We start from the raw sequence: 71882 nt of genomic DNA, 5'->3' as shown, positions 1-71882 counted from the left end.
ACTGTTTCTCCACAGGATTTAGCATCTGAGTTATTTAAACACACATTATATTGTCTACTGTCACCAGAGAGCCCTCCATAGGGCTGGATGAAGAACTCTGCAGGTCTCTTGCTCATTTCTTGACAGTTTTTGATGTTAAAATGAGCCATTTATTTTCCAGTGGAAAGTTTAAAAATGAACAGTGGAAATTCTTAAATAAAACAATTCAATTTAAAAAAATCGTGTACACTGTTCCTCTGCCCCAAATCCTCCATTGCTTCCAGTTGCAGATGGATGGCAGCCAAAAACACACTGTTGTTGGTTTTGTGTTCTGTCTTTAATAGATATTTCTCTCTTCATTTTATTCTGAGATTTTCCTGATGGATGTGACAGAAATCTGAAAGCTGTAGGTTTTATTTATTTATTTACCCATCTACTTTGCCATTTAGCTCTTGGAATGATCATTTGCTTTCCTCTGAGGAGTCATTAATTGTGTAATGTGAATTATCCATGGTTGTAGAGACTGCAAACCATCTGCTGGCACAATGGCCCCTGTGGTAAAGGGTAGAGAAGCTTCATCATGGTACCCGTTAGCACTGTTTTAGTTAAGAACCTGTCAGTCTCCATTAAACCCCCCATTATTCAGGATTTCTGAGCAATCTATAAATATTTGCTCCAGTACAAAAGAGCTCAGCTTAAGAGCGCCTATTTTTAGCTGGAGGTTAGGTTTGGTTGTTTGTTGTTTTGTTTTTCACCTCCTTTTAAAAAGATCCTCTCAAGGTTAATGGAATCATAATTTGACCTCCCTTTGTTTGCCCTGTGTGTGTATTTCTGCATATGTGAGTATTCCCCTGAAAAATGTGTCACAACATGAGTCACTGTGAAAGATGGAGACCAAACAAAAAGGTTCTTTGGCAGTCTGTGCAAGACTGAAGTCAGTAGTAGTCAGGGCACAGTGTATCTTGTGTCACAAGGTTTTGAACCTTTCTTAGAAATAAAGTCCTGTAATTAATCCTCAATGTCTCTTTTAGGGCTTAATCACAGGATGGGATGTGCCTACAGTGGCCTGAATACTCAGTGAATGGTGTAATCATCTCCTGTCCAGACCCAACAAAGTGCTTTGGTGGGGGGATAGCTTTTGTGATACATTGGTCTGATGAGTTTGTCTTTTATTAAATGGTACAGAAGTTCTCCTAATGAAAGTAGTGGTGGGTGGTGGCTTTTTTACTGACTGTTCCTAGTACAGCAATCCTCCTAAAGGAAGCAATCAGAATTATCATCAGTCATAGTGAACAGAACTCAGCTCAGCTGTCCTTATTATGAAAGGCCCAGACCAATTACTTTAAAGACCAAATCATATCTCATAAAGCTCCTCTGTAAAGTATATCACATGTTTATATCAGTGTTTATTGGTGTTCATCTACACAGCTGGCATCATATAGATGGATATATGCACAAGGAGGATAAAGTCTGTTTGGGCCTTGCTTGTCTGTCTCTAATTTGGGAGACAGAGTAAGGGGTAGGCTTTTATCTGTCAAGCTTTTTGTATTCAATCTTGCATTCTACAATATATAGCAAATACATACTAAATATTTCTAAAGTCTCATCCTTGGGAACTGAGAAGATCACGAATTAAGGTGACGGTGCAAACTGAATTTGTCCCATTTGGGCATACAAAGTAGAATGAAGTCTTTGTTGACTCTTACAATTTCAGTGCACGTGATTGACCAGATATGTGTCTGAAAGGTACAGAAACCCAAATCATCTCATTTCATGCTTCCTGCTCCCCTGAGCCTTCTAGCAGAGTCTGTGGGAATGAAAATCTTATTACTTTCTGTCGATACTGTAGAGTGCACTGAGCCAACCTGACATACCAAAGTCCATGTGAAGACATGGGTTGCACCCAAGGGTGTGAGGGGAGCTGACCAACGGGATAGTGAGGCTGCTGTCTATCCTTTTTGAAAGGTTATAGCGACTGAAGTAGGTTTCTGATGACTGGAAAAAGATATCACACCTGCATTCAAGAAGAGGAAGGAGGATCCAGGGAGCTATGGGTTGCTCAGACTCACCTTAGTCTCTGGGAAGATCACAGAAACTCGTGAGACAGCATCTGAGATACTATGTCCAGTTTTGGGATTCCCAGTGCAAGAAAAGCATTGATATACTGAAGTAAGTTCAATGGAGGCCCACTGAAGTGATTAGAGGCCTGAAGCACAAGATGTGTGAAAAGAGGCTGAGAGCTGGATCAGTCCCACCTGGAGAAGAGAAGGCTGAGGAGAGATCTTATTACTGTCTACAACCTAATGAGACAATATAGAAAAGATTGAGCTGGACTTTTCAGGCATACCATGGCAGGATGAGAAGAATCAAACACATGCTGGAACATAGGAAATTCTGGCTTCATATAAGGAAATTTTTCTACCATGACAGTGGTCAAACACTGGAACATGTTCTTAGAGAAGCTCTAAACTCTCCACCCTTGGGGAACTTCAAAACACAGCTGCACAAGGCCCTGAGCAGCTTGCTTTAACTAGGGTTGCTTTGAGCACTGAACACCTCTGGAAGTCCCTTCCAACTGGAATGATGCTGGTTTTGAAGGAAATAAGGTATTATGTTTATTTCAGTGATTTAAGGAGACAGCCTAGATGTTGTGATTTGAGTTTAAAATAGTTTGGAGTTTGCCAGACCTCCAACTGATCACATCTGTGTGGCCAACTTTGCTCTCACAATAGGAGAGTAGTTGTTTTCTTGGAATTGTTTCAGATGGTGCCTGGCTGTGGGATGCGGTTGTAATGACACAGCAGAAAATTATCATGAGATTGTCACATGTAGAAAAGGTTTAGTGATAGCAACTTAGGTCATGGCCAAACTTGACCTTAGAAAGTATTTTTCTAGGTTCTTCCTCCCTTGTTATTCTAAAGGAGCCTGTTGAGCACAGCCTTCCTGGAGTTCTGCATTGCAGCAGCTCCACTGTTAACTGCAAAATTGTATCAGCGTATACAACTGGAGCACACTATTCGCACAGTGAGCCCAGAAAATGCCAGACATTTGCAATATAGGACACTATTAAAACTGTATGTATAGCAGCTTTTCAGTGACGATTTGATTTGACTTTGTAATTTTGTTAAAGAACTTATGCTGGGTTTATACCACTATATTAAATGTGCCTGGGAATGTTCATAGCCATTGAGGCCAACTGGCATGGAACAGCCTGCATCTGTGCCGGTGAACTGGGTTTGCCTGTGTTAGATGGCTGCAAGCAAACTGCTGCTTGGGTGTGGTTCCTGGCACACTCCCGTGACCAAAACAGGTCCAGAAGTTGCTTGGGAAAGCACTAGTCGGAGCAGGCTACGTTCATACCAGGGAACTCTCTCACAGCTTATTAGCATGGGTAACAGTGTTGGAGTGCATAGGCACATTGTGGGCATGCTTGAATTTACTAGTAGAGCTTTATGCTCTAAGGCAGATGAGTTAATGAGCCCTTGTGATGAGAAAAGGAGACTTGAATGTGGTCTAAGGACCTATTCCTGAGACATTAAGTACTGTTAGGTGTCCTGGATTCTCTCCTAGTCCTAGCCTGCTATAGATTTCTCGGAGGAAGGGCTCAGTCTTTTGAGTTGGCTTTTATCCCTTCACCCGAAATTTTGTGTTTACGGTTACTTTAATGTTTTTCTGGCATTTCCCAGTATGTTGGGCCTTAGGTCAAGAAAATGTTGGTAAGCAAATCTAAAACTCAGTTAGGTTTCCACTTCAGTTATGGTTTTCTCCCGTGAACAAATATGTGCAAGGACTGAGTCTCCTGCAAGAAAATAGAGAAGGCATGAGAGCCAGAGCTTATGTGCCCAGCTGACCCTCTTTGAAACTGTCACTTCTCTGTGACTTCAACCAATGTCAGTGAAAGTGTATTTCAGTGATGTCCATGTGATAGCCTGAAAAATCTTCTGGGCTACAAACAATATGTATGTTTCAAATATCTCCACATAAAAAAAACCTAGAAACAAACATCCCACTGCCATGGGAACACCCAACTAAGCATGCACTGCAGACCCTAGAAAAGCTGAAAGCTGGAAAAGTTAAAACGCTAGGGTATTGTTCCTCTCTGCTGTACATTGAGTAGAGCACTAGCATATGTCTGCATAAATCTAATCTACAAAAGATGTACAGTTGGAACTAACCTGTTCCAATATGGACAATAACTATTCTTGCGAACTGTGGAGCAGTAAGTGCTGGAGCAATTGCTTGAGTTAGCCATGATGTATTTTTCCATTCTGAACTTTATTTCTGTTATAAACATGGAATAAATCCCTCTAATTTTGATCACTTCAAAACCAGCCTATACAGAAGGTCTGGCCAATACTCTGAGGATGTTGCTGGTGCTATGGCTCCAATGCCTGCATATATTTATTTCCTCTGTTCGTAACATAAATTTTCAAGGTGCAAATGAGAGAAACCAGATGGCAGTGGGAACCACTTGGCTTTCCCCTTTTCCAACTTGCAGAATGCATCCATGCAAGACAGAGTGATACCAGAAGGTCCCTGGGAGGACTCTTAAAGTGGCAAATTGACAATATCTGCTGTGGTTGCACTGTCCTGCCTTTGCAACTGAACAAATCCTTCCTGGGACTGCAGGAACAAAGTCACTGAAATGATTGCCAAGTAGAGTCATTTTGCTTTTCATTATGCAGGTATTTCTACGTCTGGCCTTAGAAACTATGTCCATAGTCTTTCATAAACTATCTTTCAAAGCTTCTGTGCTGTCCAAGGATGGTCTTAGGGAAGCAGTGCACAAACTCTGCTCCAGGGAAACCCTCCATGGTCGGAAGGCTACAGAAAATAGTTTTGGCTAGTTGCAGGGGTTGCATCAGGGCTTATGTTGGATGCATCCTGGTAGGCAGCAAGCACTGGGGCCACAAGGGTGTACAGGGCCTTAGAGCTGTTCAGCATGTCACCCACCACACTCTGCTCCTGAAGAAGGGAAATTCTGTGGACTTGCAAAGGTCTATTGGTTCAGAAATATGAAAATCACTTCTCTGGAGTTGATTTTCTGCCTGCTGAAATCAGCACATAGGCTTTCACCTGAGTTCTACGTCCTTGCCTCAAGCCCTTAATCCCATATTCAAGGACAGAAGCAATGTTACCATGACACAGTAGACATCCCACAAACCGTACAATTTATTTTCTATCAAGCAACCTCTTCTTGAGTCTGGGAACAAATCATAACACAATTATACAAGATATTAATAGTGATGACCAACTGACTATCTAATCCTTAGACAGAGCAGCCACATGGTACAGTTCTTTAAGTCTTTTTCCACAGATGTAAGTAGTGCAAGAGGTTACTTCTAACATATACTATAAATGTTGTTGGGATTTTTTTACAAGTTTTAAGCTGGTCCTCAAAAGTCATCCTTTTTCTCCCCGTTCTGAGGTAGTTAATTTTAACTCCAATACACAGGTAGTTCTGATCACTCTCTTTGCAGAAAGGTGAATTGGAAGTGGCAGATGCAGAAAAGGGCAGTGAGAAAGATCAGCAGAACAGGGATCCTGCTTTGCAGTAGGAAATTGAAGGGAATGATTTGTTTAACCTTGCAAAACAAAAGCAGAAATGGGATATGTTTGCTGTCTGGAAATGCATCAGGCGAGTAAATACCAGAGAGGAGAAAAGGAGCCACAGATGCTTTAGAATACAAATGACTAGGAATAAATTCAGTCTTGAAATTAGATAATGGTTTCTAGGCATTTGAATAGTAGGCCCATAATTGGGATTCGTGACCGCTTCGAAGATAGATCTTTCTGCGGTTATGAATGGGAAAGGGTGGTGTGAGTATGTGTATTAGCAGTGGGCTAGACTGAATGACCTGGCAGGTTCCTGCTAGTGTTGTCTTCCTGCTGTTACTGTGCTGAAAAAGGGTCTTGTACTGTGATGACAGCAAGATACTTATCCAGCATATTCCTTTCTTCTTTAGCTGGAGTTTCTCTTCTTAATCTTAAATTCTCTTTTGCTATGGATTGCAACATTTTCTGATTTGACTGTTTGCCTTAGGGAAAAAATCCTAATGCTTCGAGAGATGGGCATGGTACATTTTAAGGACAGCTCATACCTGCTCCAGGGAGGAAAGATAACAAGGACAAGCTGGGAAGGCTCTTTTGGCTCTGGCCCACCTCACACATCCTAAAAAATTCAGATCCAGGACCTGCATCCCATAAAGCTGTCTGTGAGAGAGAAACCCACAAAACTTTTCAGTTCATCTTGCTTGGGATAGCTTTGTAGGGGCAGAGGATCTGTTCTGCCAAGGTGGCAGGTACAACTGTAAAGGAGAACAGCGTATTCTACAACAGGTTTCTTCACAATATGAACAGATACTTCTGGATATTTGAACAGATATGCCTACCTGCTCTAATGCTGATAATTTCCTGCTGGGTTTTCAGCAAGTAGAATTGCTAGAGGACCCAGGCCATGCATCCTCATGGGAGCAGTTCTTCTGTGTACCCAAAGATTTCTATGCAAGGGAAATATGGGATGACTTTTTCCCCTGCAGATTCAGTCATGCTGGTGAATTTACAGCCATATATGAGGATGAGGCAGATTATTTTGTGCTGTGGAAGAAAAACAGAGGTCAAAGGGTAGGTTGACACAGGCTGAAAGAAATGAGAAGAAAGCAGATCCAGTACACTGGAGACCTAGCCTGCCCTAAAAAGAAGACAAACGGGGTCCAGTAAGTGACAGTCCCATTTCATTTGATGTTCCTAGAAACTGTGGGAAGAAATTGTCCTCTTAACACAGAGTCAAAGCTCATTGAATTGGATGAGAAAACTGGCTGAATCACACCCAGAGTGTGTCAGTGCCACAGTTTGGCAGAAAAACTGACTTAGAAGATGAAAAGGGAGTGCCTCTCTGTGGAGAATGGAGCTGGTCTAACTCACAAGTAATGGCCAAGCCCACATTCAGAGACAGAAGCAGTGTTACCATGACACAGTAGACATCCCACAAACAGTACAATTTATTTTCTATCAATCAAACTCTTTTTGAGTCTGGGATCAAATTATAACATAATTATACAATATATTAATAGCGATGACCAATTGACCATCTAATCTTTAGACAGAGCAGCCACATAGTGCAGTTCTCTTTTTCCACAGATATATGGAGTGCAAGAGGTTACTACTAATGTATGCTATAAATGTTGTTGGGATATTTTCGTTTGATGTATGAGCACAAGCCAAATTGTTTTGTAGTGGAAGAAAACAGAGGCAAAAGGATAGGTTGACACAGGCTGAAAGAAATGAAAAGAAAGCAAATCCAGTGCACTGGAGACCTTGCCTGCCCTAAAAAGAAGACAACTGGGGTCCAGTAAGTGACAGTCCCATTTCAGTTGTTGTTCCTAGAAGCTGTGGGAAGAGATTGTCCTCTTAACAGAGTCAAAGCTCATTGAAGTGGATGAGAGAATTGTCTGAATCACACCCAGAGTGTGTCAGTGCCACAGTTTGGCAGAAAAACTGACTTAGAAGATGAAAAGGGAGTGCCTTTCTGTGGAGAATGGAGCTGGTCTAACTCACAAGTAATGGGCAAGCCATGAGCAGCTGAGGCACAAGAGACCTGTATGACAGATCTCTTGAACTATGGGTGGCTGGAGGGGAAAGAAATGTCTTAAAACACTTAGTGGCAAAATAACTGAAGAATGTCACTCTGTGATAAATAAATCCAAATCCTAGAGTATTTTTACTACTTTTTTCTTGCTCTATATTATTTTGATATATACTTTTCTTTTTATTTTGTGACCACTTCAAGGAGAGTGCTTTCCTAGCAGAAATTTACTAGAGATTCTCTGACATTAATTCCCATTTTGTTCCAGAACCTGCAGCAATGATCAACAGAGCTGCAATCATGAATGAATTAATAATTGCAGGGATGATTTGGAGGTGTTCAAAAGGAAATTAGGCACAGCCATCCACAAGCCCAGCTGCTTTGCACGGCGTCCTCCTGCAGTGACAATTCTGCTGTAGAAATGCAGACCTGCCAGTCTTGAAACTGTTTTCATGGGTGTGCATATTGTAAATGTGACATGGGCCATGGGTCAGATAATCTAATTTAGCAACGTGAACTCCTATGAGAACAGTGATTCAGAATTGGTTATATGACACATTCAGACAGAATTGGTTAAACAATACATTCAGACATCTATAAAAAACAGCGACCACCCAAACCAGGAGTGCCCCAGAAATCAGTACTGGCCCCTTTGGGATATCCATCTAACATATCAATAAAACCTTCATGTTGTAAATGAGTTGGAGGTTGTCTGTGACATGGAGCATCTCAAAACTCCCAGCCTGCCCCAAGTACGTAGCAACCTCAGACCTTCACTAATATCTGTTGTGTAGATTAGCTGTGTAGCACTCAATAGACAAGCTGAATCTCTCTCACATGTCTAAATGATTTTTGGTTTGGAGTGCAACACGTTAAATGGTTGGTGGAAAATTTGGCCCTGAATGCCATTTGTTTCCTTGCTTGTTTACTTCCTTGCAAAATCCCACACTTTTTATAGTATATCAAAACTCCATGATACCTCTCCTTGCCCCTGGTCCTTAGATAACATTGTTTTATCTGTAGTTCTTACAATCCACCTAACCTTTTCAGTTGAATACACATCATATGACAGATAAGAAAATGCAGTCCTTTTATTCTACTCATGTTTTTAATGCAGATTTGTTGGCTGTGTTGGCATAGAGATCTATTCTTGCCCTTGTCTTGTTGTCTTCTGTTTAAAATAAAGATAAGATAGACAAAGATTTTTACTTTTACTTCACAGGAGTAATTGAAGGTTAATGTAATTAATATTTGCTAGGTATTGGCTGGAAGATGTTAGGGGATTACAAGGTTTTATCGCTATTCCAAGTGAGGTATTTGGTGGCTAATGAATACCTACAACAACACAAAATGGAACCACCAGAGAACCTTTATTCCTCTGGCTTGCATTCAGGCAAATCAGTTTGGAATCCTCTCATACCAACTTCAGTATAAGGCTCTGAGGAATATATGAAGCTGCACTGAAAAATATTTATCAGCCAGCTGCTGTTGGTGACATCAACTTGGCCCATTGCAAGGAACAAAGCATGCATTGCTAACCCCTGCTAAATAAAGCAAATGACTTTTTTTCCTTTTTAAAGAGCAGATTTCTTTATAGAAAGGAAAAAAAAATAGAAGCCAACACCAAGGCAACCAGTCTCATTCCAGTACTTTCAGGTTCTGTTTTTATTGCTATCGGCTCCCTCCTACCTCCAATTATTTATGGAACAAGCTGTGAGTCACATGGTGGAGCTGGAATGATTCAGTAGTTTGCTGAGCGAAAAGAAACAGGAAAAGAAGGGCCTGGTGGTTCAGGCAAATGACATCAGCACTTCGGCATCCCGGCCCAGGCCTTGGGAAATGCAGCCCTTGCTGCAAGAAGGGTTGCGGAGTGGTGCTTGGAGGCAGAAGCAGTTTGGTTTCTTACCTGTCACGCAAAATAGCACTAGATGTAGTCTTGTAAGGTTTATCAGTAATGACAAGTCAAGTAGGAGATATGGATATGTAAATTGCAGCAAGGGAAATATCTGAGATTTTTGAAGAAAAAAGCCCATCCAAACAGGTGATGATGCATCTGTAAAAAGTACAGAAACTTTAAGGACTGTCTAATCTTCTTTACATTTCTTAGTTGATTGCCAATGCAGGTTTACTTGGCTGGATTTTCTTCTTTTTCCTTCTTAAGAATAGGAATTATACCTAGGTGACAATTCCTGTGAACTCTGCAAGCACAAAACTAGCAAAGAATGTATCTGTTTTCCAGGATAATGAAAAGGAAACTGCCAGGCACTCATCACAACCTGATATCCTTTATCCCTGGGTTCTTGAGACTGTGCTTCTGGTACCTCATAAGGGATTAGCTGGAAAATCTTGAGATGCTAAAGCATCGTGTTTGCATTGATATATTTTCCTTTCAAAGTGGGGTTTTGACATAAGGACCACTCAGTAGCAGAGCTGATAAGACTCTCTGAAATTCATCACATTGCTATAGCACCGTAGATAGTACCTAGGACAATGACTATTTCTGCAGCTGCTACAATACAGGAATAAGATAAAAATCAGTGGCAATGCCTGGTTCCTCTTGCATGTCCTATTACAAAAGTGACAAGGATACATTAGTGGAGAACAAAATTATACATGCTGATTTCAAAACTCTTTTAAAAATTCGATTTGTACAAATTTACAAGCATCAATATTGGTATTCCTGTCCATTTGTCCTGTTTTTAAGGAATGTAGATATTTAATGGTAATAATAACATTTTACTGACATAGTCTAGTGCTGCAAAAAGTCACACCTTGTGGCAAGCTGATGAAAAAAGTTTTCTAAATCAATAGGCTCAAAACATAGAAAATATTTTATAAAACCACATTGATTCTGTTTCCTGCATAACGGTCTTCTTGCTGAAAGGACTGAAAACGCCCAGTTTTAGTCTCTGCAGTGTGACCCAGGTGTTCAGCTCTGCTCTAGAGAGAGTGAAACCGAGACACAGACATTGGACATTGTGCCAATGAGAGGCAGAGGGTGTGCATGTTCCTGGGACTGCTGCAACCACTTCTACTGTAATGCCTGCCACTCTTCCAGGCTTTCTATATTGTGCTGGAGGAGTGTAGTGTAGGAAAAGGTATAGGAAAAGGAGGTGTAGCCAGTTAGACTGCCCCTCTGGCATGTGATTCCTCCCTAACTGTGCTCATTTGCAATAGGCACAAGCGGTGCATAAAGCGAAGCAGCTGCTGGGACAGCTGGAAGCGAACCGGCCACAGCAGCAAGGCCGAGCAGGTCAGTCCACAGTGTCACTGGCAGAGCTATGAGACCAAGTCAGGAGGAAGGTGAAGCACGAAAGCAGGCACTGATAATCATAGCACAGGTAAAAAAAAAGAGCTCAGCAGCAAGAAGAAGCAAGCATCCCAGCTGGGTGCCACGGTCTCCAGGGTGAGACTGCAACAGCTTGCAGATGGTGTACAGCAGTCATGGTTTGCTAAAGTAAAATTTCCTGGCAGCCATGGATGGCAGCAGGACTCTGGTCACTGCCTGCTGTGGCAGGTGAGGATGCTCAGAAGTGTGTTTATTTTGGCCAGGGAAACTCTCTGGCTCTGCCTGCAAAAAGCACTTTGGGAAGCTGGTTGGTGCTGAAGACCTTCAGCAGGTGGTGGATGCTCTTGCAGAAGGAAACCTCCATGAGGAATTTACTGTGGTTTACCCCTTTGCCTCCCACAGTACCCTCACCGACTGGCACTGGTTTTCAGAGGAGCTCCTTGCCAGGTCAACAGTGCCTGTGCCATATCGAAAGGCGTGGGGAGTGACCCCAGGCACCATATTTCCTCCTTTCATCTTTAAGATGTGGTTTGGCAAGAGATAAAATGGTAGTGCAAGGAGGGTAACTAATGTCATCTGTTCTGGAGGAGAGGTGACTGTCCCCAAGAGTCCTTTCCCTGCTAGCAGCTCTGGTGCTGCTGCAGCAGGCATGGCTGGCACAGGGGTGTGAAAATAAACTCATGATTCACTGGGAGGAAATCTCAGGAATGATGAGTGTTGAAAACCATCTTAATTAAAGTCTTATATTTTGTCGCTGTAGGCACATGTTCAGATTGCAGCAGTCCTGGTAGTGTGAGCACCAGGCTGAAGAGGGAAATACTACAGCAGTGGAGGGCTTTATGTGTGGGAGGGAAGTTATGTTTTCCCTTGAGAGTTCAGGGAGTTTGCACTGGGGACTAGTGAGCGCTCCCACTGCAGCAGCAGCCAGTGAGAAACCACTAGACCTTACGTGGTTTAGTCACATCAAGTCACAAGATGTGACATTCACTGGTGACTCTAGCAGACACTGAAAATTCATTATTTTCACATGCAGAAAGCACACAAATAAGAGCAATTAATTCCCCATTTCCCTTTTTCTTGGGAAAATAAACAAACTAAACAAAAAGGTTTTGACTGGATAAAGAATTCTGGCAGCATCCAAACTTTGTTGAGGCATTTACATTTGTTTGAACCTCCTTTAAATCCCTTTTAAAAACACATTTAGTCAATTTTCAAAATAGAAAAAAAAGTTATTTGAGAATGTCAAAATAATTATTTTGACTATCCTAATTTTTCTTCTGTTCTTTTAACTTAAAATGTTTATGGTTTTGTTCCAAATTTGTAGGTTGCTTCCCCCTTCCACAAAACTTCATTTTTCAGTAAAGTTTTATATTATATAGCATATAAATCTTAATATATTTTAGCTATTTTATCCTCAACGTGTGCCCAGATCTAGCAAGCAGCATTGTCATTCCCCTGCTTTAGTCACCCTTTTAAAAACATGAGTTCAGGTTCCTATACATGCCTCCACATATCATTTGTCTTCACCAAAATCATCCGCTCTGAAATTCCCAGGAACAGCTGTCTTGCTTCTTTGCTTTAAAATTTGACCCTGGATTTCCAAAGTGTCTCATGCCTTTTTTTCTTCTCCATGAGGCATAGTAAATAAAGCTATTTCTAATGAACTCTGTGGGCTTGCACTGATGCCAGATTTGGAGCTGTCTGCAAAATCTGTTTCAAAGGAAGTCCCTAAAAAGCAGAGAGATGCCAATAATTGTTCTTATGCAACTCATGTGAAACTGCCTTGTTCTTACATGAGCTGAAGGTCCAACCTGTATTTAAGACTATGGTTTGATGTGGTATCTGAGCATTTTCAGTGGTGTTATGTGTTACATCCTGGGGTTTTCTCCAACAGGACTTTGAAGGAAGAGACATAACTATGAGGAAAAAAAGAAGCAAACCATTATTTTGTATTGGAAGCTTGCCATCCTAAAGGAGCTGGATTTTGCCTTGAATATGTACATTATTGGAAGAAATCTGCTCTGAGTTAAAGGAATAAAATATCTTATGAAAACTGAAGGATATGTATATGTTTCCTGTATATCACAGTGTGAAAGAGGAGGATGGAAGTTGAATAGTTCCTGTGTTTTCAGCCAGGACTCTGACAGCTGAGAAAATAAATGGCTGATTTAGTGAAGCTGAAGTTGGTTGCAATGAGAGAGTAATTGTAATTACCAGTGGAATACAGAGCTTCCACACAAGGCCAATTACAGATGTCCCATGACACCATGACTATTTTTAATTAGCTATGTATGTGGGAGAGCAAAAAACATCTTTTATTTAGGTACGTTGTCTGGCAGCAAAATTCAAGAGTATTAGATACATGGCCTTTAAGTCAGATGAGTGACTTTTGCGCTTTTTTCTCAGATGGTAGGAGGTGGCTGTAATGTATTTCCTCTGGTCTGGGTTTTTATTCTGTAAATGCTATTTTATTCTGTAAATGCTATTTTATTCTGTAAATGTAAATTCTATTTAATTTTTTTTTTTTTTGGTAGCTTCAGTTTCATTCCAACAGCTCCTTTAAGCACCCTCTATATTCCTAGAAAGTCCATTTTGCTTCCTGCAGAGGATGTGTGGCATCTGGTTGAACCTGGATGGTGAACAACCAGCTCAGATACCCCAGCTCTAAGATTCTTCTCCATAATGGAAATGCCATGTGAGCACCCAGGGAAATCTTCTGTGGGCAATCACTCAGATGTATTTTTCTTTGTTGTCTGTTTCATTGGCTCATGCTGCTTCTGCAATCTGTTCCCAGGATCTTTCAGGGGACAGTTTTACTGCCCTGTGTGCTCATGCTGTATTGTTGTCAGCAGACACAGTCTGGCCCATGGATTAAAATAATAGAGGAATATGGTTTCCTCAAGATCTTTGCCTCAAATAGTGGTCATTTAATAGTCTGTATGAAGATCTGTCTACAACCTTTCATCTTTCTTACCAGCATGAATTCATATAAACATCCATTCGGAACAGCTACATGAATGTAAAGAAACAATTGTTAAGAGTGTTTGAGGTTTTATTATGGGACAACAGTGCCCAGGAAGCGAGAATATGAATGCAATTAAATAATATTCTGACCATTCTATTTTAAAAATATTTCATAAACATTAGTTTGTTCTCAAAACACTTCCATGAGTTAGAGAAACTTCATCCACAGTTGACAAAAGAGGGATCTGAAAGGCAATGAGCTGGCAATTTTAATGAAGCTCCTGACTCCCACATACTTTCCCTGGCTGAGTACAACTTACTTTTTCTCTGGGCACTGAAACATTTGGTGCTTCCCAAAAAACTACACTATAGGCCTTCTGAGCCTACAAAACTTGTGTCTCCAATGCAGCCTTGACTATTACAATGCTGACCTTTTATCAAATGCTTGGCAGTTGCTTAAGTTTTTAAGCACTTTTTCTTCACAAAATGGTGGTAAGACTGATGCTTTCTGCAAAGAAGGAATCTGTCATCTTTGTCATTCTGAAGTTTGCCCCAGAACATTTTGCCAGCTGCAGAAATAATCTCCATGCAGGTAGAGGCATCCTAGGTTATCTCCGTCCCTCTTGCCCAGCAGTGGGTTGCTCACAATTCTCACTTCAGATCTGATGTTCTCTTGCATGCATTGGTCCACACAGTCATGGGTAACCTTCAGCCTATAGCCTGTAGTCTATTTCTAATATAAAATGGATTTGACTGAAGTTACTGACGTGTTTGGAGTTGGATCTAGACTGATCCTAGAGATGCATGGAGTCTGTAAATGAACCCAACTGCATGTGGAGGGGCTATAGTTTATGGGAAAGTCCATACCCAGATTAATTTTGCCAGGATTTGTTAAGGACTGGAGCAGAGTTATGTTACTGATTATTTTAGTCTGGATCATATGGAAAATAGCTGTTGTGGGGGTGGGAAAGTACATGGAACCTTCTAAGCATTCATGAAAGTTTTCTTTCCCAGGGAAATAAATTATATTCTAGCAATTTCAGTTGTTGTGGGTATTGTTTGGCTTTCTCTGTCTATTTCCTGATAAAATTATTCCTTTCCAAGGCATGTGGTACCTCTTCCTCATGTCACTTCCATTACCAGAATCTGCATCATTGCCTCAGATGGCCTTTATTCAGGACTTCAGGCATATGCTTGAAGTAACAGGATGCTTTGAAAAGGATGACCCAGGCCTTTATACGAAACCTTACCCATATCATATTACACAGTTCTCATACTTCACTGTAGTTCTGCATTGCATGTTTCCCTGCATATGGCTCCATCCCATACCCTGTTGCATGCCCTTGACTGGCGGTGTTCCTCTTTGGTGACAGCCTGTGATATGCAGGGCCTGGCCTTTTGCAAAAGATGTATTTTTATGCTCTGTTTAGTGGGGGTTTCATACAAAAGGCCTTCAGGGGGTCCAAGCTTCCACTGACAAAGTGTGATGTTTCATAGCATTGAGGGGAACGTTTTGTCTGCCTTCTGGCTCCTTATGCGTAATCCACAGTAGAAGAGCCATGAAACTGTGACTCTTGTGAAAGCAGTACCTCTGAAAATTGGGACCAGATTCCTCCACACAGGTAGCAAATTTTCTGTAATCTGAGCTTTTCAGTGAGATGCTTTCTCAAAGCAGTTTTGAGATTCTTTTACTACAAATTACATGCTTTGGCCATTTTTTTATGTTTGTATGATTTTCTTTTTTTAACGTACAACCATTTTGTTAAAACAGTCATGCTTTCTTTATGTTGCAGAGCTCTCCTGATGTTACCAAGGGCTTCATGTTCTGTTGAATAATCTGCTCTCCAGAGTGACTGTCTTATTTCTCAAGCACCCCTTTCTTCTTCTGATCCAGACACATAAAGGAATGCTCTCCAAGGGGTCTTTGGAAACAACAGGGATATTTAAAGGTATCTAAAGGATGCATCAAGATAAATCACATATCCTTTCCAAATAGTTGTAGCTCCAAAGTAAATACTTTGCATTATCACTAGTTGGCTCACTACTTGAAAAGACCACTCTGCCTCTATGTTTTGAAACAAATTGAATCTGGTAGATAATCAGAGGATTATCAACAGTGTATCTGAAGTACTGCCTGCACCTTCTATCAGGTTTATTATGTAATCAGTGTTTTGCTCCCTCTGCTATGGAAGAGTGAACAGGTGAACCCTTAGAAAACAAGTAAAAGGTAGATTGCTCAGTTTGAAAGTGCTGACAAGGAATGGGGGCCCAGGCTCAGATTTTATGGGTTATTGGGTGTCCTTCCACTTTTTGCATGGCCTATGTGATGTGGATGGCTGAAGTTCACTTCAGGCTGTGACTCCACTGAAATCTGCTTGTATGTCATTGAGACTTTGTTTCACAGGCCTAAGTTACTCTTGAAAATGTAATTTAGGCCTCTTAATGCCTTGGAAATATCACCTAATTATCTTTAAAATTTGAAGCTGTGGTGCTTCCTCTGCTTTTGCACCCAGACTTCCTTCCTGTAATTGGAACCACTAGAAGTTAATTAAGTTTTCAGTGTAAATGATGAAGTTACCTCAAAGTTTATATTAGGTTCACAAATAGCAGCAGGAGTAGGTAACACTTACTGATGACTCCTCCTTTCTGCCAGAGGGGAAGGTGTGTTTACTACAGGTTGGGAAGGCAGCTGAACCCCTCCAGGAGGTAATGTCACTCAGCGCTGCTCACAAACTTGGCTCTCCCACCTCTCCTGAGCCATTCTTGTGGTTACGTATGCAGGCTTCCTCACTGTGTGCTTGCTTTGATGCTAGGAGACAGTGATAATTGCAGCATTGTGAAATACTCAGAAGATTGGCTTGGCTGAAGGACATAAGTCCAGGAGGGGAATTGCTGGGAGGATGAATGATTTCACAGACCAAAGGCTTCCCATGTTGACATGATAGCAATCAAACTTAACTCCGAGCACTGCAATCTCAAGCGAAAGGAAACCCTGGCAGTCTTTGATGAGTGATGAATTCAGACCTCGTTGTTTTCCCTTTGCTTTGCGGTCAGTGCAGAGGATGGAGATTGGCACTAACCCTCTTTCACATGAGTCAAAAAACAAGAGCTTGCATGGTGGCTAAACCTGTGAGATCATAGAAGGGTGCAGGAGCAGCTCTGGGTTATTATTTCATTGAGCAGACAGATGCCAAGTAGATCACACGATACAATTATCTCAGCCTCCAGGTAAGAAGCAGGCACTTTGACTCCCTGCAGTTGACTGTGTAGCAGTAGTATTCACCAGAGGCAGTCTTTTCTAATTTCTTTTCTTTTTTTTCCTAAGAATTATGGTGCAAGTGCTGCATCCTGATGAACCTTCTAATTACTTGACACTGAGTTACTGATGTCAACTGAAAACAGCAGGCAGAGAAAAATAGTTAAGAACAGAAGATATTTTTCTTAACTTGACAGCTGTTTCCCCCCAAAAAAAAAGAATCACGGCCATGATATTTTCTGTTTACCTGCAAGCCTCAAGTGAGGTTTGGGATTCTTTGACATTTATACAAACTCCAGATGAGAGACACAGCAAGCCCCCAAAAAATTACAGAGGAGGTTTGAAGTGATCAGGTTAAAAAAGAATTAACTGTGCATCATGTGAGTTTTCCAGCAGCTGTTAGCAGTAATTGACATCTGGGCAATGTGTAGAGAAATTAAAACGAAGTACATCTCAAAATTGTTTCTGCAGTGTTTTACAGAGCCCTTATAAGCTGAAGAAATTCAGCCTAGCTAATCCAGGGGTCTGTACTGCCAGTTTTTATTATAGTTGTCCCTTGTGACTCTCAGTTACAGGATTGCTGCTGCTACTCTAGCATTATATTTACCAACACTGTAAGATGCTCTGTAGACACTGCACTAAATAATATAATGGTAGCCAGCAAACTCCTTTCCTCACAGTGTTTTTGCACAAACAAACAAATTAACTAAAAAAGTAAAAAATCAGCACATTTGAAGACTCAACCAAGACAACAGTCCCAAATGTAGTGCTTATTCTCTCTTACTACAATACAAAAAAGCAATTTGCAGGTCTTCTGAGAAGATGGAGTGTACAGTTAATCATGTGCTTTGTGAAAGAGATAACAATTCATGTCATGCTATGAAAATCATAATGTGATTTTCCTAATGAAAGTGGCTGTGGGAACTCTTTCTAGTTCTGTGCCTTCGCTGGTGTGCCTGGGTTAGGAAGCTGTGGGTGGCAGAATGAGAGATTTCTTTCAGACTTCATTTCTACCTAGAAAAATTTTTGATGTTATTTGCTGATTGGTATCTTTGAGTATTACACAAAGTATTAATACAGACCATTATTTTCCTTCTCTGTGGAAATACTGATCTATCTGTGTTGGAAAAACAATGGTCAGGTTATTGCATGCTGCTCAGGAGCAAAGAAGAGGTGTTGGGTTTCCTGTGAAGCAAGCATGAGATTTGGGGCTTGAATTTGGAGCTGCAGGGAAAGCGTTCTTGGCAGTTAAAGGTGTTAAAAGTGAAGAATCAATAAAAATTGGGGGTTATGACACTTGCTCGTTCCCCCATGCAGATCATTCGCTATGGAGGTGACAGCTCAAACTCGGTGTGGCTGTGCAGTGCTGTGATTATGAATGCTGCCTCTGCCAGCCCTACCCCGTGGGGTTCACTTTGGGCTGAGTCACTGCTGAAAATACAGTGGCCCCTCAGCTGCCGGGGGAAGCATCTGCCTCCCCTGGCCCTCGCTGGCTCTGCAAAACAGAAAAACCCAGGAGGCTAGAGAGAAGGAGTCAAGGGTGAGAATAAGAAAGAATTTTGAAATTGTGCAAAACAGGAGAAAAAGCAGAGAAGACCCCAAGGGAAGAATAAGTGACAAAATCAAGGTTTCTTAAGAGTTTAGTTCTTGGATATCTGCTTCTAGATTTTGTTTCATCCAAAATCTAGATGTTGCATAAACTTCTTTATACAAGTTCATACCACCTGAATGTTAACTGTATTGATTTGAATGTGTCTATGAATGAATCATGAGGATGTTTACAGGCTCTCGTGGGGGAGTCCAGAAGACAGGAACCACGACAACAAGCCCAAAGCAAAAGATGTGGGAGGGACATAATCTTGACTGCCTGATCAGAGGCTCATGACAGAGGGCATATGCCAAAGGCTGCTGGTTGCGAGATGGTGCAATGTATATTTCTTTTGGCTTTCTCCATGGAACTTGCTGGAGAGACATGTTGCAGCTCTTGACCCAAGGGGTGATAGCAGTGAAATTATCCAAGCAAGCTGGCTGCAAGTCAGAGGAGGAGGGGAAGGGAAACGACCCTGCCGTGATGTAAAACCTGCAAAGAGGAGGAGATAGTACAAGACAAATGCTGTTGAAGGCACTAATGGTGTTTCAGAGGCTTCGAGCTAGGATCTCAAGCAAAATGTGGAAGTTTTTCTTGCCTTGTCTGTCTTGGTGCAGGAAAGCTCCAGGGGAGGTACACAAGAAGTTGTTTTCTGATGGAGGTTTATTAAAGAGTTTGATTACCTTGCCTGGGGAGGGTTGACAGTCTATTTTAGGCCATGGAGGACCAAAGTGGAATTGAGCCCAGAGACAGAGGGAAGGTTTGTGGACTTTGCATCTTGAAAGGCAACACTTTTGGGCTGGAGGTATGAAGACAGAAAATAGTGGCTGACTTTCTCAAAGAGGTTAAGCACGCAACTCAGAAGATAAATGGGATACCTCCTGTGGGTGAAAAGGCATGGCACAAAAGAGGGTTTCAGAAGAGGGTTTCCTTTAGTTTGCAGTCACACAGACAGAACTGCATATTCTAGATGCATAGAGTTGAGGCTTGAAATGAGCACAGTTATTTTTGTAGCATCTCTTGGATACTGTTTTGAGGGTTTCTACGTCATGTAAATGTAAATTTGGGATGGGTTTGGGAGAGCAGCCTGTGCTGTATTCTGTAACATTTAGTCATTCTAAACGAAATGTGCTGCCTTTGTCTTCTGTTCCAGGCTGAGTTGCAGCATAATGAATATAAGAGAAGTTTTGAAATCAGTCTTTAACAGAGACCTGAGATTCCTAGGTAATACATTGCAGCAGGAACAAACTCTCTGAGGGACTGCCAACAGGAGCAAGACATCCACTGAGGTTATCAAGCCAAAGTTAACCCTGGTATGAATACTGTTGCAGCAGATGCAGGGGAAGCTACACAACGGCTGTGCTTTACCCTGGCGTATGCAAAGTCCGCATTGCACCTTATTTGGTAAACTTGAAAATGTCTCAAGGAAGGGAAAGAGGAAATTCCATTGTTTCTTTTGCAGCTCAAGGAAATTACCATAGCTTGGCCTAAAGAAACCTGCAGCAAAGGCTTGGCTGCACTGAAATCAGTAGCAAAACTCACATGATTTTGTGAGCTGGCACTTCGCATCTGGTGTTTTTCTTCTTGGCAATTAACCTTTGTGACTTTTCCTGTCATGCCTCAAATGCTGCTCATGACTGCACTTCTGGTGACTGCAAACTGGAAAGTGCTGTTCATGGACTGATACATATATTGCAACCACGTTCTCCCTGTTTTATATGGGGTCTCTTATTTTTCTTGCCTCCTGCTATTTTCTTTCATCCTGGAAATGTTGTACATTGTGCTTCTCCCCTGTTGCATATATGCATGTGTTTTCCAGATGTCAATCCCCAGGTACAGGTGGTAGTTCTACGTAGGATCTGAAACTCTAAGAAGATGGTCCACCTCTTCTCAGAGCTGGGGTCTGACCTGAGAGGAGCCTTGACACCATCTCGGAAGTCTTTGTACAATGGCTGTTGCTACCTCAGAAGAGTTTTCTGGAAGTTCTTGTCAAAACTGATCTCGAGTCTTATTCAGATTTAATCTGTGGTTTCCAGCTCTACAGCTCTGTGGTCTTTGTGAGATTAGATGGACTGCAATGGTTTACCCTAAAAGCCTGTTATTCTAAACCTTATTTGAAACAAATGCAGTATTTCAAAAAGACTTGTCATTTTATATCCAATCACTGTTGCTGTCTCTTCCTTTGCACACAACTGTCTCATCATGTTATGCATGCGTACATGCGTATGAGGTCACATATTAAGAACTGGCATAACTTTGTTTTGCATTTGATCTACAAGGTTACATGCTTTGTTGCTCCCATAGGCTGTACTTCATGGCACTCGGGGAGGATTTTTTCATTGCAGTACTTCTTGTAACTACAAAATGTTTGTGTCTTAGCATCCTCCTTTTCAGAGTGCTTGTCCCACATCTGCCTGGCAAAGCAGCCTCCTCTCTGCTCTCACTGCAGAGGAGTGTGTGTGTGTCTCACTGCTCCTTTGCTCCCTTCCCTGCTCCATCCTGCCAGGAGTTTCTGATGTGCCCCAAACTGCCCAGTTCTTCCCTATGCTATTTGGCCTTTCAGGGTGTCACCTTTTAAAGAATGCCAGGAGACAAGCAGAGCTAAGGTAAGGGAGGGAGCAGCAGCAGACTGCAGTATTAACACCTGCCATTGTGTGTTCTGCACAACTGAAGATGTGGTCCAGGCTGCCAACAAGGTACCAGCCATTCTTTATCTCACCATCTTGTTGGGAGGTGACCATAAACCCATTCCAACTCAGATCAGTAGGTTTCTGTCCATAGATTTCTCCAGCTTTCCTTACAGTGTTATGACTGATCACATTCAGTGGTGAGGAAAGTTAGAGTGGCCAAGAACATCAGCTTGAACATGAGGAGTTTGTTTCTACAGGCTCTTCTGCAGCAGGACCTCTTAGGGAGTCTCCATTACTTAAGGTATCCAGGGCCCTCATGGAGACTCTTTTGGTTTTAAAGCAACAATAAGAACCCATAAGAATGGATAATAGGTCTCAAAATGACATGCTGAATCTATTAGAACAACTGATTTGCTGTTAGTAAAGTTTTCAGAGACAGCATTTCTATGGTCTTCCTCTTGTATCCTACAACTAAACTGTCCCATTTATATTTGCAACAAAAGTGCAGCTGAATGTTCAGGCATCAAAAATGCCTTTTCACTGGCTTGTGTTAGTTTTTCCTTGTGTTCTAGGAGTCTTTTTTTTCCTACATTGTAAGCTTTGATGCTTCCTTACATTGCTGAGTTCACCAAGACCAGGTTTGCATTTGATGGGGTTTGCAGTTCTGCAGCTTGCGGAAGTCCCCAAAAGCAGTAGGCCAATATCCAGCAGTACAAAGAGATCTTTCTTATCTTCCCTCCTTGTTCTGATTCCAAAATATTTACACCAGCAAGCCCAGTGCACATACTGTCTAGTATTTCCTATCAAAAAATATCTTAAGCTTATAACTGCAAATGGTCTTTACATGATGGTATAGTGGTAGCATCTTCTACCATTAGACTTAGATTTTCAGAAGAACTGACCTGAAAATAAGCTCTTTTTGATCAAGTGTCCAGAGCTGAAAGTTAATTCTGTCACTGTTGCAAGCGCCAGAGAACCAACTGTCTTTGGTGGCAGCAAGTATGAGCTGAAATTGTAAAAGGTTGTTCTTAAAAATTCCAAATTTTCCACAATATTTTATTTTTATGCTGTTTTAAATTGTATGGTATGTAATGCCTGGATAGGAATTATCTAGGTTCTGAGTATGAATTTGCCAAAAAGCATCAACTCATCTTTTGCTAGACAAGAGGTGACATAGCAGCTATCAGAAAAACTCCCAGACCTGTCCTTGCAGAGTGTCCTTAAAAGAACCCTTTCCAAATGATAAAAATCTGGTTTGTATATTTGTGAAGAATTTCCTTTTCCTCTCCCCTCATGGAAACATTCATTATGTTTCAGTGTGCCCAGGTTGGTTCCATGCTGGACTCCTGCTGTACTAAATACTTCTGTTGTCCCCAGTAACCAAGATTCAACCTGAGGATAGTTTTATTGATGTACATGGACCAAAATTGGTCATCCAACACGGGATGTTAGTTCAGTTCCAAGGGTACATGGTGTTCCTCTGGATTTGCATCTGTGAAGTCAAGGCAGGGCCTGACTTTGAAGGTGCTCCAGGCTTCTTTCTGATGTTGGCAACTATCACGCTTGGTGAGGGTGGAGACACCTCCTTGCTGCTGAAGGCTGAAGTCACCCACAAGTCCTGTCTGAACACATACCAACCCTTGAAATGTCAACCCTTCAGTTAATTTTATTGAAGAAAGAAGAAATGGGCAAAGTTGAATCCCTCGTTCTTCATGGAACTGCTTACAGAGCAGAGTTGCCCTGTGCTTGGCAATGTGGTATCTGACTCCTATGAACAAGTGCAACTTCTGCTGGAAGAACCCTTAAAATTCTTATGCTCTTATGGAGTGCCGACTGAAAATTGACTCAATTTTCTGCAAACATGAATAAAATCATGAAGGGAAATAAATAGGGTAGTAAAATGCTCTTAAATGTCCTGGATTTCTAATGGAGAAGATAAGAGTCTCTATATATGTGTGTAGAGAGACCATAATTTCCTGGGTTTTTATTTCCACTTTTTTTATTCCTGGTGGAAAAAAGTGAAGCTGGTATTGCTCTCTATTACTTTTGATGTTCTTTTCCTGGAAAACATTTTGGATATGAAATTGAGGAGAAAAAACTTCTGATGGATTTCAAAACAACCAACGAAATACAGAAACTTGTTTTTCTGCTCCTTTTTGTAATACATCTCAAAATGAAAACATAGACAAATGAAAGTGGGAAGAGTTTCAATGAAAACTCATTTTAAACATTTTTTTCAGGTCTACAAAGGGAGGGGAGGGCTACTTCTATGTGAGGAAAATACTGCTTTTATCCTCCTTTCAGTTTTTGAAGGGGAAGGTCTTTGTAGCATTTACCACACAGGAGGGAATTATTGCTCAGAGCTGAGCACAACTGAGAAAATAATTTTGACCTGATATATAGAAGTAGTGTCTAGACAGAAAGCATTTGAAGTGCTTAAGGGAAAACTCAGAGTAGGAACCAGTTATGACAAACTGAGCTTTTGAAGTGACAAATAGAAGCAAACATGTATAAACTTAAGATCTGATAAAGTAAATGTGAGATTTGCTGCTGACTAAAATGAAACTAGAATACAGGGCCAGCTAAATTAGAGTGTGGTTTGTTTCTGCTGCTCTCCTCTTCCAAACAGAAGTCAGAGCACTTGCTTGTGGGGCCTTGCTATGCAACCAGAAAGGTGAAACTATCTTTTTTTTTTTCTTTTTTTTACAAACCCAATGCTTTCTTCTTTTACCTGGTCCAGTCTGCAGTCTGGATTGGTCTCATGAGGATTTTCATCAGGATGACCTAGAGGTTAATGAACTGACATGTGTGGGCAAGAAAGGACCGTAATATACTAAACAGGACTTTACTCTGCAGGCAGCTGAAGGGAGCTGTATTTGTGGTGTCCTGAATATGCCATTTTCTGGCATTTTGCCTCAGCAAAGCTAAATGCATATTTCATGGTGTTGTGGGTTGTAAAGACACCAAGAGAAATGTTGCCTGTCTCTGGAGGAATTGAACCGAGGAGTGATTTCTGACTATCCGTGCTTCTGAAATGTTAGAAGTGGAAATCTGTTATTGGGTAGAGGATTTTGATTATGGAAGAGAATTATCAAAGGGAAAGTCCTATAGCTAAACTAGTCATTTGCACCGCCACAAAACATCCTGAAATTTAGAAGATCACATTTGAATTCTTGGTCTGTATCAAGGCATTCAGGCTTGGTCTCTGCTAACCCTGAAATACTGGAGTTTCCTACATTAGAGAAAATAATTTCATAGATAATGTTGATTAGAAGAGACTTGTTATAAGTTTCAGGAGAAACTTCTGTTGCTGGGGAGAACTGGAAGTGGATCTCCTTGATCCTAGTTTGGTGGTTTATTCTGAATTAACTTTTTAGAGTGTCTGTCCACATTATACTCGAACTACTTAGTGAGTAGGAACACTTATCACTGCTAAAATACATTATTACGTATGCTTTCCTTGTATCTTCCATCATATTTAATCAGAGGTGGTGTAATTCCTTGAATGAAGGGTTTTATATGTACACAGCATAATTATAGTTGGTATATGTGTAATTGTTAACTATTATTTATCTATTTCCTTCTGTCTGAATCAATAACATCATGATGCTTTTATGCAATCAAAATCAATTACTGTGGAAGTGAGTCAGATGTCATTTTCCACTTCAGCATTATGACTGACTAAGTTAAGAAGGACAAATTAGCTGACTAGACTCAATACTTAGGGTGAAGAAAAGCTCTCCTGTTTCCACGATCTAAAAACACTGTTCCTAGTTGTATTTGTGGGGGGCACACCACAGCAGAGGTCCAAGGTAACACCAAGAAGGCTTTGGAGCTGCAGAGCACCTTCAGCCTTGCTGTTCTCCTCACCTTTTCTCTTGTTTCATAAACTGCAAAATCCTGTCGTTGTGTTTTAGCCCTCAGTTTTTATTTCTGAACTATTTAGGCCACAATTAAGGAAGTGATTTCTTCAGGCGGGATTTAAAAAGCACATAAGCCAAAATCCAGTGATTTCAGAAAGATGAGGACAGAGCGTGCGTAAGAAGGGGGTTTGTTTATCTTTAAATAGGCACACCAAATCAGAACTTTATTTTCTTTCTTTCTTTAGACCCTGATGGTTTTGTTTGTTTGTTTTCCCTAGAATGTCTAAACCTACAGTGAGACAGATAATAAATCCTCATGATCTTAATGAAAATTACAATATGGAACATGCAGTAGATACTGTTCTTCCCTGACTTCTTTTAGACCACATTCTTCTGCAGCTACATGATAAAAGGTCTATTTAATTTTGAACTACAGTAAATTATTGAAGTTCTTAAGTTCTGACACTTTGTCAGCTATAAACTTTAAGACTATGTGGATGTATTCTACATAGTGGAAGATCTTGCACCCAAGCTTTTTGGTCCCTTTACTTCTGAGGGGACTGAAGCAGCAAAGGGAGAGGTCAGCTTGAGTATGGAAGCATTAGGTGATCCAGTGCTATATGCTGTAATAATATTATATTGTGCTTGTCTGAAATGATTTGATGTCTCTTTTTTGGGGGGAATAGATGTCAAGGAAAGATCTTACTTCATTCATTAGTCCAAATGACCCCAGAAGAGTTAACATAGTCCAAAACCAGGACTTACTGCCACTTAAATGACCCCTTTGTTACTCACAGTCAATGACTGTAAGAGTTACATGTCATTTAAAGCGTGGCAATAGTCTAACAGAACTTGTTTTCTTTCTATACTGTCCTATCTTGGCTTTCACAGGAATGACTCTGTCATGTATTACAGGACAGGGAAAGACCATAAACATGGCAGAAGAGATGATGATATTACAGGCTTTGGCATTTCCTACATTTAATCCTCTTTGGGTACAGCAAGGACATTTGAGGTTTAGTCCTTGAAAGTAGATTAAAATGAAGGTAAATTATGAGGCATGAGAACTACCCAAGGAGAACATCTTTGAGAATAAACCTAAGATATAAATGCTTCTATGAGATTTACTCAAGGCACAACTGAACCTAACAACAAAATAATATTGCCTGTTGCAAAAAAGTATGTAAATTTTATACCAAGTGCAATGTACTATATTAGCAGGTGCTCTTGGGTTGTAGCTATAGTCCTGTACCAGAAATAATGAGAGATAAGAAGGAATGACCTGAGAGGCTTCTAAAAAACCTTTTCCAAAACTGTATTACTTCTGGGCAAGTCTTGGTAACAATCTGTGGCAGATTATCTGATCCAACCAGAATTACAGGATTTTGGGCACGATGCAAAACATAATTTGCAAGCAAGGTTTGAATGCTTAACAAAATATATGTGATAAGACTAGATAGCAGTGGCATTAAAATGTGCTTCCTTTTGAACCAAGTGGTAAATACTTATCATGTCTGACCTGTACCACTGATCTTTAGTCTATCATTATGCATGACACATGATGCTGCGTAGGCATGACAATATGTTGCAATGAGGCTGTTCATGAAAGTTTTCACTCAAGTACAGTGAAGGTGAAATTGCTCCTAAATGCAGCTGAGAGCTGCTATTACATCATGCTTTGGGATGGTATGCAAGGGGCTGGCAGCAAACAGACCATAGGTTTTCTTTTTCTTCCCACCACAACAAGAAAAAACGTTGCTTTCTCTTTTGACTTTCTTTATCTTCTTTTGTGTGCAATATGTTTTTTACAGACAAGCCAAACTGAGCAATGGGATTTCCCTTTTTAAATGTTATTCTTTAATTGTATTTCTGTCACTGATTGTTAGTAAGAACCCCAAAAATTCACCCTGGAAATGTCACAAGAAAGGGAAGAATTAAATCCTCCAATGTTTACTAGGATGTATATACAGTGCAAAAATACGACTTTTAATCTTTGTTTTACACAACCATTCATGATCATTTTCTTTCTTCCCCATTACAAACACTAGATCTGTTTCTGCAACATCTTTCCCTGTCTAGAAGGGAATGTTGGAGACACACAGCACCCTCCTGAAAAGAAAGCAGTCCATACACATACTAAAAGTCTTCATTAGCCCCATTTATAACTTTGGCTATAGTGAATGCTACCATATTTGCTCTGAAGGAAAAAGTTTAATTATCCCTTGTGTTTTTCAAGGAAAAGATCTGTAAATTTCTTGTAATCACAGACTGCTAAATATTACCTAGAACTGAAACTTGTTCTTCTTGAACATACAAATATTTATTTTCTGTTTATTGAAAATTCCTGTATTATTTACTTAACTAAAGACCTGAATGCTTCTTTTTGTGTGGGTGAGGCAAAGAATTTTGCACCCAAGGTTTTTCCATTTGAAATGTAGCAGTTATGCATCTTTGCATCCCAACATTAAAACAAGACCTACACCAGCACAAGGCCAGGTTCAAGCCCTTGGAATGAAATACTAAGTGTGAAATCTTATGGTAGAGCCCTTGTCATCTTCAACAAAGCTGGAATTTTATCCCAAGGCTTTACCATCTCCTTCATGGTCATGACCATTACAGCTTTAAGACTCAAGGAAGCATGTTCTTTTTATTTCCCCTTATTTTGAATGATCAAGTATAATTACAGTCCCTATGATCCAGATTCAGTTTTTCCTATTTTGACAAAGTGTTAAGACTTCAAAGCAGAGAAGATTCATGGGCAGGGCTTTCTACCACAGAACTGCTAAAGAAAATGCCACTTTTTGAGAGGCTGTTTCCTGAAAAGGCATTATATGATTTTAATACTTTGATTCTGCATGTTGTTAAAGCTCTAAACCTCCTACAAATTCCCCAAAGTATTTTTCTTGTGGGGTGGAGGGGTTTCATTCTGGAATGCTTTTTAAAATACAGATGAATATGAAGGAGTATTTAAACTTGCATTACCCAAGCAGGAATGGAAGTTAATTTGAAAACAGTGTGGCATTTCGAAGCATGGAATGAGGTAAGTTTTAGCACAGATCTTACTCTTTACCCTATAGGTTGCCATATAGACAGTCTTTCCAGGTCAAAAACTTATAATGCGCCTAGGATCTAGTTAAAAACTCTTTTTCATGTGGAACCTGATCCTATACATCTTTCTCAAGCTGGTCATCGTCTATGTAGATTACTATGAAGAATTAAGCCGGGCCCATGTTTTTTGATGTTAAAAGAGCCAATGCAGCAGTATGAGCTGCAAGTGGTTTCTGACTCCTTTCATTTTTGTGAGAAAGCATTACCCTGTCTTGCTCTTCAATGGGACTTGCAGTAAACACTCTGGACATTTCATGCATATCTCTGTACAGCTGAGAGGATTTTAGAAGTCCTTGTGCAGATGGTGGAGAGCAGCCTTCCCTGCTCAGTCCCACAGGCCCCTTTGGCTGACTTACGTGGCACATGAATTAGGAGCTGAGGGTGTTATGCAGCTTCCTACCTGTGCCAACAAAGAGTGATATGCACTAAATGCTTTCTTTTGATGTCTTTTCATTCTTTGTAAGCGATACCTAGTTTGATTGTTTTTTTCTCTTGTACAGTTGTTTATGCTGAGATTCAGTGGGGTGTGCATTTCTCAGTCCCCATGGTGTAGATCAAGAGGAATTTATTTCTTGGGGAGTTGTTCAGACTCGGGCCAGTATAAACAGGATAAGAATCTCCCTGTATGACACTAGTGGATTTAGTCTGGTTTTATGTTTGTAGAGCAGAGAAGCAGGGATTTTCTTGGAAGAAACAGGCAAAAATCCTATTTCAAAAGCTTCAACAGCAGTTAAGCTTTAATAATACACTCCCTTCTTTGCTTTGCTATGAATACCTGTCAGAAGAAAGGAAAGGATTTCTTCTGAATTCCAAATGCATTAATCTCTGAAGTAACTGGTCAGGAAAAAGTTTAAGTGTCAGATAATGATATCTGGAGTAGATTTTAGTATAATGGCTCAATATTACATGTTGAGGAAGATGGCGGGTGTTTGGTTTTGGTTTTATACGCTGCATCTGAAAAATCCTGCTTCCTAAAACTTTGCAGTTCTACTGTGACAAGGAGAGGATTTGGGGATTTTTCTTTTACTTGTTTGTATATATATCTTGCAGCTTTTCCCGCTTGGTAGTTTTTTATAAAACCATTTATTTTAGAAAGGACCTTGGGAGGTCTCCAGCCCAACCTCCTGACCAAAGCAGGATTAGTGATGAGATCAGACGGGGTTCTCAGGGCTTTATCCAGTCACGTCCTGAAATCCTCCAAGGACCAAGGTTGCAGAACCTCTCTTGGCAACCTGAGACACTTTCTGACTGTCCCAACAGGGATTTTTCTCCCTCCTATCTCTGTTTCAATTTGTGGCCATTGTCTCTCTGCTGTGCATGTCCCTCCTTATCTCTTCTCAAAGGTGCTGAATGTCTGCTATCAGGTCCCTGAAGCCATCCTTTCTTGAGGCTGAACAAGCCCTGGTCCCTTAGTGTCTCCTCACAGACCTGTGTGCTACCCTCTGGCCCTCCCCTGGGTTTGTCCTACCTGACTGTCCTCATTGTCACCCTGGGGCCAGATCTGGATGCCACATTCTGGGTGCAGTCTCATGAATGCCAAGTAAAAGGAAGTAATTGCTGCCTTGATTTGCTGTCTGTGATGCTGCTGGTACAGCCTGGGATGCTGCCGGCCTTTCTGGCTGCCAGGCAGGCTGTGGCTGCTGCCCAGGTCCCAGCTCACCACCACCCTGGGGTCCTTCTCGGCATCGCTACCCCCTGGCCAGGCAGACCCCAGCCAGCACTGAAGCCAGGGCTTGTTCTTCACAGTATTCCTCCCTGGTGCAGAAGCAAGCCCTTGAGATTTCTGAAGACTGTTTCTTGAGGGAGTTAAGAGCTTGGTGATCCTTTCTGAGCACAAGAAACCTATGGCCTAATAACTGTGATGAATTTCTTCCAGCAGTCTTTCCTCTCCTTGAGAATAGAAAGGTGGCAATGTCACTTCTGTTAAACACGTGCACGCCAGTAATCATCTCTGTGGGAGACCGAGATGCTCAACAGGGGTTTCTACAGCACACTGTTTCTTATTAGGAAAAGCAAAGCACTAATTTTATTTCTAAAATGATCATTAGTTGTTAAAGTCACTATTACTTTCCAGAAATACCATGGTGCTATTAATAAGGCAAAAAGTACAGCCAAAAACTGGTCTTCTAATTAGTTATGTAAAGATGAACTCTTAATTCTGTAACTGGCATCTACATTTTATTTTGAAGGAGCAGGAGGGCTGCCTGGAAAGGAATGAAGGAGAATGGAAGTCTGAATACTGACCTCGGTTACGCCAGCTAGTATGCAGGGCAGCTTGGACCCAAATCTGTTTTAGGAAGGACTTTAAGATTTAGCTTGTTAAATCTGTACAAAATGAATTAGTGTAACAAAGGAAGAAAGCAAGCCTTGTAGTGATAGGACAATAAGGGTTTTATTCCTGTTTTTTCACAGAATTTCCTTGGTGAACTTGACATTTTTAGGCTGTGTGATTTGGTCAAGCTTGAGTGCCTGTGGGTAGGCACCAGACATTCATATGCAGAGATGCTTTTAGTAAGCAGTCTGATTCTGAGAGAGTTTGATCATCAAATCTCCCCGTTTTCAACAGGACAGGGGATGTTGTGCTTCACTTAATTTATATGATGTGCTGCGGTCTGACCGAATCTCCCCGAGTAAGCTGCTGATGTTTATACAACCACATCTGTGCTTCACGCTTTCTTGCAGAATGGAGGACTGACTCGATGTGTGGTTCTACCTTAAAGCCAGACAAATAGGATTTGGGCCTCTAGTCCTGTTTTCAGCATTGGTTTTTCATGTTTCTGAATCAGTGGGAACAGCTGATATCTTGGATGATCCCTCTGCTGAGTGGGAGACTCAACTGAATGTCAGCAATGCAAGAGAAAAATAAGATATGACATTTCACCTTCTTCTCATATAAGTCAGCCTCAAATCTATTCCTTTTTTATGTCCCCTGCTATCAGAGGAAATCTGAGCAGGATTTGAAGAGGAAGGCCTTTATAGGGGAGATCTTACCACATGTATTGAAGTAATCTGGAAAACATTATGTATTTCTAGTAGTTTTATGCTGACAATGGTGGGAAGCAACCTGGAGACAACGGCAACTTCATAGAAGGACATAGCCTGTTATATATTCTGGTAATTATTTCCCTCAGTCCTGTGCTGGGGTCTCTCGTCTGGTGATGGCAACGATGTGAAGGGGTAGCTACTCAGGGTCTGCCTTCTATGCTGGGCAACTTTGCCATTGCTCCAGGAGTAACCAAAGTTGCTTTTTCTGGGAAATTAGGCCAGCTCTTTCAAGTACCAAATGTGGCTTCGGAAAACTACTACAGGATAAATAGCTTTTGGGCTTACATTGCAATAAACTGCTTATCAGTTTTGAAGGCTGTGATATAGCATTGAGAAAGATATGAAGAATAATGACTTTGGGGCCACCCTGTTTTACCATCTCAGGTGTTACAGCATCACCAATCCTTGGAACTGAAATCAAGACGAAAAATGATGGCATTGGGAAAAACAAGCTCTTCGGTTTTAAACCACACTGTGCCATGGTTCTGGGTTGTACTGTGGTAGATTTATTTGTAGACCTTTTTTTTCTAACCATCTGGGGTTTTTTTAAAGGAAGATAATTCTTGCTAGCAATTGTCAGAGAAGATAAAAGATAAATTAGTTGATGATTTTCAGCACTTAGAATTACTAGTACTTTTCTGCTGTAACGGTTGCGTGCTGCTATTATACACTGGCACTTCTCAGTGGAAGATAGCAATGCAAACATGTGTTCTAGCAAGTCTCTGCTGCAGCACCATCGATTGTAGCCAGCTATTGTTCTCCAGAGTCCTGCCTCAGACAAGGAGTGAGAAGTGTCCTGGGATTGAGGTCCAGACCTTTTTGATAGGAAGCCAGGGAACAAATAGGAGGCAGTTGAATCTCTCCACACACACCCCCTTTTTAAAAATTAAAACTGTGGAAAAGAGGAAGTCAAAAGAGTTTCCCTTGTTTTACTCAGCTGCTGTGCAAGGGGCTGGCTATATACAAAATAGTTATGTTCTTAATTACTTTAGACACAGGGTTTTTTCTGGTGTGTGGTGTAATTGAGCCACACTAAAGAGAGAAGTTGCTCAACTTCTCGCTCAGAAAGAAGGTGACATTTGTGAGCTGAGGCAAGGCAGGAACAAAAGCTTGCCGCTGCCCCACCTGCCAGGACAGGCTTGAGTCTGTCCATCACCTATTGGAAACTATGCAACTGGCAGCTCCCCCCCAAGCAGATGGCTGATATTTATGCTGTTTTCCCTTTGTGTTTCTTGTTTCCTTTCAGGATAGGAGGATACAAGGCCCTAGCATTGATTTTTCTGTGCAGCTAAAAAGACAAGAAAGCTGCTGTGCTTTTGAAGCTTTAGACTGTCAGCTTTCTTACTCCCTATAGGTCTTCCCAAGGTCTCTCATCTCTTTTTCATCTATGCAGATGCCTCTGTCTTCTCTAGATCCTTTCTGGTGACTCCTTTTAGGAAGGAAAGAAAACTGAAATCCTGGTCCCATTGAAGCATTTTGCTGTACCGCTCCAATTCTGTGCTTAATTCTCCATGGGTTTAATTGGCATCTGTGTTTAATTGTGCTGACACATAGCTGTACATGGGAGAGATCAGAACTCCTTAGTGATTTGCATTGATGAAGCTGTGTTTGTGTAGTTACGTCACTCCAAAACGTTCAGAGGCAGAAAAACTTCCAATTCTTATGGGGAATTTCTTTATGGCTGAGGGAGAAGGCATCCTTGTTGCCTTTAGTCCTCACAAAGGCTGTTCCCCCTCTATACTCATCCAGTCCTGAAAGCTGAATTTTTTGTATTTCCTTGCAGCAGCTAGCAGATCTTGCTTTCCATTTGGGGCCTGTCATGGTTTGACCAAACAGTATCCTTATAATATTAACAGTGCTTTTAATTCCAGATGCTTTTCTTCAGAATGTTCACGGCACAAGCAGCATTTGTGATCACAAATGCTGTGACGAAGCAATTGAAATGCAAAGAAAACAGATCCTCACAAAACCATTACCTTTTTTTTTTTTTTTTTTTTAAACAGAGCATGCACTGGAAATACACACTGTCAAATGGGTTTCCAAAAGTAAATACAATTGAAAGAAAAGTGCACATAATAGTGAAGTGTACATCTCTTGTTTGGATAAGAAACATCTAGCCAACTGTATGTACCTCTTAATTAATCTTAGCTTTTTTGGTAGGCCTAAGTGTAGTATGTTACCATGAGGTAACATAAGATCTAACACAGGATGTTTGCTAAAGATAGGAGAAGAAAAAATATGAGTACTAGTTTAGCAGTTACAAGTAGCCGTTCTAGGCAGTTTTTGTCACCTCAGGTTGAGTTAGGGTAATGGGAAATAAGACACCTGAGAAACCTAAGCAGCAGGAGAGGAAAAACAAGCCTTAGTGTTTTGCAGGCAACAACTGAAAAGAAGCAGTTTGATCAACAAACTAGCCAGTAGATGCAATTCTTACCATACTTAGATTAAATAAGATTTTACTATCCTGTCTCTTTGCCTTACATAATAAATCATTTGATGTTATTTATGACACTGTTAGGGTCTGACATAAAAGGAGAGTCTGGCACCAAGATGGTGTTCCTGCAGGAATGAACCCCTGTTCATGCAGACGTTCCCGTCTACAGAGAATGTGAAAATCAGTTTAATGGTTAGTCCCTGAATTGAAGTTACATAAGGTTTTAGCCATCATTGGTAAATTCTCTACCAGCGTTATTCAGAAATCTTTTTCTTTTATCTTTAGATATTTGTGATTTCTTTTTTGTTAATTTTTGTTTCTGCTTAGAAAATATGCATTCTCCATAAGAAGTCTGTATTGCATCATTCTTTGCTTGCTCATTGAATTGCATCTTTAATTCCTTTAAGTCAAATTATTTTTAACCATTCCTATTAAAATCTAGTCCTTCTAGGGGGGGGCTCCTTGAACTCTTGAAATTTCCAGTTGTTTTCTGGGGTCAGTGTTTGTATACACAACTGTCAACTTCTAATACAATTAATTTATATCTGCATTAGTTTGACGGAAGCAACAGAAGAGATGGTCTTGGAATAAGGACTGCATTGGGCCCATATAGTGATGACTAGGGGTAAAACTGTGCTGGGGAGGCCTAAAGAAAACATCCATTGCGTTTACAGTTATCTTGCAGTAGGATATTGCAGCAATTTCTGCTGCATAGCCTTCTCTTGCAGCAGAAATTGAGGACTTGTACTTTTGATGTTGACTATAAAGTCCATCCCTCTCCCACAAGATGAGCTGGGTCGGTGAGCCACATTGCAGTGTGTGTTGGCTTTGTTCCATGGGATGTGACAACGCTGTGAGCTGAAACCAGGAAGCTTCTGGAGATTTTTTAGCTGGTCTAATTCGGGCCTGACTGCACTAGAAACCTAAACTGGTGTCCGATGGGATTAGCACTGGAATACAATGAGCTTTCTGCCTGCATTGTATGGAAACAAGAACCAGACAACTCCCACTGGCTTTGTGTCCCATCTTCTCCCAAACAAAACAGATTAAATACCATTAATGCTGAAACTCAATGGATTTTTGTGCTTGGAGCGTCTATGCAATCAAGCCCAAAGGTTTTTAACATGGGTAAAGGTTGTTTTTTCAGCAATCTGTGCTAAAGCCACTGAATGTCTTTTGCTTCATTCTTCATATTCCTCTGAGGCTTCAATGTATTCAGCTGAGAGTCAACCCACGGTTGAAGTAACTGACCTTATTTGTTTAAGGGAAAAACCATCACTGTCCTATGCAAACACAAAAATTTTGCAGGTTCTTTGTTAGCCTCCTTATACTGAGAGTGATAAGAGTTGTCCATCAGATCTTGTCCTTTATTTATAATAAGAAGGTGCTATGTTACCTTTCATGACCTTTTTCAGTGTCTGTTGAGTATACATGAACCAAACCATATGTATGTTTAAGGCACTCTGGTCTTTTCAATATGACAAATAATAAAAAGGGCTTTAGGGAAAACAGCTATCATATGTCTGGCTGGAGGGAGAAAATACATAAGGCCAACATAGTAATTGACTTAGAATTTCTCTATAAAGAGAAATATCTTTTCTCTATGAGAAAAGATCCTCGATTCACACATGAGCTGCACCAAGTAGAACTGATGAATATAGCACAATAGTCCTAACAGATTCACTACAAGCCATGTCCTGAATAAGAAGAAAAAGAAACAAAGACGAAGGGGGCAGGGAAATGGTTTCCTTCTTGCTCTTGGGAAGAGTTAGAAAAATAGGGTGCTGAGCAATATAGGAAAAAAAAAAGGAAAAACAGTCACATATTATTCACGCTTCACTCGTGTTTGGTACATTCACACAGGCATATTAGGCATGAAAAGAACTCTGAAATGTAAATAGAGACATTCATTGTGTGGTTTTACTTTATTTTTGAAGGAGGAAGGGAACAGAACGAATAGATTCCCCACTCCAGTTTCTCAGAAGGAATCCCTTCTGAAGCCATTCTGATGAAAGTATAATTAACCTTGTTTTCACTAATGGGTCCTTCCTTTGTGGCTCAGATAACAAAAAATGGGAGAGAGCATGGGCCACCCTGGTGATCAAGGAAACATCATAAAAATTGAGGATGAGGTTGTTGTGCACAAACTGAACTACCAAAGGTATGATGGGCTTTAATTTAATTCCCATAATTATACTAATGATGCAGAATATAGCCAGACTGAAATAACTCAGGTAATTACTTAGCATATTGCTCTAGTTTCTGCAATGGCAGTCATTGTTTACATCTCTAATTATGCCGTGTAGACACATCAAATCACTCACGCTTGTTTTGACTTGAAGTATTTGAAGCAGCAAACACTGATGAGCTGTATCTTACGGATGCTGCTATGTGAATAAATACAATTCAGTAATACTTGTTCATCAGGCTCAGGGTCCAATCCTGCATGTCTTTCATGCTCAGCATTGCTGTTGCTGTGACTTCCTTATCTATTTCTTTCATTGAGAACTTCTTGCCTTGAGCAGATGTTGAAGCGCTTCATATTCACATAGCTAAGTACTTAGTGTGTTCTTAATTTTAAGAGCATGAGTTGTCTACTTCAGCTTAGCTGGACTGCTCGTGTGCTTTAAAGGAGAGTTACCACTAGTTAAGATACGGCCAGAGTTTTCAGTGTCTAAAACAAGGCCAATTGCTTATCCTGGGGTAGTGTAATGAGTGCAAAGGAAGAATTTGTTCCAATTACTAAAAACAGGAGCAAAAAAATGCCCAACCTGAAGTTATTATTCTCCACCTACCATTTTTAAACAAAGTGAGGTTTCTTCACCGATTTCTTCACAATAATAAGGGGAAAAAAAGGAAGGATGTTACAGCAGCTTCATCCTTAAAAAAAATCTAAGATTTCTTAGCATATGCAAATGGCTCTGTTGTGCATTTATGGCTCTAGTGGACATATGCAATGTGATTTTTTTTTTTTTTCCCCCTGCAAAACAGTATGTTCTCTCAGGCTTGTATACAATCCACGTGCCAAGTGCTACAAATATTTCAACCATTAGGACAACCACTTTCTGCAGTCCTAGGCAACCTGCTTTCTCTGTTCTGTGGCTCTGTCTTCCCTTCTGCAAACTCAGAATAATAATGCTCATCTTTCTGCACATTTTAGGGCTATTTTGATGCACAAGTTTGCAGTGTTTGTTAGTCCATACAAGGGATCATTACAAACCATACTGAAGGCCATACTGTGGACATTTTCTTGACCAACTGGCTGATTTCACTAAGCTAAGAGTCTGAAAAGGCAGATAAATTTTGTCTTGCATATTTTTATGCCAATGGTTTTTTTAGTAACCTGTAGGTATATTTAATTTATTTTGCTCTGCTGGAAATATAGTGAAGATATACTTTCTATGTTGTCTCCAGGAAAAAGGCTCATAAAGGGTAAATTGTTCCACTAGAAATATTCTCCTATTAGATGAAGCTAGTTTACCCTGTGGCAGGCATATACCTAGCTTTCAACTGCAGTTACAGCTCCTTGAGCATTTATAATACACTTTTTAATGGAAAGAATTTCAGGCTCTTCTGAATGTCAACTCTGAGGGAGAGGAAGGGGTCTTTCAAGCAGTTTTTTACCCAGAAACATGTTACAGATTCTAAAAATAGGTTGTGCATACATTAATGGCTATATTACAAGGTAGCCAAAGCTGGAAGGATGTTGAGCACTGTTTTAACTCCCATTGGCTCCAGGAGGGCTCAGTACTTCACAGAATCAGCCTGGGGGAGAGAGGAAGAGAACAAAGTGAGAATACACAGTCCCAGCAGTGCTCAGTGCTCTGGCTGTGCATGCAAACCTTTTGCAGTCAAACCTCCCCACAGGAGCATGAAAGGATGTTTCAGTCAGTAGTTCATTTCATCAAGGGCTCCCTCTCACCAGAGGTGTTCAGAAGGGATGATCTTGTCATATGAACTAAAGCAGGAGATGCTGCTTTGCCTTTGGATTGCACATTAAAAAAAAACCCTTTTAACAGAGGGTGGACACTGTTGGGAGAACAGAAAAAGGGTGCCCATTCCACATTGTTTGCAGGTATTACAGTGGTGTGGACTGCTTTTTAAAGCTCATTATTTTCTATTCACTGTTTTAGTGGATAAGCATCATCTCTCTTCCTTTCCAAATTATTTTTGCTACTGTTGAGCAAAAGGTGAGCATTTTATTTTTTCCAACACCCCACTGGCAACAGAGCAGAATGAGCTAACTGAGCATCTTTGCAAAGGCTCTGGTCTCCCATGTTTACAAATCTGCTCGCTGAGGCTGAAGATGTGACTCTGTGTTGAGTCACTGTTGAGTCCAGGGCATCCATATTTTCATGGCAGGAATGTTTTTTTAAAGTCACCAAGCAAGAGGTCTCTGGTGACTCCAGGCTTGGGATCTGTGACTGCTTTTTAAGTGCCGTCATGAAACCTTTAGGTCTCAAATAGTTAGATGGAGCAATTATTAATGAAGTCAAGCACCCTGGATGCAATTTTTGCTTATTTACAAAAATGTAGAAAGTCAACTTCCTTGAGCAAAGGATGACTTGAATAACCAGAAAGCCTCTTCCTCCAAGGCAGGCATTGTCGCTTTCCTGCCCCTTTCAGACTCCTTCCAGGGTGATGCACCATAGCTATTCAAACTCCTTCCTCAGATCAGCATTTTCCATTTTGGCGTCAGTATCCACCAAGGGAGATACCTCCCCTCTCTGCCCCTGGCTGGTTCTTCCTGCTCCATACCTCAACACTGTGGTTTTAATCCAGATCACCTGGCAGGGGTAGTCATTGCAGTGCAGAAAATGTGCAGTGCTGCCAAAGCCAGGCTGCCTTCAGATCACAGCCTGCCTCTGTCCTTGACTTCTGACCTGGCACTTCCATGAGAATCATCGCCTTCAGGTGCTCCTGCCCCAGAGAAGCTCTGCAACACCTCTCACCTCTGTTTCAGGTGGAGATGCATGTTGGCTGGTTAGTGGCTGCTGCTATTTCAATGATCTGTTTTCTTTAAAGAGATTAATGATCTCAACTGAAGGAGTGAAACCTGCCGGCTCCACTGGTCATACTCTCAAAAGATAACATCTATTATTTCCTTAAGATGAAAACTACTTTCTTTATCCCTTGTTTGCAATAGTGGATAGTCCTTATTACTTACTATAAAGCCTGTTGCCAAAAACGAGGGCTACAAATATAGTCTAAAAAGCCTCTTCCTGCTCTGTGAAGTGTATAGTTCATGGATATGGACAGAAAGAGTGTGAATCATGATGTGTCTCTGCTAAGGGGATTGAAGGCATAATGGCAAAAGGGAACCCTAAAATGACTTTCAAACAATAATAGGGAGAAGTCTTCTTAAATATTTGGATGAAGTTCCTCCCAAATGCAGATGCAGTTTGGGAATTGATAATTGTTGGAGACTATAACTGGTGAGGGCAAAAGAAGATGCTGTAGTGGACTGGAGGGTGTAGGACATGTGGAGAAAATGTAGATAGTATGGAAACAGCTTTCAGAAGTCTTCACAGCCTGCTTCTGTATGAAGGCAAGGATCCCTACCATTTCCACTACACCAGTTTGGCCAGAGTAACCTTCACAGGGCCCGAGTCTTTCAGCAAGCTGATGAACAGTATGTGGTAGGTACTCTGCATGTATTTTAAATGAATGAATTTCTTTACCAGTTTGTGAAAGCAAAATGCAAGACTGGGAAACATTTAGGTAGAAATGAAACTAATAAATGGCCAAGAAAAAGTATGCATTCCCATAATATTTTATGACTCCAGTGAAACCGTGAGGTCCCAAAAATGCAAGGGGATAAAACACATACTCAGTCAGCATCTTTATTCTCTAAGGTGCAATTGCCACTAATTACTTTTGTCTCAAAACATAAATATGGAAATAGTAACCCTACATGTCAGACAAGAAGGAATAAAATGTGTTTTGATAAAAGCCTTTTTTTTAAAGAAAGGCAAATATATGTTTCCCATTTTCTGCAGAAAAGCAGCTGCTGCACAGTGCCTCTGCTCATGCTGCACACACATAAAAACTTGTCAGATGCAAATGCCTACTCTCTATGTACTTTTAAAAGCACATGACAGATACAATTTGTAGAGTGACAATTAAAGGTGCTGATAATAAAATACACTTTCATCTGGAAGATGTCCATGTCCTTTGGGATTATCTGTCCTTCCTGCACATCCAATTTACATTCCACGCTGCAGACAATCTTGCAAGTCCTGCCGTCCTCCTCAGCACACAAGTCTAATGCAAACATTTATTTTCTGTGTGTGAGCATTTTCTGGCAAAACTTTTCTGGAGCCACACAGTAACAGATTATAATTAACCCAACTTTCATGAATAGCAGTTGTGCCCAGATTTAGTGGCCAGCATTACACTGCATCATCGAGATGCTTAGCAGCATATCTCAGAGGTGAGAGCACATGTATACTCATGCTCTGAACTGAGCTGAGCTGAGCTGAGAATGAGATTAAATTGCAGTGGGCTACCAACTCGCCCACAGGGAATGGGTGGCCACACCAGAAGTGCTCAGTGGCAGGATTTAAAACTGTGCCATAGTTTTACTTTTCACTTCAAAACAGGGATGTTGTACTTCTGTACTCAATGGATCAGGATTCCTTTTCCTGGAACAGGATTGTACTCATGGAGGAATAATGAACTGATCCTGCATGTGCAGTGCATCATGCACAGGAATATTTCTACCTTTCGTACTCCTAAAATTCAGGATCTGGCAGCCGTATGTCAGATTCAAGACCTTTAGATGCAGAATTTTCAGCATAGTCTCATTTTTCATGAGTAGGCAGCAACAGGCACATAGGGTTTTGTGTGATTTGAATATTTTAATTAAGTTGGAAGTGTGGCACCAGTCAGACTGAAAGAGAAAAATAGAACCAAACATTTAATGTTCGAGCCAACAGGATGGTGCACACCACCCTTAGCCCAGTAGAAGCTGAGGACATCCAGCCAAAACCTTGCAGAATCCAGGTGAAGCCAGAGCTCTGACAAGGTGCTGAGAGCCTCAGAGGTCTACTGAGTGATACCCAGTTTGTGAGCAGGCTGACAATGGCAAAAATCATTCTATTGCAAAGGCAGAAAATACTAGTGGGAATGAGCATAAGTCAAGTGCTTTCCTTGCTTAAATAGAAGCAATGCAGGGCTGACATCTTTAAAAAGGGGGGGGGTTACTCTCACACTTCTCTTCCTAGAAGTTTCACTTCCTTTGGGTATGTGGTTATTTTGAGTTACCACAGCAACTCTCAGAAGAGAAGGCATTTTATTTTCTTGTTTTATTTTTACACGGAAGAACTGGGAAGACCACCGTGTACTGGAACAAGAGGAGGGATTACAAAAGTCTGCCCTGAACAAAAAGAGCTGTGTGGAGATCTTCCTAAAGTACAAAGGTTCACAACAATTCTTTTCCTGTGAAGCCACACTGAATACTCTGAACAGCTGATACGGGGTACTCAGGAGATGTCTAGCCCAACAGTGATGTGAAAACCCTTTTAATGGTGATCCCAGGTGAAGTGGGTGAGCCTCTTGTCACACGCTTTGCTCTGGGCAGGGATACAAAACTCTCCTTGGAAAGAGTGTGCCTTCAGGTCGTTTGCTTTGTCTTGTTTTGTGTCACAGCTACAGGGCCCAGCACTGTTCTCGGTAAAGTCGGTTTGGTAAGAATCGGTGCTGAACACCTCAGGATCCATTTCAATATCTTGAGTATCGCCCATCCTGTTTTGAAAAATGCAGATTTCTCTACAGAAATGTCTACAGGTGCTGTAGAGCGAGGGTGCAGCAAACAGGCATGTGCCTTTCTGTTTGGAGAATTGGGGCTCAGTTGTTTGCATTCTTTGCATATGACTGTGCTTCAGAGTGAGCTAAAACCAGTTTTGTTATGTAGAAGTTAAACTGAGAAAATATACAATTATGTATTTGAATAGGGAGATTGAGACATCATTGAATTTGTTGGAGTTGGTTTACCACAGAGCCATGTGGCACCTGAATGATTTATGACTTAGGCAGTTACTAGCAACATGTTATCTTTTAATTATAATTATGCACTTTACAGAAAACTATTAGGTATCTTTCACCTCTGTGCCCCCCCCCCCCCCCGCTTATTTGTACTGTCCCAAACTGATCCAGCTGCAGTGCTCTCCAAGAACTGCTTTTTGGCTGATACCCATAACAGCGGTCTTGCCTCTGGGCTCTACTGATTTTTCTGAGCAGTTTAACCGCACTCTAATTGTTACTGTGTGAATTCCGGGCCTCCTGAGCCACGGGTTGTCACACTGGCGAAAACTGGCTTAAATATGATAATATGTAGTGTGAGTGCAACGACCCCCGACCTCCCCGAATCATACAACCAGGAAGGGTCTCTCCTGCCCTGGGAACACGGCGTGGCCCCGGGAAGTCGCCCACCGCCTCTCTCTGCCCTGCCGAGCCCCTCTGCAGCAGAAAGCCCATTGCCAGAGGCCACTGCCTTCAAGCAGAGGCCCGTCTGTGATGATGCATCCCGCGTCACCGAACTGTCATTCGCTTCACCTTCAGTATATGTATCTTAACCCTGAAGCTTCTAGGCATTTTCCAGGCATCCAGGTATCTCCCAGGCACTTCCTTGCTTTACAGCATCCCCCAGTTTTGCCAGATGACTGCTGCTGAGGGCTGCAGCCGCCGCCAGCTATCCCAGTGCCCCGCTCTCTGGGCGTTTAGGCAGTGCTTGGGGTCTCGGTGGGAAGGAGGGGCTGTGTTTGCAAGCGCAGGCCTCCCCATCTCCCTCCCGCCGGCGATGCCGCTGGAGGCTCCCTCGGGGATGGCATCCCACAGGACTGTTAAGCAAAGGCCGAAGGAGTCCCAGGCACCAGCCGCCTACTCCCTTTCTCCTGCTTCCCCTCTCTGCAGCGGAGCTCCCTCTCCCCGGAGATGCCGGCACGGGTGCCGGGGTCCCCGTTTGGGCTTCCCGGGGCACCGAGGGACGCTCTTCAAGCGTGTGTGCTGCTGGGGGGTGACAGTCACCCGTGCCGCAGCGGGAGGCGGTGTAAGCAATTCTCGCTCTTCCTCCCTCAGCCGGCCGAGATGGAAGTTTTAAAAACAAAACAAAACAAAACAACCCGCAAAAACTTCTGGGGTCGCTGGGAGGGGAAAAATATTTCCTCGTTGTGTCTGTGGCGTCTGCGAACTCGTCCCGAGAAGGAGGAGGAGGATCCGGCCGCGGGGACCGCGTGTGTTTGGCGGAGGGGGTGGGCGCTGCCGCCGGGGCCGGGGCCGGGGCGGTCACAGCGGCCGCGGGCAGCCCCGCTCCCCCCCGCCCTGGCCGGGAGGGGCTCTGCCTCCCTGTGGAAGAAGGGCCGAGCCAGCCCGCTCCCCGCCCCGCTCGGTGCCGGGGACTCGGCGGAGCCGGGGCTGGGGTGCCCGGGCCGGCCCCTCGCTGCGGGCCGCCGTCTGTGAGGCGCCGGCGGGCCCTCCCCCCTCCAGCGCCGGGAGGCGGCTCAGCCCCGGCGGGCAGGGCCGGGCCGGGCCGGGGGGGGCTGTGCGGCGGGTGGCACCCCCTTCCCTCTTCTTCCTCCTCCTCCTCCTCCTCCTCCTCCTCTTCCTTCTCCTCCTCCTCCTGTTAACTTGGCCGCGGCGGCGCGGGGCGGTGCGCTTCGCCCTCCGCCGGCGGCGGGGGATGCGCGGGCGGCGGCGGGATGGCCTCGGCCGTGTTTGAGGGCACCTCGCTGGTGAACATGTACGTGCGGGGCTGCTGGGTGAACGGGATCCGGCGGCTCATCATCAGCCGGCGGGGCGACGAGGAGGAGTTTTACGAGATCCGCACCGAGTGGTCGGACCGCAACATCCTCTACCTGCACCGCAGCTACTCCGACCTCGGCCGCCTCTTCAAGCGGCTCCTCGACTCTTTCCCCGAGGACCGGCCCGAGCTGTCCCGCTCCCCCCTGCTCCAAGGTTTGAGCCGCCGCCGCGGGCCCGGCCCTCGCCCCTCGGCTGCCGCTCGGCCGCTGCCGCTTCCCCGGCGGGGGGGTGGGGGGTGCAGCCGGGCCCCCCCGGCGGAGGGAAGGGGGGTGAGGAGCCGGAGACGCTGCGGGACCTGACGGGACGGGGTGCGGGGGGTTGGGGGGGGGGGAAGCTACGGGGGCGTTTTGCGGTCGGAAACTCCTCTCGGGCTGTTGATTTCTGTTGTATTTTTTTCGGAATTATGAGGGGGGGGAAGGGGTCGAGCCCCGCGGGCTCCCGCAGGAGGGAGAGCCGAACCCCGCCACTGTTCCCGCAACTCCGCGGTTCCGGGGGCTCCGGGCTGGGCGGGGGGAGAAGCTGCCCCTCCCGCTGCCTCCGGCCTCCCCGAGGCTTCCCGAGGGAGCGCTGGGGGGGTTGTTGGCAGGAGAAGGGCTGGAGCTGAAAAATCTCCGCATGTTGGTATGTTGTTTGCCACAAGGAGAGGGGAGGAAAAAAAAAAAAAAAAAAAGGCTGCGGCTCTTGCCAGCGGACGGAGCGACTCTGGGAGCTGGCATAATTCCTCGCGTAACTTGTGCAAAACAGGGGAACTGCAGCAGCGGCCAGAGCCGTGTTTTCTCTTTTAGTTTCTGAAGTAGCTTAACTCATCTCGGGCGATGTTGCCCACGCTCAGGCCTCTCCGTGCAGCAGCAGAATGTACCTGTGAAGCTGTCTGGGGGGTTGGTTTTAATTTGTTTAACGTCTGGGGCATTTTTTAGGTACAGTTACATGTTTTGCTTTGAAATATTTCAAGTGTGTAGAGTGGTGCGGAGCGTCTGCTCATCTGAAAATGGATGTGTGCGTAGCACTTCCCGTCTCCCCAGTTGTTTGAGTAACGCATAAATGATTTCATTGAAGAGGAACGGGAAGAAGCCCATATTTTGTGTATGTTTTCCTCCTTGAGAGGATGGGGAAGTTCTCTCCCCGCCTCGTTAGTGTGACTCCCCCCTTGCAGAGGCTCTGCCTTGTGACATTCTCAGCGCTCGTTCTCCACCCTGCATAGCGGGGTAAACCCACCGGACTTATTTCTGGGCCCCTCCTGGGTGACACCGGGCTCTGTTCTCTGCGGGGGAAGCGCAGCGCCGGCGGGTCTCTCCCGGCCTGACTCGCCAAGGATGTTTTCTGACGGGTGCTGAAAGTGAGACAGGTCTTTTTCTCCTGTCCTGGCAGATCCCTAACCTTTGGTGGCGGGGTAGGGTAGGGTTTTTTTGTTTGGCTGGGGTTTTTTTGTGCCTTATTTGAAGACGCTTATGCCTTTCCCTCTCCGTATCTCCTCTGGGCCGCGGGACCGCAGCCCGGTGTCCCCGGCGGGTGTCGCCGGCGCTGGGCTTTGCCCCTTCCCGCTGCTGGGAGGTGCCGGCTGGGCTCCGCCGGCGCCGGGGCTGCTCGGCCGCCACTCGCAGGCCCCGAGTGCCCTCTGCAGACGGCGGGGATGGGCTCAGGGCTGCCGCCACCCCGGCAGCACCGCCGCTGTCCCCTTGCTGCCCGCTTCGGGGTGCGGGGCGGGGGGGAGATGCTCGCGGGCGCTGGGTGCCGGAGGGGGGGCTGTCTGCCCCCCGCTTAGGTGCAGGCTGGGTATGGGGGAGTCCCCTCTGGCTGTTCCTGCCCTGACACCCCCCCCCACACACACACACACCCCTCTCAGCCCTGCCGTGTGTCCAGTACTGCGTGCTTATACAGTGTCTCACGCGATTAGGTTGTTGACCAGGAGTCTAAAATAATTGCAAAAATTTATTATCCGTTGCGGATCCCCTACTTAAAGTACTCTGAGCATGATTTGTAGTGGTGCTGAACAGCAGTAAATTCTAAATAACATGGCCTTTAAGAGTATATGGCACCTGGGCCCTGACTTTTGAAGTTGCTGGGTAGGTCTGGATGGAGCGAGCCTGCCTGTGGCTTCTGCAGGGTACAGCACCTGCCAGGGTCACTGTGACTAAAATCAGCCTTCCCAGGGTGCCAGTAGTCCTTGTACTTGTTGGCTTTGTGGGGCTCTGAAGAGTAGCTTGGCATCTGGGCTGGGGCATGTGCTGGGTCTGGCCAGAGATGGACTTGGTGCTTGCTGGCCCTGGTCTCCTGCCCCTCCCTGTGTGTTCCCTCCCCATCACTTAGGCACAGGAGCCCCCGTGGGTCCCAGAGCCATTCTCCTCAGCACTGCTCTCAAGTGAGTGTGCTGCTTCTCTCTCAAGACCTGCCACATCTTTCACAAAATATTCAACAGTTTTCACATTCTCTGATGCATGGTTTCTACGGCTGGAGCCAGATGGAATTATGGCCACTTGCACTGGCTTTACTTGACATTCCCAGGTAACATACACCGTTAGTGCATGGACAGCTGGGAAGGAGTAAGCATCCTCAGCCTGCAGCATTCAGTTCCTCCCTAAGACCTGGAGCCAGCAACCTTCACTTACCCTTATCTCAGGAACAGGCATACTTGAAGTAGAATTGGGAATGAGCAAAGCATCAGTCCAGTATTTGAAAAATCGAAACCCAATGTAAGCAGACAATGATTTGTTCAGCTTGGTGAGGGGGTGGGGGGTTAACTTTGCAACAGAGACAGAATAAAAATCAGGAGTAGTTTCTAAGCAATCACAGTGTGCTTCACAATTTCAGTAATACTATGTTTAAAATTATGCTGCTCCTGCTCTAAAGAAAATTACTTTGCAGAGCGTGCTTCTCTGCATAGCGAGCACTTCATCATACCAGTATTTTGAAGTGACTGGCCACAGCCTTGTGTAACTTCACAAAGTTGAAACATAAAAATCTCATTTAACTAAGTGACACTGATACAGAGCTTTGGATGTAAGAAGAGATGGCACAGGGTGTGTCTGGTCTTCACAAAACTCAGGGGGTAAGCACGGTTTCTTAATGTCCTGTTTAGAAGCAGACATCCTGCTGCCCACAGTGAAGTTCAATATACTTAACCCAACAAAAACACCTGACAAAAGCACACCCTTCTGTGTGTTAGCGTTCAGTCATATACATTTGTGTGTATCTTTATATACATACAGATGTATATGCATATGTATGTGAGTTTGTATATGTGTGTGTGTTTATCTTAGGCTTTCTGAAAGAAGGTGAATATTAGCTGTGCCTTTTATCTGGAGGAAGTGGTGAAATGTTGCAAACCGAATTTGCATTGCATTGAAGGACTCCAGAGTCCCTACAGATTTGCCTAAGGAGCATTGAAAGGACTAGCATTATCCTATGGCTCAGTCAAGCTACAGTACGTTACATTTAAGTGATATGGTTGGGGAGTGAAAGCTTGAGCTATTTGATGTTATTAAGTTTTTAAAAGAAGATTTTTTTTTTTCAAAACGTCAGCAATATTAGAAAGAGTTGGCTATTACTATTATTGCTGGTTTCAGCAAAGAGCTAATGCTGAGCAGAAGTGTGCTCCTTTTCCTGCTCAGCAACAGCGAAAGGCCTTCTCCTTTCTCCTCCCCCTCGTCCCCTTGGACTGACTTCCACAATGCTCTCCCTCTCCATATTTCTCAGCTCTGTAGAGCCCTTTGAGATGGCAGAGGAGAGAATGGGAGGTACAGTTTACTGCAGTGGCTGTTCATCTTACCCTTTCTTTGATACGAGAAGGGGGGAGATCCCGAGGGGGAGTATGGCATTCACACAATCTGGTCTTGTCTTTGATAACTAATAACATGTCACAAAGTGCACTCTCTGCATCTGGAGTGTACTATGATGCTAAGGGCCAAGGACATTCAACAACACAAGGCATCTTACTAGTAAGCTGGTAAACAAGGTCAGATATGTGCATACCTACAGGGTGACTAAATGTAATTCACTGTGATGTTACCAGTAACTTGCTAGTATTTTATTTGTATCTGAAACGTGCCCATCCCTTTCTCTAGGCAAATGCATAGAAGAGGATCACAGAAAAACATAGGCTAGTTCACTCTTAGCAGAGGTAGTAATGCAGCCTAATGGTACTAAACTGTCCTTTTGTATAGGCAGAATAAACAACTTCTGTATTTAAATCAGTCTTCATGAGAAAGGCAGCACTATGGACTTAAAATTGATGTTTTAGAAATAGTTGCAACAGACACCTAGAAGTGACCTATAAACCTGGAAGGTTACTCTTTTTCCCCTCCTGTTTTCTCTAAATATTACCTCTGAGAGATTCTCATCTAAGATTTATCCTAGAACTTGATCCAGCTTCAGTGCAGTCAAGACACCTGCCTCTGACTTCAGAGTAGGCAGGATCAGCCCCTTAAGTGCTGCTCTTCTGGCTTCCTAGTCCAGCATCCTTTGAAAGTTGGGACTTGTTTTGCCCTTGGAGTGGCAGGGTGGTTTCTGGCAATGTTCTTCTGCCACTGTTTTGTTGCTTTTGTCATCAGAACAGTTTCAGACACACTTCCAATGTTGCTGTTCATATTGCGCCTACGTGTAGTGCCTGGTCCTGCTCTGATACTCTGAGCCATCAAGTCAGAAACTCTCTTCAGTTGTACAGATTATTTTTTTACTGGATGGGTTCTCTCTTTCCAAAGTGCTCATTTTCCTCCCCCTTCCTTCTTTCCATGCCTCCTCTGACTCATTCTATTCTGCTGTGGCCTTTTTCCCTTGCTCTCCTTTCTGTTACTTTCTCTCTGCTTCGCCAAGTTGCTTTCCCTGAGCCACTTTCTGTTCCCTTTCTTTGCCTCCAGGTTTCCCTCAGCAGCTTGCTGGTTATATCTGTGGCTCTTCAGAACTTTTGCCTTGCTGGTGCCCAACCTCTGTCTGTCCATAGAAGTTCTCCAGTAGTGGTGAAGACTTCGACAGAAACTTTGTGCCTGCAGCTTGCCTTGTAGTGTAGAGGTAGTCACTTCACCTGCAGCAGACCCTGAGCAGTCTCTTCCAGACAGCTAATGCTGAGCTCTAGTTCTGAGTCTTGTGCCTGCCCTCCAGCATGGCTGCCTCATGCGGGAAGCAGATGATGGTCTGTTTCTGTGTCCAAGTGGCTGTGCACCAGGAAGGACAGGAGAAGCTGCTCCAGGGCTGCCCCTGGAAGGACCTGCACAAAGCAGAAGGCAGTTCCTGAAAAGCCAGCCCAGGAACATTATGTTTGCTTGCAAATGTCGCATTCATAACTTACAGTTTTCTGTATGCTGCATTATAGTGTTGTTGTTGTTGTTTACAAGACCATCTGGGAGTGTGATTTATGAGAAGAGGGAGCTCTACAGCAGCAGCGTAGTGGTTTCCACAGACAGCAGCTGTTTCGGTGCTGTGACAATACAGATAAATACACTGCATCTATTGTGCTCTTTTCATTGTTGACATTGTCAACAGTTCATTAGTGGAGCTTGCTCAGAGCTTCTGTCTGGCAGACAAAAGATGCAGCTCTTGGTTATCAGGCTCTAGCAGTGCTGTATAACCAAAATTAAGTTTGGGGCTTCTGGGTTTGTCTTTTATTAGCTGAATTTCATGGTTCATTGGTAATGATGGAGATAAATGAAGCTTGCTGCATTATTATAAAGCTAGGCACAAGTTGCCTTTTTGTGGTAGACCAAGGCAATGTGTCTGGGAGGATTTTGGTGGAAAGGAATGGAAATGAGGGTTTTTTTTCATGACGGTTCTCATCTGATAAGAAATCCGACTAAAAATGGTTGTAGGAGCTTGCGTTTTTCATCAGGCTTTGACTGCTTTGTTCGCTTTTATCTCATGTTCCTTTGACATCTTTTTTTTTTCTTGCGGCTCATCGGGCATCAAGACAGGGAGCTCTGTTGGGAAGGCCTGTCTGCTGAGTTCTCTCACCAGGAGGTGCCGTCTTCCCTCCAGAGATCCTGGGAGATCCCATAACTAATAATGCATGTGTGGAAAACCCATCAGCTGGAGTGTCTGGACTTCCCGGATTTGAACTTGCTTCCTTGCTTTGCACGGGTGTTTGAGTGTGCCAGGGTCCTCAGGTAGTCATGGTCACAACCTCTGCTCTGGGGGATTTCAGTCGGACGGTTGTTTGGATAGGACTTTGCTCTGTCTGTATTTTTACTTCTGCTGCATATGAACTGCATAAGAAGAAATGGTGTGTGTTAGAGCTAGGTGTGTACAGTGTGGGCAGGGTTTTGAGAGCTCTCTGTATTTCTGCATCTAGCAGATTTCTTTCAGTATCTTCAATATGTTCATTGCTACCTAATGGGACTTCTAAAAGTATGGAGTGACTTACATGCACTCTGTGTAGTTGTACTTCTTAAAAAAACCCCATTCTTATTTTGTTCCCCCACATCAAGTTTAAGAAGTGTGGCACAACATGCAACAAATTTGAAAAACCCACCTTCCTGCCCACTTCAACTCCATTGTATCCTTTTAGTTGCTCCCTGAGTAATACTCCCAAGATGGATCTTGTCGGTGGTACTGCATAGATAGTAAAACCTTTGTAGAGCATTTAGAGACTGTAGTGACTCTTGTCATATGAGATGGATGATTTTCCCCTTGAGGCGAAGGGGCAACTCTGTCTGCCCCAAGAGAGAGGTGTTGTAGAATCAGGCAAGAGGCATCAAACAGGAGTTGCCAGAGCTGCCAGACAAAGTCAGACCAGTGCCCTAGCTAGCTCTGGGATCCTGTCCCTAGTGATGAGAACCAGATGCTGCAGAAGGCAGCATAAATAACCAGCAGAGAACAGAAAAGTGATAGTCCTGGTCTGTAGTAATTGGAGATCTGATATCCCTGATTGCCTGTAATTATCTTCCCTTCTCTGGATCTTATCAAGTCTTTGGACTTAAGGGATTCCTGTGGTGTTATTTCTGCAGAGTTAGGGAACACAAGTTATGTGAAACAAGTTTTCCCATCTACTAGTTGGGGTTTTTTTTGTTTCCTGCCTTTACATACCACTGAGTATTCCTTTGTCCTTCTAACAACCTTTTATCCTATTTTCCTCTGTCAGAGAGGAGGCAGCTGTAAGTGAGAGCTGTTTTGGCCTCTTCAGAGTCCTCTCTGAGGTGGATAATGCCACAGTTCCCAGGCAGTGAGGTCCAGGGGACATATGTCTGCAGGGAGGAGGGATGCTACCAGAGCAGCTGCTGGGAAGAAAGAGGCATTGTGGCTATGAAGCAGGGAAAGGTGCCAGCTGAAGTGGTATTGATTAGAGCCCAGTTCAGCAGAAGGAGGAAATGAGAAGCAGTGCAGAGGAGCAAAATAGCAGAAGTCATTGGGCTGAGTTGCCATCTTTCATCCCTGATCCATGTCCCAGCTGAGTAGCTTCACTTCCTGCATAATTCTGTGGAATATCTGTCTCTGGGAGTATTTAGAAGTCGACTGGACATGGTTCCCTGCAGCCTGATCTGACTTTGGACTTGACCTTTCTTTGGATGAACCAGATTGAACTCTTCCACTGGACATTATTCTGTGATTTTGTATACCTCTTCTGATGTCTGGGACCTTCCTGCTGTTGTTCCATCTACATCCTGAATTGTGTGTGTGTGCATATGGGTTAGAACATATCTGAGGGAAAGGAGGAGTGAAGGTCAGGATAAAAAAGATGATTGAGCACTGCAGTGTTAATGAATATGGTAACGGGGGAAAAGAGGCATATCTCCTGTTGAAGCCATACACCCTGGTCAGGAGACAGAGCAGAGTAGCAGCCTCTTGCAAAGGACAGTTTATGTGTCTTCCCTACTCATGGGCTTGTACGAAGAGAGAAGGATGAGTTCAAGATCTGAATCTATAGACCTTAAACCTTTCTTGCAGTGTAGGTTAGCAGAACACAGTAAGATTTCTCCCTGGATTTGCTACTCCTTTTTCACTTTGATATCTACTCTGAAGTCTTCCCATAGGGAATGGAGAGAGGCTTAGGTGAGAAGGGTTTTAATCTTCATGTACATACTAAAATGCACAGCATTGAGGAGTTTCACCATTCCATCTGGCACACATCTCCAGAAAGTACACCTTGGCTTCTGCTCTTGCTCAGCCTCCTATGTGTATTGAACTGGTTTTAAGAAAGTAGGAGATCTCTTGGACATTCTTTGTTCCTCTCCTGACCACAAATCTGAAGTGGAGTCCTTCAGATTGAAGAAATAGGGTTTGCCCACAGTTTGAGATCACATATACATAGCGACTTGTACATAGCAACACATCTCAAAAAAACCAGACTTCCATGTGTCATCATTGAGAGATGGCATATGAGACATACTTGACTTAGGCGTGAACTTACTCTTCCCTGGAAGGCACTAGAGGATTGTTGAGACAAAGTGCTCATTGTGGACACTGACCATCAGGACTGCACTGTGGTTTCATTACGAGCCATGGAGAACATGTTGTGATTCCTGTCCCTCTTTGTTTGGTAGAAGCATGCAGTGTGTTATCTGTCGTTCTCAAAATGTCATTAGTTGTAGATTTGGTGGCTCACGTGGCAGTAGTAGGACAGGCATACCGAGGCTTGTGTGTTGACATCAGGAATTGGCTCCCAGTTCGCTGTCCTCCTCTGCTGAGCTTGTTTCCTGCTCGTTTGCAGCTCTGGGCCCTCTCCCACGCCATGAGCCAGCGTGCCAGGTACTCAGCTGCTGGCCTGCTCTCTCAGCCTCCGGCAGCTGCTCCGGCGCTGGGGTCCCAGAGCAGGAAGGATGCTGCAGGCCTCTGGTGCTGTTTGTGCTGTGTTTTTCCAGAAATGTGTTGCTATGCGTAAAGTTGCTACGTGTGCTTGGTCTCAGATTGCGGGCAAATCCTTTTCACCCAGTCTTAAGGACTCTACCTGGGGCTCCTGGTCTGGAAAGGGGCAGAGAAGATGTCAAAGGGATTGAATGAGGTCACTGACAACAGGAGTTGTGTGCATGGCAGAACCTCGATAAAAGCAAATATCCCAGGTACAGGTGAGTGCTGTCCTGGGTTAAGTGGTGTGCCGGGATTGTCCCTCCCACTGCCCAGCGTGTGGGCTCCCTTGTGCATGGGGTGAAGAAACCTTAAGTTTATGGTATTTGGCAATGGGGTTTGTGGTAAAAAAGAAGCCAGTAGGACTCCAGTTTACCTCAAGCCGTATAAACGTAGGTGTTTATAGCATTTAAATTACTTGAAATGATAGTTAATTGTCCAAGCACAGTATGGGTAACAAGACAGAGAGCAAAGTTTTCCTGGGAGGAGTTTGCTCATGTTTTCCATTAGCAGTCAGACAGGGGCCAGGGCAGAGGAAAAGGCATGAGAACAGCCTTTCACCATGACTTCACTAAGAGATTTCCCAGCTCTGAGCTCAGCTCTGTTACATGACTGAACAAGTGAAATAGAGCACAACTGGTTCCAGGCTACTTGTTGCTTTACCGGTGTCTTAATTTTTATTTTATAGCAAACTGAATAAGGGTTCTTGGGGTCTAAAAGCCCCAGATGGAAAGATAAGCACGTAATTATGTTCCGTGGGCAGAGGCAACAGCCTTAGGACACGTAGCTGCCGTACGGATGCTGCATACGTGGCCAGTGAGTCCTGTGTGCTCCAGATGCATCCAGCTTGTGGTGCATTTGTGTTGGGGTTAATGAGTGGTGGAGATGCTGAGCTCTGCCTGCAGAGTCAGCTGGCATATGCATGTGTCTGTTTGTTCAGGCATTTCCAGTGTCTGGAGATCCTACACCAGTCTCTTTCTCTCTGCCTCATCAGAGTTTCTGAACAGGAAAAAAAGAAGACAGGCAGGGAAGAAACCGCCACAAAGTGAAGAATAGAGGTGGAAATCTTGGGTGTAGTTCTGTAACCCTTCTTGACATGAGTCCCTATTCCTGTTCAAACTCAGTATAGTGCCTGGGTGAGAAAGAAGCTTGAATGGGTCATCCTAGCCTGCAGTCCTTTTCTGCTTCTGCGAAGGCTGGGGTTTCCCTTGGTGAAGCCTCTGACAAGAGCGGTTCGAGCGGTTCGAGGTATTCCCCACTACTCACCTAATTGTGCTGACAAAGCAGAGGCAGCCCTGTGTTGTGGTGTGGGAGAGGAAATGAGTTGCAGGGGAGGGGAGAGCACCTTAAACCAGTGTTGCCACCGGAGACTTCAGCTGGAGAAACCACAGTGTTCCTCGTGCATGTATGTGCTGTGGTTGATGGCAGCAGCCAGTTAGCAAGCCCTGAAAGGCAGCAAAAGGAGGGACCAGGGGCCCCTTTTCCTGGCAGTTTGGACAGGCAGAGCCTTGCTCCAGTTAGCCTGGCTCTCACATTGTAAGCAATCCCTAACATTGTGGGATCACAGGCTACGACTAACTGAAAACCACAAGGGCATCTGTTAACTCTTAAAAACAGAGACTTGTAGCATTTAAGATAAATGAGGGCCTTACAAACTTTGTGTCTATTACAGAAGAAATTGCAGGGTTCGATATATATAGCCAGTCAAGTGGTTTTTGTGTATTTATACTATAGACATATGAAAAGGAAGGCTTTAGCAGAGCCAAACTGAATTCCCTGTACAGGGAATTCATGTATGGTCAGCAGCTTTACACCCCAAAGCTGTGCATCTGTAACCATTAAGAATATAGGAAACTGTCCAGGCAGATGTATCACTTACTCTCCTTCCTACGCTGTCTGCCTTTTGGTTTTGATATTACTAAAAGCTTCAGAAAGAAACAGTTTTTATTATATCAGATGTTACCAGTCATCTGTGCCAGTATCCATATTGGAGTGTGGGTTTGTATGGCTGGTGCCTTTCCAAGAGCTGGAAGGAGGAATATACCAGAGCTGGAAACTCCTGGTAAATGCAAGAAGCTGTAAAACCTCCCACTGGGTGATCTCTGACAGTGCAACAGGCTGATGGCCTCGTCTGACTTCTCTTGCTGAAGCATAAAAGGGCCAGGTGAAGCTGCAGATGCTTTCCCTGGTCACTAATGAGAGAAAATCCCAACTGCATGGCTAGATTTCCTCACATGATGAATGCTCAGTGTTGTTGGTGGTTTTTTCTGTCCCCTCCCACCCCCCTCCCCAATCTGAATATCTTCATTTGTTTAAAAGTATCCCTTTTCCTGGTGAAATACTAGTTGCAACAGTAAATGCTTATTTGGGACAGGGTCTGAGGTTGAGGGTGGATTTGAGAGAGAGCAGCTGAATCCCTGGTGGGTCACCCTGATGAGGTGTTTGCCTGCAAGGTGGTAGCTGCAGTCGGGCAGTCTCTACTCTGACTGTGTCAGTATTTGTGTAGACTGGAGCATGACCAGCAGGAGAAATGGAGGCATCTCATGGTAGCCGGCACCATGGTGGCTGGCTTAGTTTACTGTGATGTGGGCTGTGGCAGGGCGACAGCGTGTTTCTAACATCACAGGTAGGTGTCTGAGCCGTGAGGCTGTTGGCAGCTTTTTTATAGGGAAGATGAAAACCCTGTTTTTTTGAAAGGTTTGAACTTCATTCAGATGTGGGATGGGAACATATTTGTGGAGGGGTGAAGCATATCCACCCAGGCCTGCTCACACCCAGTAGTTAGGAAGATGAAGGGTACTGGTCTGCAATTCAGGTCTGTAACGTCAAGCACAAGCCAGCTCATACGCTGTCTGTGGACCCATGCAGATGAGTTAATGCATGTTTACAGCCTTTCAGAGAATTTCCATGCAGAGCTACCTGACTGTAGTGTACACTTGTCAAAGCAGGGTACATGGTTGCCTTCCTTGTATGCCTGCTGGTATGCTCCGCTCCCCTGTCAGAAGAGGGAGCGAGCTGTACTGGGGTGAGGGGTAGTGATGCTGACAAAACCAGGCAAAGTGAGGGACTGTCGGGCAATAGAAAGGCATATGCAGCCAGGCTACTTTTGTGGGACAACCATCAGGTAAACCTGGTTGCTCCAAAGGTAATCTGTTTTATTCAGAGCTGTAATTTAAGTAGAGCTGACAACTTTAAAGTCTCACTTATGTCTGGAAAGTTTGTATGGGGTTATATCTCTTAGGTAACAAACAACAAGGATTGATGCAGACTGAAACATTTTGTGGATGTTTTCCCCACACTGTGGATGTTTTCCCCACACTGTGCATGTTTGACAGGTCTTGCTGTATGTCAGCCTTTTGAATAGGGAGATGGAGAGGCACTTAGTTTAGCACCATGCAATTTTAGTATATTGAAGTGGTTTCTCACAGACTGTTTGCAGATTTTTAGTTTCGATTTTTATTTAGATGGTTTTGGTTTATTTGGTCTATTTCTCCTTCAGCTTTTTGTATTTATTTATTTATTTTTAACCAGTGAAGCTTGTTAAATGTAATAGTCTCTTAGGTATTTCATTTTCATGTCTGTATTCTGTTCCTTGGAAAAGCTGCCCAAATGTAGAGGTAAAATGATGATTGGGTTAGAAAAAAATATAGGTTACAGAGATCAGAAATAAAAGGGCTGCTAGAGGGATGCAATATTTTGGGGTTGACTTTTCCCCATACTCCCTGTATGTACATATAACCTGTGCTATATTTCCCTGAGTCTGCTAGAGGAGAGGGAAGTTAGAGAAGTCCTGCAGGATATACATACAAAATATGGTATTATAGTTGAAGATACCCATATTAAGCAATTTGAAATTAGAAGCATTGTAATGCATCATTCTGGGCACCAGACTGCTAAATTTCCATTTTAATCCCTTCTGCAGCATTGTGATTATTCAATGATTAAAAAAAAAATCCCAAAAGGAAGAACATGATTCTGAGAAATCTTCCTTGGGCCGCTCACTGGGGATTATATTCAGAGAAATACAAGACTGCCCTCAAAGGCTTTTGTTTAGCTTGTGTTTAGTCTTTTACTCTTATCTGTGGGTTGTGTTTTTTGGTTTTCTTGGGTTTTCTTTTGCTTTTTATTGACAGAAAAAAGGATGAATCATGGTTCTTGGAAGCAGAAAACAGCCTGTTTGATTATCACTGCTGGGAATGCTGTGTAGTGAAATTGTGGGTGAGGGAGTAGGTGGTTCTACTTCTGCTCGTCTTGCAACTCCTAAATATGATCATAAACAGCTGAATTCGTGTCAGGCTTGCAACTCTGCTTGTAACTACACCCACCTCAGTTCGGGGTACATGCTTTATCGTCAGTGTGGGTTAAGACATTTCTGGGAAGCATGATATCTGAGGTCATTCCACAGCTTCTCGAGTGGCTGCTTCTGGCTGCTGAAGTGTGTGTGCACATGAAAGTGTGCTTTTGTCTATACTCATGATCTGTTTATTTTGTTTCTAGGGCTCATCACAATAAAAGAAGCCCATGATATAGAAGCCAGACTTAATGAAGTGGAAAAGCTTCTGAAGACTATAATAAACATGCCCTGGAAGGTGAGTAAGCCAAGTTCCATTTAGCCCAGCTTGACTCCTCCTTGATGGTGACACGCACTCTCATGCAGATTAGAAAGTGATGGGCTTTGCCAGACTCTAGAAGAAGCAGCAATTTATTGAGTATCTTGGAGGAGCGCTGAGTGCCAGAACTGTATAGTGATGTCTCCAGGCTGTTGCTTGCGTTCTGTTTTATTACAAAGGGGTGGAAAGGGAGAAGAGGACAAAACAAAGTGCTGGTAAAAATGGATGTCTGTTTCTTTTTCTTTTTTTAAGTATTCACGGTCTGAAGTTGTCCTCACATTCTTTGAGAGATCTCCTTTGGACCAAGTTCTAAAAAATGACAATGTCCATAAAATTCAGCCAAGCTTTCAAAGTCCAGTTAAAATATCAGGTAAGAGTTGTTGGCTTCTTACATGTGACACAAGAATTACAAAATGAAAGTTACTTTATTTGCTGTTCCCTTTATTCTTTCTCTACCATCAGTTCAAACGGTAGCTCTTCATAGTCTGCTTTATAATACAGAACATATATATGCAAGATGCTTTCAGGTAGTAAAGTGGCAGGTGAAATTGAAGGCTGATAAATGCAGACAAGTAGATGTGAGGAAAATGCAGTCCTCACTATTGTCACATATGATAGTACTATTACCACTTAGGAAGCAGATTTTGAAGCTATTTGTACAGTTCTGTGAAAATGTAAGCTCAGTGCCAAACGATGAGCAAAACCAGCAGTGACAATATTAAGTGTTATTAAGAAAGGAGGGGGGAACAGAAGAAAGGAGCACCACCCCATCTTGAGTACAATGTGCACAATCTGGTCTCTCCATCTCGGAAAGGATATAATAGAATTTAAAAGCATACAAATAAAGAACAACGATTCAAATCATTGAACAGCTTCTCAAAGAAAAAGGCTAAATAAAGAAGCACACTTCAACTTTGAGAAGAGATGACCGAGTGGGGCTATGATGGAGGTCTACTAAGCTGTGAATAGAAGGTCAATTACCCTGTACTTCTCATGAAACAAGAACAATAGGTTATCCAAAAATGTTGACAGACAACAGGCTTTAAATAAACAAAAGAAAGATTATAATACCGTTTTGCATCCATACAGAGCACAGTTAAGGAGTGGAAGTCATTGTCATAGGATATTGTGGAACTGAAAGCATAAATGACTTCAGAAAGGAATTAAGACAAGCCAAGTGGAGGAAAAGTACACTGAGACCTCCATTGAGTGGAGATAGGAAGTTTCTAAACCACACATTGCTAGTGGGGAAAATGAAGAGCAGTATTAATAATCTATCCTTGCCTATTCTTTCAGCCTTTCCCCTCCGCGTCTGCCACTGCTGACTGTTGTTAAAAGGTTTGCGGACTTTTGGTATGCCTGGTTTTGTATTTCTATACTGAAATGTTTATGTGAGCCTAGGCAACTGCTGGTTTTGTGCTGCCAGAAGAGTTTATTTCAGAGAGTGAAATAAAAGTGAAATACTACATAGTCCTCCAAAGTGTTTAAAGTTTTTAGTGTGAACCGGTATCAGTTTTCTGAGGTACTAGCAGTATATCAGTTAATGGCCAGTCAGCCTGTCAACTTGCTAAAGGTGTAAAGAGTGTGTCTTAAGGATCATTCTTATACACAGGGTAGATTTTTTGTAGTTGATCCCGAGCTCTGGTTCTAAGCTAACTAGCCTTCTGTTAGATAATCTTTTAATTAAATGGTAAATGGTTTACGAGCCCACCAATAACTCTTCAGAAGTGTACTGTGTGATACAGAGCCTCAGTGAGAAGTGTGGTTTTGCCAGCTTGTCTCTGGGCTGGGGCTGGTGCCTTCATGTAGGGCCCCTGGAGCCCAGGCTGCAGTACAGCATAGGGATTGTAAAGAGCCCCCAGGGCTGTACTGTAAAGTGGGGTGATGCTTCCTGGGAGCACGAGTGAGGAGCCAACATGCGTGTCTTACTCCCCATCTGTGGCTAAGGAGGTTTGGATGATTCTTGAGTTGATGTGGAAACAGGTAAAATTCCTCATGTGCATGTTCCTGACATGGGTCATCTTCCAAAGACAGAACATGGTTACTAGCTTTACTAGTGAATGCCAGTATGTGTTCTCAGCACTGACCCTTGAGAAGGATATTCACTGGTTATGCCTGAAATATGGGGCTACTCTGTGAGACCAGAGCTGCAAAGTGGGTCCTAGCACCCGCCCATTATGAAATGAAGGATCCCCAAACAGTATGCTGTAAAAATGTTTCAAAGGGTGGCTGTTGTTAGTGATACTGTGTTCTTTTTGCAAACAGACAAGTATCAAGAATAAATGTATTTGGAATTTCATTGGTTAGAAACAGCAGTATTTCTGGCCTGGGTTTTTTTGCTGTTTGGAAGGGTTTCATATAATATTTGTGAGGTTGTGTACTGCCTTAGGGGTACATACTCTGTGTGTGCATGTCAAGTGGTGGGTAAACAGAGAAGATGGTCAAGAAGAACCTAAATTCAGAGCGAGAGTGCCGAGCTGATGGACAGAGGCTAACAGCAAAGGAAACCCTCCTGCCAGCCTGTAGATAGAGGAGCTGTGGAAGCCACATTAGCTGAATAACAGCATGTTTTGTTTTAATTCTAAATTAATTTTGGTAGAGATAAGTCATACCTAATTAATTGGAGGAAGATTTTCCTACCTGTGCAGCTATCCAAAAGCATCTTGTGGTAATTAGTTTTATCGTTTAAGTGATTGCTGCAAAGAATTTAAAAACATAGGCGGATATTTGATTATAATTGATATTTGCCTCATCAATGTTGCACACGAGAAATGGTTTCGGTGTCTGGCAGCATTGTCAGTAGATGGCAGTAAATGTTAACGTCTAAAGCAGTTCACACAGCAGTGAAATCCTGTAACTCTTAGGTCACGTCAAGGACACTAGGAAAACACTGTGGCATTCTTGTTAGTCATAGTGCAGATTTCTACATGGCTTGCAGACTTAGAAAAGCAGGCAAAAATGTGTTGTATTTTCTGGAAAAAAACAAACTGTCCCTCACAGGGTCCCATTCAGAGTTGTAGGTGATGGGGAAGAGAGAAAGGTCCGCCCTCTTAGATGAAAGCTGAATTTGAATTTATGGCATAAATCTTCTTCTACAGTACGCTGTTGGTTTAAGATCATGAGTGAAGTGTGGTTCTGCTGGGATTCAGTGTGTTTATCACTCCAAATATATTCTGCTAAAGTGAGTCGCAGTAAAATACAGACTGGAAGTCAGAGATTACTTTCTCAAGAAAAATATGGAAGTGAGTTCTGTCATTACCTTAATATAGGAACTTATAAACGTACACTTCAAAAAATTACCTCCCTTCTTTCTTCTGTCTCCTCTCCTGCTCATTACTTGAACTGGATGTATAGTTGAAATTTGTCTGAAGATCTCCTGTGTGTAAGTTTTGTGCCTACTGTATTTTCTGCCACAGATTAATTTCCTTCTGTTTGTGCTGGTAATGCAAGGCTGTAACACAGGGTCCTCGGGCCCTGAGGCAGATCATGTCAGTGCTGATTTATATAGAGATATGTGTTCATTTTGCGGTGGCCCTAGCTTTATCAAAGACTGTGTGACTGAAAGAAATCCTTGTGGCTTGCCTAGTTTGCCTTTTCGTGTAGCACAGATGTGGATTAACTTCTCATTCACATCAAATACTATGCTTTAATTATAAATTCTCCTCATGGTAGTAAGTCAGTGGAATTAGGTGTAAATTTTAGCTGTTCTGGATTGGAGGCTTCTTACACACTGAGAAACAAATAATCAGAGTTGAAAGCAGTGCAGAAGATGATATTGCTTTACATGACTTAAAGACAGTGGTTGAATTAACTTGGAAGTCACTTTTTATTTCCTTTTTCCTGTCTTCTTGATTTTTGCTTAACTGGCTTAAGCTTAGGACTGTCTAGAAAATGTTTTGGTAGTGTTAGATTGCAGTATATGAATGGGCTGCCATTTCTGCTACAGATGATGGAAATTTCACCACTGTCAATAACAGGGCTGAAACTGGGCCTTGCTTCAAATGCTCTGTGTCATGAACTGATTACATTAATAAAATTACTTAAGCACTGACAGTTTGTAGATGTAAGAGCTGGTTTCATAGCTTCTTAATTCCTGCTTTCACATGCGGATTTTCAATATCATGCACACATCTCGGTTCATAACCATATCTATTGTGTATGATATGCAGTTGTTTTCCAGTTGGGGTTTTTTTGGCTTTTCATCTTGTTTTCTTTCTTCTCCTGACAGAAATCATGAGATCAAATGGATTTTGTTTAGCCAACACTGAAACGATAGTCATTGACCACAGTATACCCAATGGAAAAGAGAAGCACCTGGACGTAGATTCAGCAGAACACCTGTAAGTGGAGTTTGTGCACAACTAATGCTGTCAGCTTCAGATAAACTGTAGTTTTCCTATGCCCCCTATCAAAATGTTACCCTCTGTCTAGGAATAAGACTAGTACAGCTGTCATTCTGACTGGTTAAATATTACTGGGCCTGATTGCTAATGCTTCACAGCTTTCTATTAAAATGGATAAAATGTCTGTCGGTGAGAATGATTCACCCCAAGGAGCTCAATCCTCTGTGTATGAAAAAAAGCTGTGGTTTTCATAGGGGTCCTGCCAGGTGAGAACAGGAGTTTTTTCTTTCTCTCATGACTGCGATGAAAGCTGGTTGGAGCCCAGATTTGGAAATTCAAACATCCTTACAAATGAAATATCTTATTATGAAGAACATGATTTATTTGGGAAGCAAAACACCACCCTTGGAGGAGGGGAACACACCCCTGAATGTAATCAAAGGAAGCTCAGCAGCAGCTCCGGTGTTGTGGGATGCTGGTACTTGGTGAAGCATGTGTTTTTCATTAGGGGAGGGGAAAGTTAGTTTAGTCTTATTTGTGAATTCTGTCTCCTAATGCATGTAGGTATTCTGGGGTCAGAGACATGTAACCATGAGGGCTTTCATGTAGGTCTTAGGTCAGTGACTGTAATGACAGGTAGATATTTGATGGAAATATGCTCCTACAGATTTCTGTCATGGTGGGTGATTGACATTTCAATGAGATTTAGGTAGTGTAGCATTTAAATATTTTTAATGAGAAACGTTGACCTACTTTTTCATTAGAGTATTCAACATGATGGAATCAGAATACTAAAAGCCTTGTGGAGACTTTATCTTTAAATGCAGTGCTCTGTCTTGCCACAATTGAAATGTGGTTATTGCCAGCCTGTGGAAAGGTTTAGAGCTTAACAAGATTTTGTCAGGGGCTGGAATGTATCTCTGGCTCCAGTGTAATTTCTTAAAGTCTTTCTATTAACTTATCACTTAGTGTTTTGAACCTTGACCTTGCTAACAGCGTTTAAGTTTATAAGCTTGGATTGATGAGGCTGAAGCGACACACTGGAGATAATTCTGTAAGGTCAATGTCTGGAAATTAAAGTCATCATACTTCATAGTAGATCCCTCTTTAGTGCTGAAAGTGACCAATAATAGGAGCAAATTATTAAAGAAAGCCCTTTCCTGCCTTATTTTGATTATTTTAAAACATTTTTATTAAAAAAAATTAAAGTCTAGTTTTGATTTTAAAAATGTTGCAGCCCAAGCAAAACTTACTGGTCTGGTATCAGAAACTGCCATCATCTAGCTGTTATCCCATTGGACTCAGAGACTATTAGGCCAGAAAATACTAATATGATAAAAACTGTATGGTAGGCATGGTTTTCCAGAAACTGTGTTGGAAAAAATAAATCTAGGATAACAGCCTGGCTTTGTGCATTTTTATTAACTTCCCTGAAGACAGTTTAAATCAAGAGTCAGAAAGTTAATAAATTTGAAATGTCTCATGGTGCCTTAAATTTGCCCATCCTGTAGCTGTATTTTATAGCTCAGATGTAATAGCTAGGAGATAATGGCACTTGTGTAGCACAGGTGTTTTGTAAAATTTTAACTTTTTTTTAAAAGCAGTTTTCTATACTGTTGCTTTAAATGTAGATTAGTAGCCTGGAAAGGAAGCTTTACAGTCTTTCAAAATCCTGTGCAGTTCCTTTTTGGTCTCTGTAAAATTGGATTGACGGGATTGGAGTGTTCTATTCTGAAATCAGAGTTAATTCCTCGTGGACTTGTATGTCCTCACATGGGTAGTTTTTTTTCTTTCAGCAGCATTAAACTCTGTATGACTTCTGGGTTTTGGCTGCTAATGTGCTTGTATCAGACATTTTGCAAAACAAATCTGTGTTTTTTGGAGGGAAGCGCTTAGAGCTTCAGCAGGTAGCATTCATTCCCCAAGGTCCTGCTGCACTGGTTAGCTGTTGTAGCCTGCAGTGCTACCTAAACAGTGATCCATCATCAGCTGAAAAGTCTTATACTTGTTGCAAAAGAAACTATAGCATTTTTGCCAGTTGGAGTTGCTTACTCTGTTGTTCTGAAGTAGTTGCTTTCCACTTCCTTCATTTTCTCTCTAATTTTAGCTGGCAGTACACCATAGTGTTGCAAAATGTGGTGAACCCAGTGTGCTCAGCATCCATGTGGCATAAATAATCCTTTTATGTGTGGTTCTTGGAGTACTCTGCAGTCCTTTTGAAAGGAGTAGTGGTAAATAAATGCATTCGAATTTATGCTTTGGCTTTGTTACAGACGTGCCTTCCCCTGCCAGGACTGTTTGCACTTCTGTCTTTTAGGCCAGTGGCATTAAACATGCTGCCTTTTTTGCAAATTCACTCCAGTACTAGATGTGCATTTTCAGCACGGTGCTACCATTGTCACAAGCATCTTGTGGTCCATAGGAGAGACTTTCACAGGTGGCTATGCAAAAGCAGCACAGACAGGGTGAAATTAGATACAGAATTTCTCCAGGAAAACAAACTCCTACTCTTGACAGGAAAAGAAAATGCTTTCCCTGTGCTTTTTAGTCTTAGATGGGGGGAGATCTGTTCAGGTACTGCTTGTGCATAAGGTGATGAGAGGAGCTGGGCTGTTGTCTCATGCCATGTTTGCACTGGAGTTGCTCCTGTGAGTTAACAAGAAGCATCATAGAATCAGTGAGGTTGTAAAAGACCCTTAATATCATCAAGTCCAACCTAACCTAGTAAGCCTAGCACTGCCCAGTCCACCACTAAATCATCTAAGTGCCATACATGTCTTTTAAATACCTGCAGGGATGGTGACTCAAACACTTCCCTGGGCAGCCTGTTCCAGTGCTTGGCAACCCTTTTGGTGAAGAAATTTTTCCCAATATCCAATCTAAATCTCCCCTCGTGCAACTTGAGGCCATTTCCTCTTGTCCTATCACTTGTTACCTGGGAAAAGAGGCCAACACCCACCTCTCTGCAACCTACTTTCAGGTAGTTGTAGAGAGCAATAAGGTCTCCCCTGAGCCTCCTTTTCTCCGGGCTAAATAAAGCCAGTTCCCTCAGCTGCTCCTCATAAGACTTATGTTTTAGACCCTTCACCAGCTTTGTTGACCTTCTTTGGACACTCTCCAAGCATCTCAATGTCTTTTTTGTAGTGAGGGGACCAAAACTGAACACAGTATTTGAGATGCAGCCTCACCAGTGCTGAGTGCAGGGAAATTATCACTTCCCTAGTTCTGCTGGCCACACTATTTCTGGTGCAAGCCAGGATGCTATTGGCCTTCTTGGCCACGTGAGCACACTGTTGACTCCTGTTCAGCCAGCTGTTCCCCGAGGTCTTTTTCTGCCAGGCAGCTTTCCAGCCATTCTTCCCCAGGCCCATAGCACTGCATGGTGTTGTTATGACCCAAGTGCAGGACTTGACACTTAAGTTTTGTTGAACCTCCTACAATTGGCCTTGGGCCATTGATTCAGCCTGTCCACATCCCTCTGAAGAGTCTTCCTACCCTCAAGCAGCTCAGTCCTTCCCCCAACTTGGTGTCGCCTGCAGGCTTACTGAGGGTGCACTCGATTCCATCATCCAGATCATTGATAAAGATGTTAAACAAAACTGGCTCCAATACTGAGCCCTGGGGAATACCACTTGTGACCAGCTGCCAACTGGATTTGACTCCATTCACAGCTCTTTGTGTCTGGCCAGACAGCCAGCTTTTTACCTAGCAAAGAGTACGCTTGTCCAAGCCATTACCTTCTTTTCCTTCTTCTTCTGACAAATGTGAGCAGCAACTCCAATGCATTAATAGAGGTTAAAATGATAAAGAAGGTTGCCTTACAGCACAAAAAGTAGGCCCTTGTGAAGGATGGTGTGTCTGTCAAGGTAGTCCAGGGAAAAAATAGCAAGGGCCCCAGTTTGGGCATTTAGGAATTTGCATGTCCATAGTAGTTTGCAGAGTTTATTTTGGGGAAAAGACCTGTTGGTAACAGCACAAAAGCATTTTGACTGTTGGGTGTCTTATACAGCTGGTAGTTGTAGTAAACAGTCCTGGTTAATTTAAGGGTTTGGTTTTGTATGAGCACTCTAGAGCAGTGCTTTGCAGACTTCCGTGCCCACAGTTCTCTTTCGGTAGCAAGGAAAGATTTCTGTGTAACCACAGCATGTGACTGCTACTGCTTTGTACCTCACATGCTGCTTGTAGTACCCTATCAATATGAGGCTGAAGAACCACAAAATCTGTGGGGCCTTCCAGTTGTAATAATCTAGTTTTATACAATTGACAAGAGAAGAGGAGCAGAATCTGAATAGCCTTCTTGACTCCTTTTCTGCTCTCTTCGTTCTGTCTGCCCTACTGGTATTTCATAATCTGTTGTTTCCAGATCACTAGCAGTCCCTAAGACGGCACAACCTGATCTGTGAACTGTTTGTAAGACACCAAGTCAACTCCCTTCTGCACCTGTTTTCACACATGCAGGCAAGCAAACAGCCTGGAGGGAGCAGAGGAATGAGGGTAATAAATGTTCAAAGTTCAATCTAATTTCTGTTTTGTTGTAAGTAAAGAGCATAGCAGCAGCACTGCAGGAGAAATTCTATGAGTTTCTGCTGAAAAAATGTTGTGATCCTCAGTTAGAAAAGAGGTGAGAAGGTCCAGGTAATAGTGTGGAAAAGAGAGAGCTGTGTCCATACACTGCAGGCTGTATAGACCATGCTATCAAATAATCTGTACTGCTTCTAAAGAAAGTTTTGGGGAGAGGTGGGAGTAGATTTATCTGTTTGTTTACCCTACCTCTCTTCTTCAGGTCCTCTGAAATACCTGGCTCTTAGGGCTGTCTAGGGTGAGGTTAGAGGGATGTATGCAGTTGCCTCACTTAACTAGAGGAATCTTAACTAGTTCATGTGTAGGTGAGATGCCATTTTAAACCAAATTATTTTAAAGCTTCATCTGTTTATCTGCTATTCAGAGAACTGAAGTATGCCAGCCTGAAAAAGTCTTAGAAACATGCCCTATAGTCAGAGCTAGATTAGGATTTCTTTTTCCATCTTGTGCAATTTTTCAGTTCCTATTTCTTTTTTTTCTCACTCTATCAGAATGAGTGCAAATTCTTTCAAAATATTAAAGAGGGAGTGTGAGATAAAGAAACTTGACAGTTCTTCAAGTCCTTTGCTTCAAACTGAGATGAGATTCGATCCTTGGCCTGCAGTGACTGCCTTTAACTGCTAGGCTATCTGGGACGAAATAAAATGTTTTCTTACTGCAGAAATTCAGGCCTCCATGGAATGGGAGCATGTGTAACTGAGGAATGTGTAGGTTTTAACAAGTTGATGCTTTCTGATTGAGAGTAGGTGTGAGACAGTGGGGTAATCCTTGCAGAAGTTCAGGTTATAACACAGGAGTTAGGAAGTGGGAAGGAAGATCCCAAAACAAGTGAAACTAAGTTTAGGTATCTCTTTATATTTGAATATTCTCTACTTGCCAAAACCTAAATCTTGTGCCATGGGGAGAAGAGCGAGGCTCTGGAGGACAGACAGTGTAGTCATTTTTTCCTTGTGTTGTCTTTGTGTTAGATATTTGGCCTCATACAAAAACCAAACCCAAAGAAGGTAAACTGAAAGGGTGAGAATCCAAGTTCAGACAGGAAACAGGCAGTTTCCTTTCCACTTTTGTGGGAACTGAGGCATTTTGTGTTGCTGCCACATGCTGTGAGAAAAAAATTGGAAGGATGTGGACCTCAGCTTCATGATTCACTACTACTTCCTTCCTCACTAGTAGCTTTGAAAATCAGGGGTAACAAGATGATTTGCTTGCATGCACCATGGTTCTCATTGACCTGTGGGTTATTCCTATACACATGGGTGTGGGGAGGAAGATATATGGATGGGATCAGTTCTGAGTACTTCCTGTGAATATTTTCCCATACCACAGTGAAAGCTCTTCTAGACTCATAAAAATCTCATTGTAGGGGTACCCAGAATTGCCTGACAAGAAAGGCTGTGTCCCAGGAAATTGTTCGTTCGTTAGTAGGAGGGGAGCACTGGGGCCTGAAAACAAACTAGTGATGTTTTTGATCTGGCTCATCTTAAATGCAATGTAGTAGCCAGGTGTCAGGAGATATGAAGTTCAGGTATTATAATGACAAGTGCTGTGAAGAGTCAGTGACATACTAGAGCGGTGTCATAAAAGTCCCTTTTACTGAAGACCACTATCGAAAGAGATGAGAACTTGCTTTGCTAGTGTGCTGTGCAGCTGTGTTTTAGCAGTTTTCAAAGGGAACCATACTGTTTTACTGAAAGCAAAATCTTCAGCCCATTCATTTCCATAGGTTATGAAGAAACAGGCTTTCTATTTAAGGACATGGAAAGCAGTGGTTTCCATTTACTTCTCAACTCTCTCTAGGAAGTGTTGAATCTTGATTTATGAAAATGACAGTAGATGCCATTGCTGGTGTCTCCAGTAGGTTATGCTAGCGTAATGATACGTAGGCTGATGTCAGAGAAACTATAGCTGCATGATTCATAGTTGATCTACATGGACCTTCTTTGACAACTTCTAGTGTGAGGTTGAATTTCAGGCGGCCAAGAGAGGGAGTGAGATACTGACACTTTGGAAGGGTTGGGACTCTAGATCTTTGCCTTACAAAGTGGGCTTCCCAAAGCTGAAGCTGTGAGCATTAGAAATACTTCTGCTGCAACACTGCTCTTGTGTGAAGCAAATCTACAAATTACATTTACTCAGAACTTTAACTTGCAGTACCAACAGAAGCGTTCTTGCCTGCAGCCCATTTTTCGAGTAGTCCCCTCCCAAATGTCTTTTCTTAACATTTCCAGGGATCATTCTTCAGCTAGCATAGCCTTTTCCCACTCCCTCAGTACTTTTCTTACAATTCCTTTTACTTTGATTTTCTGAACAAACATTAATGACTTAATGCCTTTATTTATTTCTCTTTAGGTTCGAAAGTGTTAGTGACTTTACCTCAGAGCTAGAAGACAGTGATGATCCAACAGCTTATGTCACCAATTTGACATACTACCACCTGGTCCCATTTGAAACTGATATTCTGGACTGAGGCTGCTCAGTGATGCAGTCAGCCAGCATCCAGCCAACCTCTTTGCCCATAGGCTCTGCTATCTCCGGCGTCGCGTATCTGTGAATAAGGTTGCACAGGCAAGACCAAAAGCAAAGAAGTTGCAGCAAGTGCGCCACAAAGCTGGCCATCCATTCTGTGTTGTGGAGACATCTTGTAAGGAAGTTAACTGCTTCGCTGTTGACAACAAACTCGTTTTCCATGAAAGCAAGGCAGCAGAGGCCTCTTGGTGCTCAAGGAAATCTCTGCTACTCTGACATGGCCATCAGAAGCTTGTGCTGTCAGCCGTGCTCCTTGGCTTGCAGTGCAAGTTGAGGCTTCCTCTTTTAGGATACTACCAGAGACTTCCCCAGATGGCGTGACCACACTTTTTATGCTATTGTAAGCGAGAAGGCGAGCAAACCAGCTGAATTTCGTCAGTTCCCTCTGCGGTTGCTTAATGGAGGTCTTGCAGGTCACTTTTTACTCAGCTACCAGATGACTGGTGCCTTACACGAGATGTCAGAAATACCATTGAGTGCCTCCAGGAATCAGAACACATGAGCTGACCGCTTTACTTCTTTTAATCATGGGTTTTTATATAATCACTGAAGAGGCAACTGCTCTTTCGTGGAACGGTAAAGCAGACAGCAGCTGGCATTGCAATGGACTGTGCATGACGTTTGGGTACCCATATGATTTCAAAGATCTGGAAAGCTGATGGGAAAGCTGAGCTGCCCTGCTAAGAAGGGTCAAGGCTATGGCAGGCACTTGGATATGATTTTTTTTCATGTGGACCAGCAAATGTGAATGGTGCTTACAGTTGTTTACATCAGAAAGATAATTCCCTATGCATATTTCTCCCCAGGGAGATAGGGAGGAAGACAATGAGATTTATGTTGTGTTTGGACTGAAGAAGAATGATAAGCTACAGTGTGTCTACACTCTCCACTGCCAGCCTGACTCAAGGAATCTGTCTAGCTTCCCGAGATCCAACCTGCGGGGCTGGGTGCAGACCTTGTTGTCTATGCTATGGATTTCAGTGGAGGTAGGACAGTGGGAGCAAGAGTGCAGTTGGACCCTGCAGCCTCTTGACTACTGAGTAGTGCAACATTAAAATCTCCTCAGGGTCTCTCTCTTGCAGAGCGCTCCCAAATCCCGGCTCTCACTGTGCGTGCTCAGCACTTGCCAACGTGACCTTTCATTGAGCCTTTTGCGATCTGTTTGCAAACATGAATTTGAAGGGATCGAAATGGGAGGGAATGCATTTTGAACATGTTTCTTGGCAAAGGGGCTTGCTTCGTCCTGAAGAAGTTGATACAACTCCCTTCTGCAGACTTTTCATTTCTATCTATAGAATAACAGTCAAATGGAATTTGCTAATGTAAATAATAAATTATTGAGAATCCTAATTCTTTTACACAGTATGTTTTTAAAATATATTTTAATGAAATAAAATATAACTCACCTTCAGTACACTTTTGCAGCTTAAAACAGTGGCTTTTTTTTTTTTTTTTTTTCTTTTCTTTTGAGGATGCTTTTGCAGACATGCCAGATCCTCTTTCTTTTTCTAGTAGTTTTGGAAACATTCTGAGTTTCAGCATTTCTTTCTGAGCTCCATGCACTGCCCATACTGTAGATATGGTGCATACCCATGTGAAACCTCTCTGCCTAAGTGTTGATCTTGTGTCTAGGTGTATGTGGTTTAATGCTACTAAGCTTAGTGGAGGAATTCTGCATTTTCATGACCTTAAGTGAAATCGAATCGGACAGTTATTCTTTTTGAAGATAAAGCGGATTCCTATATGTTAGATTTCTGAAATAGAAAGGGATATGTTCTCACTCATGCAAAAGCTTTCTGAGCAAACCCTTGAGTTAGAATTGAGAAGGATTTTTGTCTGTTTCACTCTCATTAGTTTTAACTCTTCTGTAAAAGTGCTTTTAGTTAACCATGATGGGGTGGAAATAACATCTGGTAAACATATGCATTGGTCTGGGAATTGGAATATTTGATTTCAGTTCCTGGCCCTGCTGTCAGCCTACCATGGGTAATTCTACTTTGTCTCCGTATCCCTGATTTTTGCTTGAGTAATATTTCAAAAAGCACCAAGTGTCATTGGCATTTGATGCAATATTGTCCCCTAATTCATTTGAATTTTCCTATGAATTTTTAACCACATGATAACTACTTATCCTTTTTAAAGCACTTTAAAATATATGGATTAAAAAAGAGAGAAGTATTGCTAATTTTTAAAATGTACAACCACATTTCTCATATGATAACCAGGTAAGCTGCATGCACAGTAAAGTCTTCAGGGAAGGAGGACTCTAATGCAAAGGAATTAATCTACAAACGCAAATTGCACACATTTCATTTGGATTTTTCAAAGGCCATTTTGATCAAGTGTTTTCCAGAGATGATGTCATGTGATTTATTTCTCTTAGCTGAAATATGTTTATTTGATAAATCAAAGGAATGCAAATGACCACGTGTTGCTTTGTCCACAGAGTTGATGTAAAAATCCTTCTTTGGTTAAATCACTGCAACTTTCTAATGTGGATCAGGTCTCTACAACTGGGAGAGGTTCAGAGTATGAATTATGCATACGGTTGTTTCATATGTACAGATACCTTAATGTTGATCAAAAAAAAATCCTAGTTTGAACACATGACTGAAAAGGAACAGAGAGAATTTTTTATATTTTTTTTCTTTTCAACCAGCTCTAATTATAGACTAGTAACATCCTGCAAGAAGATAGTCTAAACTCGTTGGCAAGACACCATTCCATTAAATTTTGTCTTTTGATGTAGCAGAATGCTCAACTTTTCCAACTGTGCTTCAGTTTCCATTCTGTTTGCTAGCATGTCGTGACAATGTTTATAAAGAGACCATTGCTTATAACAGCACATGGGTTAATATAGTAATTCTGCACACTTTAGTTGTGGAAGGGATGTTGGATCCAGAGGATGGGCCTGTAGTGTAGCAGCTTAAACATAGGTAATTATGAAAAATCTGCAGTCAGAAGAGCATGTTTTGCCATCAAGGCAGAATAAAGCCTTGGTGTAAAGCTTATGGTTTAAAATGTAGTTGGTTAAGCCAGTGCTGAAGAGTAAAGATATTCCTCAATTGATATAATGTGATAAAGGGCTAAGGTATGAGGTAAAAATGTTTGCACAACTACAAATGCATGTGCATTGTGAATATGTAGTAAGATGTAACCCTATCACTCATTAAAGACAAAATAGCCCTAAGCTTATGTGTTAGTGATGAAAGAGTGGACCTGGCCCTGTTGGAGGATTTTCTGGGGAGCAGAGAGTTGTTCTCACTCTGCTGAGAAAAGGAAAGCTCCATCTGAGATTTTCACTCTTGCCATGCTCTCATATTGTCTCCCTTCTATTCTGGGCCAGCAGTTTTCCAGCTTAAGTTTTATAGTACTCTGAATTACTCTATGGGGCTGGACTGTCACACAGCTCACCCACAGTGCCAGAGGGCACAAGACCACTGAGGAGCAGATATGTACCTTCTGCTCTGTCCTGACAGCCCTTCATGCAGGGCTTGGGACACTCTTTTTGGCT

At 42.7% G+C, this 71882-nt stretch overlaps 1 protein-coding gene across 1 annotated transcript; it reads left to right on the top strand.

Annotated features, from left to right (window-relative positions):
• Window positions 1-43081: 43081 nt before the first annotated feature.
• Window positions 43082-69782, top strand: PXDC1 (PX domain containing 1). The gene is made up of 5 exons (XM_074899616.1): window positions 43082-43695; window positions 56806-56897; window positions 57171-57288; window positions 61147-61258; window positions 68192-69782. Exons 1-5 carry the CDS (start codon window positions 43440-43442, stop codon window positions 68307-68309), a joined length of 696 nt encoding a protein of 231 aa, XP_074755717.1. The 5' UTR covers window positions 43082-43439; the 3' UTR covers window positions 68310-69782.
• Window positions 69783-71882: the final 2100 nt, after the last annotated feature.

The sequence above is a fragment of the Athene noctua genome, chromosome 2 (assembly GCF_965140245.1).
Source record: "Athene noctua chromosome 2, bAthNoc1.hap1.1, whole genome shotgun sequence".
Lineage (NCBI taxonomy): Eukaryota > Metazoa > Chordata > Aves > Strigiformes > Strigidae > Athene > Athene noctua.
The sequence above is the reverse complement of the archived record's forward strand: the minus strand, read 5'-3'. Positions and strand labels throughout refer to the sequence as shown.

What these genes read in the sequence shown, in the direction of transcription:
- PXDC1 (XM_074899616.1), top strand. Translation starts at nt 43,440, where the DNA reads ATGGCCTCGGCCGTGTTTGAGGGCACCTCGCTGGTGAACATGTACGTG. An exon ending in CCGCTCCCCCCTGCTCCAAG is followed by an intron (nt 43,696 to 56,805) that starts GTTTGAGCCGCC and finishes TTTTGTTTCTAG; the next exon opens with GGCTCATCACAATAAAAGAA. An exon ending in AAGTCCAGTTAAAATATCAG is followed by an intron (nt 57,289 to 61,146) that starts GTAAGAGTTGTT and finishes TTCTCCTGACAG; the next exon opens with AAATCATGAGATCAAATGGA.